At 37.5% G+C, this 72089-nt stretch overlaps 2 protein-coding genes across 2 annotated transcripts; both read right to left on the bottom strand.

Annotated features, from left to right (window-relative positions):
- Positions 1–37796: 37796 nt before the first annotated feature.
- On the bottom strand, positions 37797–49747 carry LOC118735806 (alpha-2-macroglobulin-like protein 1). Its single transcript, XM_036465772.1, has 13 exons — positions 49494–49747; positions 48474–48879; positions 48150–48403; positions 44113–44853; positions 43784–44048; positions 43435–43723; positions 43186–43351; positions 42951–43129; positions 41365–41903; positions 40932–41288; positions 40327–40863; positions 38231–38521; positions 37797–38170 (listed from the first exon to the last, which is right to left on the bottom strand). The coding sequence occupies exons 1-13, from the start codon at positions 49559–49561 to the stop codon at positions 37925–37927; spliced, it is 4338 nt and encodes a 1445-aa protein (XP_036321665.1). The 5' UTR covers positions 49562–49747; the 3' UTR covers positions 37797–37924.
- A 2669-nt stretch (positions 49748–52416) lies between these two features.
- On the bottom strand, positions 52417–63349 carry LOC118735805 (CD109 antigen-like). The gene is made up of 13 exons (XM_036465771.1): positions 63049–63349; positions 57516–57921; positions 57096–57349; positions 56280–57032; positions 55708–55972; positions 55347–55629; positions 55109–55289; positions 54870–55048; positions 54261–54799; positions 53838–54200; positions 53239–53778; positions 52890–53180; positions 52417–52827 (listed from the first exon to the last, which is right to left on the bottom strand). The coding sequence occupies exons 1-13, from the start codon at positions 63123–63125 to the stop codon at positions 52576–52578; spliced, it is 4383 nt and encodes a 1460-aa protein (XP_036321664.1). The 5' UTR covers positions 63126–63349; the 3' UTR covers positions 52417–52575.
- Between the last annotated feature and the right edge of the window lie 8740 nt (positions 63350–72089).

The following is a 72089-nucleotide window of genomic DNA, read 5'->3' as shown; positions in this document are numbered from 1 at the left end:
ATTACTTTTACCAGCCTGAAGACATTCGACTTATCGAAGTCGAAAATTAACTTTAACACTGCTGTTGAAGAAGATGATAATGGGCCACGTCAGAAATGATTATTTTCTTTTTTGATTGATCACTTAAAGTTAAAAATGCCCTTCACTTCATTTCGTTCCCCCAGTGACTTTGCTTGTGGTGACACTCCTAAACAACGATCGTATATACATATTTCGTGTGTCACATACTATTTTAAGTAATTTATTGATTTGGATAGCAAAAGAAAAAAAAAACCCCTGTCAATGATGGGACACTTGATGAGACGAAATGAGCTTTTAAGCACTGACACATTTTGCACGCCACAACATATACAAGCGTAGCCTGCGCCCTCTTACACCACACATTCGTTCGCGTGTCTCTCCATTAACGTATGTTTCTCCACTGCCCCCCTCCCCCCCTCCCGCTAAGTACACCTACATAATGTTGGGGCTTTTTGAGAGCGTTTATAAATACCACTTAACACTTGGCACTTGGCACTTGACTGCGCCATTGCCAGCGCGTCAAGTTGGTGGTGGTCGATGGTAGTTATGTGGTAGTTGTTATTGTTAAGCATAAACATCAGTGTGTTGCTATTTGGCGTGCGCACAGGAACCTCGGCTGGTCCCATGTGAGCTTAACTTGATAAAAAAAAAAAAAAAAACGCTTGTTGTTCTTTATTTAGTAGCAGAGAAAAAGTAGCAAATGATGCAAACAAAAAGTACTAAGTATAACAAATGTTGGTATGACAATGTTATAAGCAACACAAAAGTAACCAAAGCAGAATAACAACAATGAAAATGTTGATGATGACAACATCAACAACACTTAAATGTCAAATTAAGTGTAATTTTTCTTTATTGTGTTTACAACGCTGTGCAACGCCTGACAAATTTGATTTGCTTGCCTCAGCTGGAGGGATGTGTAAAATTTTATTTGTGTGCGCTTGACTGACTGGATGCTGCCACAGTGCCTGTTGGCTTGTGGGGGTAGGGGCAAATGGTTGGTAGTAGCTACTGGTTGCCAGTCAACTTTACATCGAGACATGCCTACTAAAGGCATGTGAGAGTTTAAGTGTTGTTGGCATACATAACAACCACTTCAACTGGCTGTGATAGGATGCTGTTTGGCATGGCCGGGCTCAACTTAGGCCTGCCAACATAATTTTTTGTTTCCTGTCTAGCTGTATGAAAAGTTATTCAGGCTTGTGTGGGCATTCTTACATATGTACATAACTGTAGCATTTTATTAAAACAACTTAAGTGCTTTTAGAAGGTGTGACCTTGAATTTAAAAATGATTAGTTGCTCTTAAAAATTTTAAATTTTGCTTAAGTTCCTATTAGGAGGGCACCTTTAACTAAACCTATGGTTAGTTAATAGTTAAAAAATTGTTTGGAAACCCAATGAAATATTGCTGTAAAGCGAAAATGGCCTATCTTGAGTTAAGTTGTTTTAATAAAATTCCACAGCTATGTATATGAATCTATGAGTCTGCTGGTTTGTTGTTGGCTTGCATGTAATTTAATATATGGTTTCATTGTTTTCAATAAATTTCCTAGATAATTGTAACTGACTGTTTGCCATTTTTTTTGTAGGGAAAATTTTGAAAAATTAAATACGTACGTCATGTGGTGTAAAATAACATTTTCAACATTTAACGTAATGAAATGCCGAGGAGACGATAGACTGCTTTTAAATATTGAGTGATTTGCAATTGCCAGAAAAGTTGACATAAAACGGTGCAATTATGGGGTGTTTAAAATTAAAAATTGTAAATATACATATTGATGGCTAGCAAATCCCCATCGTGCTGCACTGCGCCTTAAAAGAATTTCTGTGTTGTTACTCTCTCCCAAAATTCTTATGAACTCATTCATAAAAAATAAAATAGATTGAAAGAGTTTTATGAAGGCAGATTTTCCAAAAAGATTTTGATTTATGAACCATTTTTAATTTTTTATGAATAAGGGTCTTAGTTAATATATTTTCGAAGGTATTTAGAAATAGGTAGAGTATCGGCTTTCTCCTGGAAATTTAATTGATAATCTTATAACTCAAGTCTACATATCGCGCACTTTCTTCAAAGATGGGAATACAAACCGTATACTAGGAGGAAGGCATCCGTCTTATTTATTCCTAAATTGGGCAACAGGCTCCCGACTCACCTAAATCATACAGAACTATAAGTTTAGCTTCCTTCATCTTAAAGACCGTCGAAAAACTGCTAGACCTACATATTTGGCACAAGCTGAGATACGCAACTCCATTACACAACACTCAGTTTGCGTATGTCAAAGCCAATTCGACAGATTCTGCCCTACAGTGTTTGGTTGGTGAGATCGAAAGGGCCCCCGATTTTCAGGAGGTTGCTATATCTGCTTTCCTTTCCATAGAGGGGGCTTTTGATACTACCACCTACGAATTTATCTGCCCACTGTGGGGTGGATCGACACCATGCTCCGTGAGCGTGATATCACATCGCCCCAAGGCAATAACTCCCTGAACATTGGAGTCATAAGAGGGTGCCAACAGGGAGGGGTTCTTTCTCTTCTACCAAATTACAGGAAATTGGTTACAATACTGTTGCTTATGCGGACGACCTAGTAATGATTCTGGCGGGAAAATTCGGCAGCTTTGTAGCAGACATTATGAGTGCAGCTCTGCGCGTGTTATCAAGCAATACTCGATTGTAACTTATGCCTAAACTCCAAACGATGGCGCTACTGTCGATGACGGGAGAAATGAGAACGTGCTCAAGCGGCAGAGTCACTCCTAAGTTGAACCCCACACTCCATTTTTGTCCAAGCAGCAGCAGCTTCTGACAGTACAGTACTTAAAAACAAGACACAACACAAAGGTATTTTGAGCAAAATTCCAGGTCTAGGAATCTGCAAGTACTTCGACGCTATGCCAAAGCTAATCTGCTTTGGAAGGAAATTTCTTATCAAAATTCCAGACCGAGATGTCTGATCAAATGTTTTACCAGAACTAGATCCCAGATATGTACACCTGGACGCGGAGGGATCAAATGTGCGGGAAGAGCAGGAGCGGGTGTGGTCCTGGCACCAAACTTTTGTATTGCAATGGGTACTTGGTCCACAGTGTTTCAGACCCAAGTATTTTCAATCTCAATTTGTGCTAGACTAAACCTTGAGAAGTATTTAAAAGGCACGATTCTAGTTATCTTTTCAGATAGCCAAGCGGGCATAAGGGCGCTTTCCAATACGGCGATCACCTGCAGGCATGTCAGGGAGAGCACTCTGGGTAGCAAGGTAAACGGTTTACTATGCTGGGTACCAGGAAACTGCTGGATCATGAGTAACTAGGTGGCCGACGAATTGGCAAGGAAAGGCTCGTTGCCTGGGGCCAGAATCGTTTTTAAGTTTGATTTGGTCCTCTTCGAGGCTTATAATATAATCGTGGGTACACTCAAAACGAATTAAGTACCGGGGAGACAGGCTAGGCTTTTTGGTTATACTTTCGCTAGGAAAGATACACATCTTTTGAACAGAGCCGATATCAAGTTGCTTATTGGCTACCTGACCGGCCATAATCACCCGCACTCTCACATGCACCGGATTAGTCTTAACCACATTAAGTGTGATTGTCCGATATTGGCCAGACTGCTTCAGTTCTTTCCTCAGTCGCTGCCCTTAAGGTTAGAAATTCCATCAAGTAACTTTTAGCTTTTATACGGGAGGTTAATATAGTCTTGGGCCATCAGGAATAATAACCTCAATAGGGATACAAAAGATCTTCTAGGTCGGGGTGATCCTTGCTTCTGTTACACCCAAAAAAATTATATTATATAACATTACAAGTATAAGGCCAGTTTCGAATCCTACCTTCCCTAGAAATCCGATAATTGCCCTTGCGTAGAGATTGTTGAAAGACCTCTCAATAATGGGTAATGTACCTATAGTGAAGTTTTTATGTCTAAAAGCTGCCTCTATCGACTTCATGATCGTAAGCAAGAAGGTCTCGACCGATCTACAGTTGATGCCCGCATGTTGAGCTTCTCGCTCACGAGGAATCCTGCTTGTAAAATGAAGACTCTCTAGGGTCTAAACCAAGAGAGCCTGCTTGCATAGAGATCGTTGTGAGTGCTGTGAGAGGTTTTACCGGTTTTCGAAATAAACATCGTCCTGCCTACTTTGCTGTAAAACTCAAAAGATTAAAATTTTTTTTTTTTCGCGTGCACATATTTCTTACTTCATAACTCACAGTTCAAAACTACTTCATTCTCACTAATCCTTAAATAATTACTACTTCTACTTAACGAACTTGCTTCCTGACACAACGTTCCAATCTCCTCTACAAATTCTCCAGCATTGTAATCCCGCAATTTTCTAAAAGTGGGAAATTCATTCATTTAGGCTTAACCGCAGCTAAGACAGGCTTTACACCTCGTTAAGTACTAGCGCATTGTTACACGTTGTGTATTTACATACACATATACAAGCCAGCGGCTGTTTCCCAACACCTTACCATGCACACATTTACGCTCGTAAGCACTTCTCCTGCTATTAAAAGTACGCTTGTTACGTTCACGCACGCGAAACAAGTGCCTGAGAACATGCAAAGCTCTGTTGAAGCCTATCAAAGCCCCATGCAAGTGAAACTGGCAGCCAAGTGAGTGCCATAAATGCTATGTGGCTTAGGTTTTGTAGTCTGCAAGTGAAATCGTGGAAAATTAACGTAGCTGGTGCTTTTACGCTCGAATGTGTGCGTGTGTTTTTGTGAGAACAAAAAAAAAAAACAAAATTCCTGTGTACATGTGTAAAAGAAAAGAACAGAGAGTTTGGCCGCAAACCAAAAAAATCAAACAAAAAAGTTGGCATACTTTAAGGCGTCAAAGCGTGGCGCGTAAAAGCAAGCAAGTTGACAGGGAAGTGGTTGTGGAAGAAGAACCGAAACGCAGGCGAAAGCGTAAAAACGCAACAGACATTGAATAGACTTAGCAGAGCTTTGTCATTTTCACTTAGCGCGTGGTTTTTTCTGCTTCTTCTTGTTCTTTTGCTTCTTCTGGTTTTCGCGCCAGCCGGGATTGCGCACTTTTTTCGCTGTTTGCGCTATTTTTCGTTTTGTTTTTTTTTTGGGCGCTTTATTGCATATTTACTTGCTTTGGCTTTGGCGGACATGAGTATTTTTATGCTCCCCCACATAAAAAACTTGCTGCCGTACTTTCGCTTATTTTTATGCAATTTTTTTATTTTTAACATTTCTTTAGTTTTTTTATTGGTGATTTCCTCTTTGTTTTTTTTTTTTTTTTTTTTGGCAACCGCCAAGCGGCTTGAAAAATATTCTGACAATTTGTTTGTTAGTTGCGGTTGTAGAGGAATTCATGCTTGAATTATGGCTTTGTTTATAAGGCTGAAGCAGCTGGCGCTAATAGTGGGGAAAAGAAAGCTGTGAAAAAAATAAAAGTAAAAAATAAGAACAAAAATAAAAACGTGCCGCAAAATCTAACCTAAGGCAGCCCCTGCCACTGCGTCTGCGCTTGTTTACGCTCCAAGTGAATTTTATTTTTTGTGAAAACTGTGGCAGCTTTAACCGCCTCCAAGGCTATTCAAATACTAACTACGTACATTGTAACGTTTGTTTGAATGAATGCCCGCAATTGTTATCCTTGATTTGACTTGATCCTCTGTTATTTCTTGCCACTGGCGGCACATCAACTTAAGCTGGTTTTATTGTTGTGGTTATTGATATTGTTATGCGCACGACTTACATACTACAGCCCACACTTTCCACTCTACGCGCACACTTCGCCCATACGCATCCACACGCCCAATAAAACCCTCAATAAATTCCACAATAAAAGCAAAGCAAGCAACATTCAGATAAATAAAGTCGTACGTGCTGCCAAAAAAGGGACGAAAAGTAAAACTGAAAACTGCTTGATTTGTTTAGCTCGCAAATGCGCAAACCCAACAATTGACCAACCGATTTTACAAGCTATTCAACCAGTCAATAAGCTCGCCCCTCCGCCCCCCTCCCCCAATCGCCGCGCCCTCCCATGTAATGTTATAATTTTGAAGCTCTTAAGCTCTTAAAGGGTTTACACTACGTCAATTGGCTCAGCGTAACACGTAGTGTGCAAATCACTTCAAAACCTTGCACAAGGGAAAGCTTTATGCGGGAGAATACAAGAAAATCTTTGCGCAGCATTTTTGGTTTTGTGAGCTTTTGCTGTGAAGGGCTTACTCGCAGTAAGTTTAGGGCACACGCAAGTTCTGACGTTTGCTTTTCTTGCACTAAAAGTAGTTACAAGCTGTGCAGCTGACCAATGCTCCAGCACGTTTTGGGTGTTTTGTTTTGTTTCTTAGAAATTAAAGCGCACATGTTCAGCTGTTGAAAAGTTTACACAAAAGGGGAAAATATTTACTTACATAGATCAAGATTTCTTCAAAAAATTTTCTAGCATCACTTAGATTTACTGATAAATATCAAATTTATTAGAGACTTGAACATAATCCAATGGATGATCTAAATATAGAAAAAACTAGTCGGTCTCGTAGATAAGCATGCACATATACACATTCGAAGAAAGCTATTAAAAAAAAAATAAAGCCTTATTGCACACCTAATGGTAAAGTCCTTTCCATTTCACATCGTATGTGTTTAATACATCGAACGGTGCGACAACTCTATTCAAATAAGTAAAACCTCATCTGAAAGACAAGTCCTTTCATATGACAGCTCACTTTTTAGTTCAACGAACTGCCCACTTCTTATAATTTTTTGTACAGGTGGCAACCCTATTTATTAAAATAAAACCTTACGGCACATTTAAAGACCCAGCCCTTTTCTTTGAGACCTCTTTTTTATTTAATGAATTGCGAAAATCTGATGGAATTGACAAAAAATGATTCATGTTTTATATGTATGCAAGGCAGTAATTTTAAATAGGTGGCAACCCCACTCAAACAAAAAATTACACCTTATTGCGCATCCGGAGACCATATTCTTTTACTTGGTACCTCATTTTTTATTCCAACAAATGGTGAGAATCTTACATTTTTTAAAAAGGTGGCAACCCTACTCAAAAATAATACATTATTGAACATCTGGAGGCCAAGCCCTTTCATTCACTCATCTCACTTTTTGTAATTCAACGAATTGATATTAAATTTTTTTTGGACAGATGGCAACCCTATAGAAATTCTAAGCACTAAGGATAATACCCCTGTCGATACAGATTATATTAAAAATATCTCGTCTAAATCCGTTCAGTAGTTTTCGAGATTAGCGTGGTCAAAAAATCTCGACTTTGCTCTCTACCTACTATATAAGGATACTATCAAAATTTTGAAAAATATGGCACCCCTATTAAAAAAATGAAAGTTTTTGTACATGCGAAGGCCATGTAGTAGTAGCCTCTCCTATAATGTGATGCTTCAATTGTCTATAGAATGTAGTATACTCTTCGTTCTATTTCAAAGAGTCAAATGAGCCAAAGTATTCAATTTTTTATGCTTTATGTTCTAACTATACATATGTATTCTATGCGCAGGTCTTAGATCCATAGTCTATGTATGAATCATGATCTGTGATCGTTGGTCAATAATCTGTAATTTAGTTATGATCTATGATCTACAATATGATAATCGATGGCCTACAATCTAAGATCCATGATCTAAGATTTCGGATTCAAGACCATGAATCTAAGATCTATGACTTGTGATCTAGGATTTAGTATTTATATTTATTTATTTATTAGCCAATGAATACAAAATTATTACTGGCTAGGAGCGCTGAACTATAGTTATTTAAATTTACCGCTGGTGACAGTAGATCTTCCTTGAACAAAACCGTGCTTGGAGAGATAATACTACAAACAACATAATCTAATTTGGCTTTCACAATAGACTCAAAAAGCTTTGAATTGGAGGTGAGTTTTGAAATAGGTCTATAGTCAGCTACTAAATGATTGTTTCCATCTTTGAATATCGGCGTTATTGATACTTTTTATTTTCCGTGCACTAATTAATACACCGGACAATAGCGACTTATTGAAAATCTGACCGCCGTCATCCATTTACGTTGCGGGTTTCAAAGCTAAGCTTCCTTGTTCAACATCATTAGTTGTGACGGACAAATTTCCCAAAGACAAACAAGAGCTTGTGGCATGACAGTCTTCAACATCAGGTGGATTGGAATCGGCGACGAAATTCTAACTAAAAAAACTTAGCAAATAAATTTGCAGTTTCCTACAAAGACTTAGCAGAACGATCCTTGAAAAAAAAACTGATGTCGGAATACTTGAAGGGTATCTTTTTTGCATGATAAATTTCCAAAAAGCTTTTGGATTGCTTTTAATGTTCGACTCATAGTTGTTAATGTACGACCTGTACAGCTTCTTATCCAGTTTATTAAAACTATCCAAATGATGCTTGTAGGTGGCAAAATATTATACATATGTAGCCTTTTATTTCTTGTAAAATATTTTTTTTTTTTTCATTTAACGTGTGCTTCAGCTCTTTTGCATAACATGGGTGCTTAAAATCTTTACCAAAAGGCAATTCCATTCGATATTATCGGAAAACCCACTTAGTACCACAAGGTGCATTTAGTTTAACTGGATATCATTTGAGAGATACTCAAAAACTCGTGAGCTCCAAGATTAATTCACAAAGGGGCATGGTGACAACCAGTCGGCGAAATCGGCGAAAGACATTCACATAGTTTAGTCTAAACATTTTGAGAGATAAAAACGAAATATTAAATACAATTCAATCTATTAACGATTTTATTAATCTGCGATAATTAAATATCTAGGAAATTATCAGCTAGATATAATTCTACTGTACTGTTAATATTTGAAGGTGTTAGCATTGAAAAGTTACTTAATAAGACCAATTGATATTAGAAATATTTAAAGCGCCTGCCACACAAAGCTGACTATGATCTATAATCCCGGATTTCTGATCTACAAGTCTAGACCTATGATCTATAATGTGAACTATAGTTAATGATCTTTGATTTATGATCTAAGAGCTTTGCTCTATGAATTGCGGTATGTTCCAAGATCTATAAGTCATGATCTAGAAGGTTGATGTGATCTATGATCCATGACCCACGACTAATGATATATGAATTACAATTTCTGATCTATGAGCCATGATCTGCAAAAATGATCTATGGTCCATCATCTGCGATCTAAGGTCTATATTATCAATAATTTATGGTCTATGATATGGTATATTCCACGTAAATAACTTAACCTAAAATAAGTATGTACTATAAAAATTCAATACCCTTCCCTTCATCTTACCTTCTCAATTTAACTTTCTTAAATCCATGTCCAACTTTTAGTTTTTCAACATTTTTTTCTTCCTTTAATGCCTTCTTGCATTTTTTCAAATGCTGACAACTTCATCTCTACATTTAAGTCTTGCACAACACCCTCACACTCTTGGCTTCCTTTGACTACTACACACTTAAGCTTTGCACTTTCGAGTCTTCTTACTTATTTTGCTGCTGTTTACATTTACGTTTATTTCTTTTCCTCCCACTTCTACAATTTACCGCCCACTGTTTCGAACAAATCAACTTTAAATCTCAATTTAAATGGTAATTGTTGGCAATTCAACTTGTTGCTGTCACACTTTGTTTGCTTCCTTTAGCTTTTGCCATGGTTTTTTCGCAAGTCTACTGCTACTACTTTGCATCTTTCGCTTGCCCACAAACATTGTTGTGGTTTCCGGCATACATTTTTTATTCCCTTGCCAATTAAAGAAAGTAAAAAATGCGGTGAAATAAAACTGCAACCAACGCCAGTTTTAAATTTCCGAACCAGTAAGTTGAACTGTGATATTCCTCTCCTGGGGCAGTCGGTGGACAGTTGAGGCATTACTTGGCTTCGAAAACTTCACTTCCTACTCATATCCTTAATGCTTCTTGTTGCTCAATACAGTTTTTATTCACTTGCTTCTGGTCTCGTAATTTGGCGCTTATTGATTTTGCCTACAACAAAAAAAAAAAAAATCAAACTTTTGCGGCGCAACTTTTTTTGGCAGCTTCTTTTGACATTTTGGCATTTTATAGGCAAAACTTTACAATTTGTACTTTAGTTGACTTTCTTTGACACTCCTCACGGTTTAGCCACAATTTGGTTTGTGTTTGTTTTCATGTTTTTTTGTTGTTGTTGGTTTTGAGTTTGTAAAGTGTGGTTAACTTTTACACACGTTTCACTTACCCGGTTTTGCATTTGATTCGAAAATTGTTTTTGACACTTTCTTAATAAGTTTAAGCTATCGATTATTGGATGTTTAACATGTTAAGTTGTTGAAATTTTGCATAGAAAATACTGTTTTAAAGAAATTTTTAAATTTAACACCTCAGGCCCGTAAGATATTTGCCTGAATTTTGTGGTAGACTTAACATTAAAAGACTCAGGGGTCTACTGTTCATACAATCATATTTTCCAAAGAAAGTCGCTCGGTTGTAAGCTTATGGACTTCAAGTTATTTCAAAAGCTGTTGCTGAGCTTTTTATGCAATCGCCAATATAAATTTAATCAATACAAATATTATTAGTTTCAATGCAAATTTGATTAATCTTTCGTTGGCTTGCAATTCTCAGTCGCCTTATGATATTATATATACACAAACAAAATATATTTTATGTTTAAAAATTTAGCATTTCGAAAATAAGTCGTTCGATAACTTAGCATTACTGAAGATATAAAGCTTTAAAAAGCTTTCGTGGGATATATGTAATTTGGTAGGGCCTGCTATCGACACATATTTTAATTCAGGGTTACCAACTGTCTAAAAAATTAGAATACATTTAACTATCTGAAAGCAATGGGAACCATTTTTAATAATTTTTGTAAACTTGATAAATCACAAGGATAAGTCTATGCAGAAATCGAACTAGTGAATTATTTGAACATTTTATATTTAAAGTGGCCACTTATTTTTAAAATGTTAAATAAGTAATTAATACTTTACTTCAGAAAAAACTTTTTAGGCGTTGTTACTTTTCAACATTTTTTTTTCAGGTAATATCATAGTTGCTGTTTCTTCCTTCTACGGAGCAATAAAGATGTGAATTTTTGAGATAAGAGCATCGTTAATCGGGTTTTGAGACAGAGTTGCCACTTATACAAAAATCAAACATAATTAAATGAACAAAATATTTGATAGGGAGCGACTTTTTCTATCCAAAAATCACAAGCTTCACTTCATTTAATCGAACTAGGATCCAGTTGCAAATTATACAAATATAGATAAAATTTAATTAAATAACCAAAATATTTCATCAGAAACGACTTTTTCTGTCAAAAATCTCAAAACATTGGTACCGATTTTTTTAAGTCAGATTTTTTTACAAATTTTAAATATATTTTTTTTATGGGAATTTCAAGACGCTTGTAAGGATTTTTCAACTTAACTTTGATACAGTAGAACTTAGGACAGAGCTGCCACTTATATAGAAATCAAACTTAGTTAAGTAAACAAGATATTTCATAGGGAATGACTTTTTCGAACGATTTCTTTTAGTCAGATTTTTATTTTTAGTTTTAAATATAGATATTTTTTATACCAGTTTCAAAAATATTGGTTAGAATTTCTTTAACTTAACTTTATTTTAGTCGAGCTTAAGACAGAGTTGCCTCTTATGTAAAAATTAAACTTAAAAAACGACTTTATTCGTCCAAAAATCCAAAATTTCTTAACATTGATAACGATGTCTTTAAGATCTTTTTTGACAAATTGTAAATAATCGTTTTTATAGTAATTTTTTATCATATCCTGAAGTGCATTATTCTGTCAGAGTTGTGTGCCTCAATTAGCTTCCATTGCAAGTTTCATCATTTAAGTTTCGTAACTGCGATAAGGATAGCTTGCCTTCGAATCATTAGCCCAACTTTACCCCCTAATTTCCGAACAAAGCGTTAATTCACTTTGCCTTCCTAATGTTGCGTATAGCTAAGTCCCCTCAGTCATCACAAAAGCAACACTGATTACCCTTGTCAATATGCCAAGAAGCTAAGAGCTGTCAATTATACACACCCACATAATGTTGAAACTCTGTCCCAAGTCACCAATTGTTCACTTCATTCACTTATTGTCTTCACTTAAGTGGTGTCGCTTAAACAAATCTGACAAATGACTTAACAACAAAATGGTTATTTCTTATTTGCTCATTAATCTTTGCTGCAACACCCCACCTTACGTTGACTAACCACAGGCGGCGCTACTAGTGCGCCCTATTCGCCCCACTAACTCACTGCCGTCTCGCCTTGCCAAGCATACATACATACATACATACATACATACATACATACATACATACATTTGTAAGTGACTAAATCATACACTTCCCCTAAGTAACAAATTCCAGCGCGCATTTTCATTTATTATATTCCCGCTTTGACAGTTGAAATGTTTTTGATATATTATACAATGTCGACAATAAAAACTACAACAATAACAATGATAATTTCCGCTTTGAGTTTGAGCTTTCCGTTTCACTGATTAACCATGGAATGTTTTACATTTTATGCACAAAGTAAATTTGTCAAATTGTTTCGAGGTGCTAGAGGATAACAGAAAAAGTGGTGGAGAGGGACGTGGAAAAGCGCTCATTGAGTTTGTGACAAGCGAACGTCGAAATATTTACTTGACTTGGCACAGCGCACCCTTAATGCGATCGATGATCTATTTAAGCGCTCAAATGGATACAATTTTGTAAGTGAGTACTTTGAGATAAATAAAGGACAGATTTCGGTTGCTCGAATTGGCCATTGAAAATTTATGAAATAATTCACCTGTAAATTTATACAAGTGGTGAAAATGTCAATTGCTGGGTAATTAAACAACTGCTTTGTTAAGTTATTAAATTTGCTGGGCTTCGTGTAATTTGGAGGAAGTTTTGCCAAATGGAGGCCGCATGGTGCACTGAGCCAAATTCTATACTTGCTGCTGCCACAGACTGTTCGAGGCTTGAATAATTTACCTGTTACAAAATTAAATTCGTTAAATAATGTTCATCGAAAAAAGGAGTGGAGAGTAACCTCTTTAACTGAGTGGCTTTGACAAGGCGAATTCTAGAAGCTCCAGCTGCCTTGTCTAAAAGAATTGATTTTCGTATAAGCGGTAGATGCTGTTTTTAAATCGAAGATCGGTTAATCAAGCCCTTCCGATTCGATTTTTTAGTTCCAAACCTAGAAACGATTCAAAAAATTCAAGAATCGAAATTCGATTTTTACTCAATTGATGCATATTGATCTACGGTTTGCCCCAGAAGATTTTAAAGAAACTTGAATTTAAGGCTGGTTCAAAAAAGGTATTGGGGCTTGAAAATATTAAGTGAATACATTTCATGCACAAACTGTATTAACTTGGGGTTTCAGCTAATTTTCGGCATTTTTAATTACACTTTCGCTTGCATTTGAGCCGACGGGCTAATATAAAAAATACTACGAAAAAAATATATAATCGCCTAAGTACATAATGTAAGGTGTAGTGAATTCCAACGTATGAAATTTGTTACAAAGAAAGGGGTCATAACCATTTGTCGGAAATTTTTATGTGAATGTGCCTGTCCGGCCTCAGTTATGAATTTGGGTTTAAATTTAATAATAACTTAAATCAAATATACCAAACGAAAGGAGTTTCAAAAGGATTTATTTCGAAAATAATAATTATGGGGTTGCCACCTTTAAAAAGTTAATTAATAAGTCAAGCGAAATATTTGTTTAAGGGTATCAAACGAAAGAGATTTTAAGAAAGCTGTATCTATTTTGAAAATATTTTTGACGAGGTAGCCACCAGCTAAGATATTTAAAATTAATTTGATTGACAAAATAAATGAAATTCTACAAGTATTTTAAATGTGAAAGTTTTTTAGTGAGTATGTTTGCTGCTCTATTTTTGGATAAAATTTGCCGTACAGATAGCTGCCTGCAAAGCTAAATTCTATTTTATATTATAATTTCAACGAAACATATGCCATACGAACGAGCTTTGAAACAAATTTTATCACGAACAAATTTTTAAGAGGATTACCATTACCATTAAAAAGTAAAATTGGATTTTATTAATTAGTTAAATGAATTATTATAATAAGAGCGGCAAACTAATGAGATTTAAGGAAGTTTTATTTTGAAGAGCAAGTTTCGGAAAAATTCTCATTGATTTACTGATTTTCTTTCAATATTTTGTAAATGAATCGAAGTATGCATAGTAAATTTCGTAAAAATTCGCAAAAATCGGAAAGGGAATTATTGATTTTTTTACGAATTCCTTAAGATTTCCACACTAATCAGATTACTCTGAATGTATGGTTGGCAATATTATTTTTTTGACGTTTTTTTCAAAAGTGATGAGAAAAGATTAAACTATAATCATTCAGTCGGGCACGAATGCGGTAAGCTGTGCTCATCTCAAAACAAAATTTGCTAAAATAGTAACTATGTAAAAAGTCACCAATCCCAGAAAGGTTTTATAGTTTCTTTAATTACATAAAAGGTGTCTTTACAAGTGTTTTGAGATAGACCACAGTATACCTACCAGGATAGCATAAAAATTAACGGGTTTTATATTTAGTTTGCCCAATTTATAGGACCGGAAAATCCTTTCCACTACAACCTTTTAAGAAATCCAATGATTAATACCGATTGCAATCAGCAGCCTCCGCCATCCCTATAAGCCGATAAGTGGTCTTCATGGTTTCGCTGTTTATAATGCCTCATAGTATCTAACAACATATCAAGGGTAGCACCAGCCGTTGTCAAGAGTAGTTTTCGCACCACTTTTTGACGCGTGTGTGTTCCCTACATATTCTTTCACTATTTCGCACAAGAAATGTAGCTCGTACAACACAAAAGTCATTATTTTTTGCTATCTCTGCTATTTCCCCAAAACGAGCACCCCCCCCCCGCCAACCAAAAAAATTTGCATACTTTCTATCATTTCAATTCGGCATAATTTTTGATTCTCTGAAGTTGAAATTACTTCAGAGAATTGTGAGTACTTAGCACAAGGATTGCTATACTTACTTATTACTACGTATTTTAGTGGAATGTTTTCAAAAATTCAAATATACTGTGCAAGCTTCAGTTTCATCATAATTTAAGAATGAACAAGACTAGAAGTACATATACACGAGTACAATTCCCTTATGGCTTTGTAAAATTTAAAATCTTAAAACGAATTTATTTAAGGGAAAAATAAGTACAACTTGAGCAACCCAAATGCATAAAACAAAATTGCTACATCCCATTTACTTATGCAAATTAATGGTTTTTATGTTCGAAGTCTTTAGTAGTTAAAATACTTTCTGCAGTTAAAACGTTCCAACGCCAAAAAATATGCAATACCTTTAGGTGCTTATATGCGTTGTTATCATCGAGGCAAAATTTTTAATTGTTTGTTGCTACCTTTTTAATACCGAGTATACATAAAAGCTCACTTAACTAGATGTTGGGTTCTTCTGAATTATTGAAGTTAAAAAAAGGTTATAAGTATTTTGGTGTACAGTAAACAGTGAAAGCAAAAAAAAATCGAAAAATAATAATCAACGGTAATAGTCATAACCAAGCTGAGCGAAATGCTGCACAGCGTCTGCTGAGCTAATCATGCATGCTTGCTCATTTGCTGGTATCACTTGCTTTCTTAACTCACTTCTAATTTAAATTTTGTTTTTATTGCTCGCAAGTCGTGCGGCAAATTGAACGCTCGCTGCCATTTTTACGCAAGACATTCCCGTGCGAATTTGCATAGCGTACAGTGAATGCCAGTTAAGCGCAATATTTATATTTATTTTTTATTTTTTGGAGCGGCTTACGGTGGGATTTCGCCTGAGATATTTATTATAACTTTTTACGAAATTGACAGAAGTCAGAAGAATTTTATTCAACTAAAACTTTGCATGGGAGGTATGCTTTGAAAAAAAAAACAAATCGATTACGCTCAATAATTTTTGAGAGGTCAAAATTACCATTAATAAAATCATATGGGCAAAATTTCAGAGTCATATATTCATTGGTGCGCTTTTTTGGCCTCTTTAAGGCATTTTTGAGGTTAAGTTTATATGAGAGGTATGCTGTGCAATGAACCGATTACCTCCATTTTATGAGAGTTCACACACGCCATTATTAAAAATATATGGACAAAATGTCGGAGTCATATATTCATTGGTGCGCTTTTTTGACTTCTTTAAGGCATTTTTGAGGTTAAGTTTATATGACAGGTATGCTGTGCAATGAACCGATTACGCCCAATTTATGAGAGTTCACACACGCCATTATTAAAAATATATGGACAAAATTTCGGAGTCATATATTAATTGGCGCGCTTTTTATGACATTTTATGGCATTTTTGAGGTTAGATTTGTATGGGCGGTATGCTTTGAAATAAACCGATTACGCCCAATTTTTAAGGGTTCACACATACCGTTATTACAAACACGTGAACAAAATTTCGTAGTCATATATACATTTGTGCGCTTTTTATGGCATTTTAAGATGTTTTCGAGTTTAGGTGTATATGGGAGGTATGCTTTAAAATAAATCAAACACGCCAGTTTTAAGTTTTTTCCCTGATTTATGTCCACACATGTTGGTTACAGAAAATTGAGGTTCTACACGGGCTTCTATTTTTTATTTCAAAAAAATTATGGTGCTGTAACACTGTGGCACCGGCCAAAAGTGCTGAGACAATTTACAAGAGTTGACTGTTGCCTAATCATTTACTCAAGAAACTTACTTACTTTTGCATTATTTAAATTTTCTTGGCTCCTGAAAATTCACTTAATTTTCTCTTAGCTGCCAAGTTATTTTTCCAAGTATTTTGTTTTGTATTTAGTTTTTGTTTGCAATGTTTTACTTTCTGTTTATTTGCATTGTTTGAGTTCAGTTTTATTTACTTAAGTATTTGCTTATTTATTTGTTGGCTATTTGTGTTTATGTTGCAGCCTCCTCAGCTTCGACATTTCTATGTTTTGTATTATTATTTTTGCTATTGTTCTTGTTGTTATTAGAGTGTAACAACCACATTTCAACATCTATTTATTTACTTTGAAGTTTATCTTCCTGTGGAATAATCAAACAACTAAGTAAAAGAAGAGTTTTGGCAATGAGCACTTGACTATGAGCCACAATCCCATCTTTACTTTTCCGCATCCACTTTTCTCCCTTCCCTCTCAATACCTTTATCTTTCATTTTTCACTTTTTATTCGCCTTTGCAAATCTTGAGCTTCATTGCAGCTCGTTTGCCTTTATTGTTTTGCCGCTTGTTTACTTAAGCATTTAACCCAGTTCGATGCCGCAAAGTTTCCCAACTGCTTACATACTGGCTTATATTTAAAAAAAAAAAAAAAAAAAACAAATCGACCGACCGACCCACCGACTGACAGTCATTCAGTAGTATTTACTTTAGTTAATACGCTCGGATGAGTTATGTGCTTAACTGGATTTTTGGTGTTGCATTTCTCTTTGTCTTAACCGTTTTAAAGGATTTACGCAAATAAACAGATTTCATTCATTCAGCTATTAAGCCCAGTGAGAAGTCCGAACAGGCGTTGAAGTGCGTGAATTTGCTTATTCAAATGCTACATATGTATGTATGTATATTATCTAACCAGCATGCGATCCGACCGCCAGTTGTGTGTTCTATACCCACATCACTCATCCTCGTGGTTTTTCTTTTTATTTTTCCTTTTCCCTTCCCACCCTCGTTTCCAACGCATAATAGCGCCATTCGCTAGGCTTTCCATGCGTTTATACTTGAATGAGCTTGAAAGCAAATATCTTATTTTGTGATTTTTATTTCCTTTTATCGCTTGATTTTCTATTCATCTTACTTTGCGTTGCTGCTTTCACTCGCCCACACCCTGGTCGGCTACTCATCATTCTGTGGGCGTTACAAATTTCATGTTGTGTTTATTATCGGATTTACAAATCGATGCTGGCGTTGAGATATATTGGTAATTTATGAGCGGCAATTTAAAGCATCATTAAGTGCACGATAAATGTTGGGCGGGAGATTTGAAAGGTTGTCATAATAATTTTTGTGAGTTGTTGGTCGAAGAATATTATATAAGTATTTAAGTTAATAGCTATGTATTTATGTATCTGGAATATATTAACTTATTACGCACGTGAAAGGTCACAAAGGGATTTGCGGTTCTGATAACATTAATCACAATTTCGGATTAAATTTAGCAAAAGTAATATTTTTTACTTCCGAAAATTTTACGAGTATTAACTTTATTGCGGCTTTTTGACAAATTGGACATCACCACAAAATACATAGTAAAACATTCATAAAAGGCTATTAATATGGACTATTCTGGTACTTTGAATGGAACTCGGCAAGGATATTTGTCACTTACACGATTTTTAGGTCATATCGAGCTTCTAGTGAACGAGTCACTTTTGTTGTTGAGTAGTAAATTTCAAGTCGAATATGTAGCTTATTAAAAGGCTGGAAAAGCAAGTCAAGAGTATTTAAAGAGGAATAAGCTACCTCAGGTATGCAGAGTGTTCGATTCAAGTGGATAGAAATAGTACTTAATAAACACTTTATATTCTTTCTTTTCTATTTTACCAAATTGTGATTCCCTGCGCATGTAGCATAAGAGAGAGTGATGCTCTATAACCTATGGGATTCGATGACTACCGGCAGCCGTTTGGTTCAACAACTAGGTTTCTAAAAATGTTCGCATCAGCTCCTGGTGCTAGTGCAGTCTACTACCACCTTATAATCCGAGTGTACCATAACTACTGTTCTTACCTTATTATGCATGCTGGAAACATATGTAGTGTAGTTTTCCGGCTTGAGGCCAGAAACAAGGCTGCCCGAAGCGAGCCATGGTTCCTGAACTAAAGTCGCATCGTAGTCGGCCCCTCTAAGTTGAGGAGAAGCTCGACTAAGGCGACTTTACTTTTATGGAGATTTATTTGAAGGACTTTAAGCATTACTTCTAGCCTCCTTCGCAGCGTTGAATGCAGTGTTCAGCACGCCCGTCTCCACATTGCGTAGGTTGAGAGAGGACTGTATATGATTTCTTCGATGCCGAGATACTTCTCCACTTCTCCAGCCTCAAGCATGTTGTGGTTGTTGTCGGCGTGGTTTCGATTTTTAGGTGAAGGTAAACGCTACCTACGCCCAAAGCCATCTTTCTGAATCGAGCATATAGGATGTCGTCGGCTGTCAGACGGATGTAGTGCTGGCCACCATCATTTGACACTGACTTGGCCAGGCTGAACACCTTCCAGTGAGCCGTCGATACGTCGGGGTTTTGCCTTTGTAGTAGACGCAGCGCATGCTGGGGTTTCACCTTGCGAGGGATGTGGAACTTCGCCTTCGGGCGATGCCCCCTCCCACAGGCCTTGGAGGTCTTTTACCGCTCCCTTTGCCCATGCTAACGAGGGATCATCCTTACATCTTATGATTTTGATGCCGCTGAACCACCCTGCCTCGTCAAACGTCGGAATAGGTGCGTTCGCCATTAAGGCTTCAAGCAGCTTCATTTCCACTGCCTTCCACCTTTCTTGCGTCATCTGTCCGAGCGGGGTTACTGCAGTCCATGAGCGCCACGACAGATGTCGATTGGTAATCACACTGGCCGCCGCCTCGTCCCTGCATTTCTGTTTCTTTAGAGGCTTTCCTGCTTCCTCTTCAACAGACCGCTGCCGATTTGCGATCTGCGGATCCTTAGCTGAGAAACAAAAGGTGGGTAGGCACTGTGGCCAATAGTAATGTTCATTTACCAGCTCTGCATGATTGTAATTAGTGCAGAGTCCGCAAAAGGCTCCGAAAGCATTGCCCGTAGGATGCATAGAGCTAGACCGCGCATACTTTGAAGTGCCATGAAATTATACTTAAGAAAGTTTTATTAAATGGCAGTCGAGACGTGCACTTCATAAATTGCGCAAAGAAAATGTTTGCATAAGCAGCAGTACATAGCATGCATTAAGGCGCCCGGTGTTAGCAGTCGCGCCTAAATATACTGCATTCAGAAAGAGCATCCTCCGCTTTGGTCGGAGATCGTAGAAGAGCATCCTCTCCGTTGGTGCTTCGTCTTACCACACTTTCCAGGTACGAGCCTTCTAGGACCATGGCACTAGTGCGAGGGAAGACGTGTCTGCCAGTAGTACTACAACCACTGTGGATTGCTCCCTCCACAGCATAGTTGTGCCTGCTGGAGAACCCGCTTAAATTTCCGTCGGCCGTAGAAGCCACGTCTCCCATCGACGTTTGGGCTGATAGTCCAGCCGGCGTTTGTTTTACATCGACCACCATTTAGAGTTTATGTTGGGGCCCACCCCAGCTTCCCTTGGGCGAGTCCAAACGGTCTGCCACTACAGGGAGAAGGAGAGTTTATAACTCGGCCTTGGCTGTAAACCTCTGTTATACAACTGTCCTCCCACGTCTACCTTCTTCTGCTATTTGAAGTCGAAGTGTAAGTTCCGTTAGAAGTGGTTTCAGGCAGAAATGTTCAAGGACTACGTAGTAATAAATACACCTGATGTTGGAATAATTAAAAAGCGGGACATCTGATCTCTAATTAGGTAAGAATAAAGTAACGAGCGAATGTTATTTTTTCTTTATCTTCATCTGTAAAAATAATTTAAAAACGTAAGAAAACGAATGCGGGTACATAAGTATGCTCGAGAGCTAATTGCCATTGTTGTAGCTAAGAATAGAGATTTGCCCAGAAAAGAAGGACATATAATTTCCTCAAATTTCAGAATTCTTGGAAAATCCTTTGAAATACTATGAAACTAGAAAATAATACTATTTACTTAAGCTCGACGATAACGTATATGTTCTTACTGCACAACATAAGTTTTCTTATATTGGTATTTAAGTTACTTATATAATTGAAATAGAAACGGCATCAAAATTTTAGCAACCGAAAATTATGCAAACTTAGAAATTATGCGCAAATAAGAGCAAAACTGAAAAAACGAAGGGCATACCCAGACTTACCGTTCTACATACATATCTATACTTGGTATTATCTACGTTAGGAATATTTAATGAAGTTGTCGCACAAAAGTTCTGAAGGGGTTAGAAATAGGATGTTTTGAAGATGAGAGATATCTTTGTTGAAGATTTCAAGGGAGCTTGATCAGTTTTTAAGTTTTTAAAATTCAGTAACAATCAAAACGGCAAGAGCTGTTGTAAATTTTCTGGAGATTTTCAGCGGAGGGCGCTTTAACTCTTTTGCGTGTCTATACCAAATGTGGAGAAAGCTGAAGTTTGTTTTACATGAGGATAAGGCGGTGGCCATTACCGGTTTATTTAAATGACGCACGGGTTACGAATTTTATCGGTCATTATTTCGGGTGCTGTTCATTGAGTCCTGCTCTTCTCGGTAACTGAATTAGGGAATTTTAGTCTTCTATTTCTGCATAATAGGAATATGTATTGGTAATTAAATTTGTTTTTTTCAATAGCTTTGTATGCTTGTTTCTTTGTACGCGCTAATAACCGAAACGGATGAACAGAACATGACGGGACTTGTATTTCGCTAATATTTATACGTGTTTTCTGGGCAGGATATAGGCAAATTTTTATTCTTTAAATATTATTCGCCAAATGGTGTTTAGGGGCGAAAGTTAACTAAGAAACGTGTTCGAGGAGTTACGCTTTTCTATTTCTTCGTTCGATGAAAATAAAGTGTTCACAAAAAAGAAGGGTTCATTCTGATGGCGTGTTATTGCTAAAAAATACTTTGGCATACATTCACAAAGAATCAGACTTTATTTATGTGTCAAAATATATGTATCTGCAAAATATGGATTTTTTAGATTGATCCAAGATTCTTAACTTGATTCAGAAGGAGAAGGTTAAGGTTATAGTTAAAGTCAAAAAATGTGCGGAGTGATTACTAGCCTAAAAACCTTAAACTTTATAATAAAATTAAATTATTTTTCCATTTTCGCTGCTCAATTCCAAGGATTGCTTTAGAAAACATTAAACAGGTAACCAACCTTCCGAACAATATGCCAGAGGCTACCTAAGTTTTACAAACGAAACGCATTAATATTTCAGTACCACAAAATTATGAATAATATTTCAAAGTTTGTTTGCCAAGTTTTGCTGCAAATGCGTAAATTAACATTTAAATACTCACGAGCAAGAAGAGCACAGCCAAAAGGAGAAAAAGAAGAAGACAAAAAGTGGGCATATAGTGACTCAAAAAAGTGACCACGTGATAATTTTCTTTCAAATATTCATAATGTTTTTCGAGTTAAATTTTTGTTTGTTATTTTTCTGTAAATCTATCTAATATTATTATAATAATAATAATATTATTATCTAATATTATTAACTACTATTATTAATTAAGCTTTAACCAAAATCATATAAATCACAGTTTAAAACTTTATACAAAATTTAAAAAAATCCAACAAGTTTCTATCAAAATTTTAATTTTTTAATATGAATATGTGTATAGAAAATTTTTGGATATGCAGTTTTATAGCCCAGACAATTCTAGTCCAATCAAGTATAAGTTTCAGCCAGCTAAAAAATCCCGTTGATTTGTGAGAATTTTTCGGTGACGGATTTTTGCACTTTTTTCCATATAAGCGTAATTTTGTATGAAATAAATGGTAAGAGACCGTTTGCAACAAGAACTCAAAAAAAAACTACACTACTAATTTGCACTTATTATGTAGAAAAACCCGCACAAGATGTCTCTAAAAAAAGTTCTCAGACGGGAAGTTCAAGCTTAGACGGGAATTTTATAGAAAAGAAAAAAAAAAAAACTAATTAGCTAGGAAAACATTATGTATGTTTAAAAACACCAACACGTGCTCGTTTTTTTGAGTCACTGTATGTATGTACATATGTACATTCGGTGGTATGTCTTAGTCTGTCTGCATTTAGTAGGAAAACCACGAGTGTTGCACAAAATGCTGCAGCATGCAACATGCAACATGCTGCTCTAGGCCACCAAGTGCACTAGCTACTCTACCACATTCACTAAACAGAATAAACTCATTTGGTTTGTGGCAACTTTGTCAACGCTTGCCAGACAGGTAAAAGTAGCAAGCCAAGCAAATTTTTGTGCAACTCCAAAGCACTTTGTATGTGTATGTACATATGTAGGTGTGTGCAATGTAAACACTTGTAATTTACCGTTGTTCTTCGCTATTGCACGTTCGCGCGCTTTTATTGGCATCCGCTAGAGGCTCCCCCCGGATCTTCAACCAACACCAACATCCGCTATTCCATGCTTGCCCCCACGTCAACCTCCGGCTCAACTTTGTGTTTGTGTGTTGCCGACTTTGTGGCGTTGCACCTCTACCATTGGCAGCAGCAAATACCCCGTTGTTGTGGCCACTTTGTTAAAGCGCACTCCGCCTTTGAGTGCAAGCTTTGCTGCTCCGTGCTTGTACATACATCTCTCTACGTTTGTTTGTTTATTTGTTTGTTGTGTTGTTCGTTGCCTGCTGTGACCCTAATTCTGTGGAAAGCTGGCATTTTCGATTTTCATGTTTGGTTTTTATCGTATCATCTGGCGACTTTGTTTCTCATGGGGCGCTCTTGTGGCGTTCTCTCGTTGCACACACGTATGCCATTTTCATTGCCTGTGCGTGCATGTGCCTGTGCGTGCATTGTGTGGCGCCAAACTTACTTGTACAGCCAAGTTAAAGGTGAAGTAGCGCGTTTTACTATTCGTTTTGTGCAACATTTTGTGTCCTCCAAGTTTGCAGTTCATTTAACTCGCTTCGTGCCGAAGTCAAGGGACAAAACTAGGAATGCTTGGAATTGTGTGATTGAACTATTGTGCAAAGTAATCCGATACCGATATACCCCCGCTACGTACAAACGTTGTGGCAGTAAATGAGTAGATTTCATTTCATTACCCCTGCGATTTCTCCGTACCAATTCTCACTTAAGTGCGGTAATATAATTAACGAGACGGCATTAAAAGTGCTGGAAGCTAACAGATTCTTTTGCTAAAAGTTCGAAAAACTCTTTTGAAAGTGTATAGTTATTTTTTTAGAATCCATGTGGTAGCGTATTTTGTTGGACTATAAACTCAGAGCCGGACCATTATTTGCTCGAGGCTGTTTAAAATTCTTGAAACGTTTAATCAGACTCGAAGATTTATGCTTTGTTGAGAAGCGGAACGTGCTAGGATTTCTTTGAATAAAATGAGTTAGCATTTCTTCTGTAAATGTTAATTGCGCTACGTAGATACTCTCCACCCGATAAAAAATGAGATGTGTAGAATTTTAACAATTAAGCATTGCATTTTTTTCATAGCAAACAACTACTACTTGAAAACCCTGTAAGATTGACCAACCACTGTTTTATCGCTTCTACCCATAGAAAGTTGTGGGAAATTTTTTTAATCGAAAGTTAAAAATTTCACAACTTTCCGGTTTTCTGCAAGTTATTTTTTTCGGATGTTTCAAACACTGTTAAAGTATATGGTTTTAAAGGTGATTTATAAAAATTCGAAAACAAGAAAAATATACAGCATTTTGAAATTTAAAGAATCGTAAAACTAAAATATAAATTCTTGGCTAAATTTTTTAATGCAATACCTGTAGTTGATATTAAAAGATTCTGAAATTTTTAAGAATGTGTTTTTGTTTAAATATGAATTTTTGTACTTTGAACTTTCGGGCTTTATACCTATCCGATTCTATCTCTATCAATTTCTCTTTCTCTATCTTTATAACTTTTTCATCTTTATCCCCATCTCTAACATTTTTATTACATTTACATTTATCTTAATCTGTTTTCTGTTATGTCTATTTTTCTCTTTATTCTCACCCCTATCTCTGTCTCTATGATTGTCTTTATTCTTTTTGTTCATATACATATTCACCATTTACTTTGTCCTTTTGAAAACAAAGTGTTTAACTTTAGCTTGATCTTCATCTTTATCTTTTCTACACACACTCACCTTTACTTTCATTCCTGCATTTGTCTTAATCTAACAACGCTGTGTTGCGTGATTATAAACAGATCGGATCACAATTCAAGTATTAGTGTGTTGTGTGGAATTTAGGTGTGGAGTTCAGGTGTGGTAAATTTAGACGTGGTGAATTTAGATGTGGTGAGTTCAGGTGTGGTGAGTTAAGGGGAGATATGTAGAGTTTTGGTGTGTTCAGTTCGGGTGTCGTCAAGTGGTCAATTCAGGTGTGGTGCATTTAGGTGTGGTAGAATTAGGTGTGATGAGTATATACATACATATGTGGTAAGTTCTCTCTCTAGCTGTATCCTATTTTTTATGATTATTTTATCTTAATCTTTTTTCCTTTATCTTTATATTCAACAATTTTTATTGAGCTCGAGGCCGGTTTTAAATGAAAACTTATTTTGATCTTTATATTTACTTTTTGCGTTATCCTCATCTTCATATTTTTCCTATATTTATCTTTACTTTTACATTTGCGTTTACTCTTTTCTTCAACTACATATTAACTTTCACCTTTGTCTCTATACATATAAGCCAAGGGTTTTAATTTACCTTGATATTCAACTTATCCTTTGTTCTTATTTTTACCTTTTGCCTTTATCATTTTCTTCATCTAAGCTCTCACCTTTACTTTCATTACAGTATTATTCTTAACTTAAATATTATTATTAAACGGCTTATTAGCTGGTTTTTCTTAAACTTCGTATACTTGCTTTTTAAACTTTTAAGAAACTTCTTTGAATTTTATGCTCTCAAATGATGCATTTTCTTATTTGTCATACTAAGTATTGAATATTCCCAAAAGGAAATTATGATTGGTTATTGTCACTTGTTACATTTGTCTTGAATTCTAACCAAGCGCCTGAAAGTATGCAAAATTCTTTATCATATCATTAATTTACATGGCATATGCACTTCTCGAACGGCTTGTGATTTTTTTTTACTTACCCGCGTGAGTTGCCTGAACCACAGCTGAGAGAATGATACTAAGCTCAAGCATTGTAGAAACCAAATATGATGCGTGTGAACAAATTTCAAACTGGCGAGGATATTTTTCATATGATTACCAAAGGCAACCACAGTTCAAATATAAATACATACATTGAGCCAATGGAATTTTTGTTGAGCTATATGTTTCACGGGATTTTTCCTCTCTTTCACTCCTTTCTTCCAACTTTCTTTTTTTTATGGAGCTTACTGCTACGGCACCAAGGGTTGTGCGGAAGGCCCACCTTAGCTGCATGTTCACCAATGGGCCAAAGTATCGTTATCGTGGCTGTTAATTTGACTAAATCTTTCCTCGACCTCTTTAGAAGTCCTTCTGACTTTTCCTTGTCATAATTCCGTCATATGTTTCTCACAGTTTTGCAGGTTTGAAGGTTGTTCCAACGTATATCAGCCATACGTGTGAGTTCCAGATGCACTTCCCTTTTCATGAGTCCGAGTGGACAGTTTATTGTCTCTGCTTCGGATTAATCAAAAGATGCTCCGGCTGTGTGTGTTCCTATGGCTGATGAGATAGATGTATATTAACTCGGCCACCGAGCTTAATTCACATTTGCAATCTCCCACTGTTTTAGATCTTGTTACCAGTGAGGCAAATGCCAGAAGTGGTGCTTGCATTTCTGAGAAAATCTATGCTTTTCGTACTCCTACGCAGTTCCTCTCCAATGCTTTATAGGCCCCTTCGATTCCCAGTACTTCCACTTGGAAGATTCCAGCAAAGTTAGGTAGTCGAAACGAGAGAGAGACATTCAACGTTTCAGAGAGCATCCACCCTGTAGTCCATTTTGGACCAGTAAATATAGATTTCAGTGGTATTCTCCCCGACTATCCTGCCTCTACACCAATCCTGTCTAGAAGGAAACTTCACCTCAAAGATTTTCTTGAAATGATTCGATAAGCTTGTCAAGAATACCACTATGTCCGTGCCGCAGCGTCCTCGAGCAGCCTCAAATTGGCATATATGCGGTGCTAAGAGGTAAGCTGGGTGAGATAGTTTGTCTTATAAAGTGATGAAAGTTTAAAAAGATGCCCGACAAAAGTTTGCCATCGGCTGTGACTCAACTAACTTTAAATTTTCTTTGCTGCGAGTTGAGGAATTTTCTTTTCTTTCATCAATGATGGATAGTATCAGAATAGATTTTCGATTTTATTTAGAGTCCCTACTCCATAGATCTCTGTACAAGCTACGATCCTCGTAGCTTAATATATTGCACTATCTACCTTCGCTGCCTTCAGAGATTCAGCTCATACTCGCACCCCAATTTCCCAATTTGAAATCTCTACCAAATTTGCACTGAAAATCACGCGAATGTCACAACACAGAAGATATCAAATAAACGCTTAAGGGGCGAAACAAATGTTCGAGTGAAAGGCAAAAGTGTTAAATCGCGGCAAAAGTGGTAAACATGCCAAGAGGTGGTTATATGCGCGCACGCTTGCTTTACCATCCTGCATTCATCACCAAACGCTTCCTCATTTTACGGCGCTACTTAAGTGAGTAAGTGAGGTGGGTACATGCAAGATAATACATTCATGCCAGCATACATACGTATGTATGTATTTAGTATTTACGTATGTGCCTTCGCACTCGCTGCACCGTAAGTACAACGTAAAGATACTTATTTATGCACAAGTCACTTGAACGTTAACCAGAAGCCAAACGAAAGCCTTGAAGTGTCGAGAGTCGAGTTGCTGAGGGTAAAAGGAGTTAAGTGTTGAAGGCGAAACAGTATGTTGATGTAAAACGAAAGGGTAGTGAAGCCAAAATTGTGCGGTAAGCGAGACTGCCTTGTAAGGCGTGCTGGAGCTTAAAAGTAGGTGCGGGCGCAGCTGTGGGTGGGGGCTACTAAATTGCGGAGCGCCAAGAAGCAGGGTCGTTTATTTTAAGTGCGCTGTGGCGGCTGTGGCACACAAAAGCAATAAATACACACACTTGCACACATACTACATATGTACATGAAAGCAGACGCCAAGCATTAAAAGTCGAAAGGTTGGCAAAAGTATATTTTTACAGCTGCTGGTGTGTGTGTGTGTGTGTGTTTTCTTTTTTGTTCTTAGCTGCAGCACGCCGGCAAGCCGCCAAAGTAGACATTTGCAGACATTTACATACTACATACATACATATGTATATGTATATGTAATTGTTGTTGTTGACAGTAAAAATTGAATTGGCGCTGGCGCAGCATCTCTCTACTTCCTGCTTCCGTCTTCACTGCATTTCACTGGCAAAAGTCAATTTTTTTTTTTTTGCCGGATGTGAGCATTAAATATAATTCAACATAGTCGTTGGGTAAAAGAATACGGAAGAAAAACGATCGATGCAAAAAACAAAAACAAAAAAAAAAAAACAAGCGACAAAATATTACATTTGGCTACTGGTAAAAGCTCGCAAAAAAATTGGCCTTCAACGCAAATGGCAGTGTTGCATTTTTTAAGGCTTCAAATGCGGCGGTGTTGCTGTTGAATGTCGGAGAAATTAATTATTTACCGCCAACATTCAGTGCTTTTTTCGTGGTTGTAAGTGCACTTTGATAGTAGTGAGTGTGCAAAGGCTGACAGAAGCGACAAATGTCTGGCGGAGTTAAGCGCGAAAGCACAAGACAAATTAGCGAAGCTGTGTTTTCAAGTGTTTTCGATTTTTTACACAAATGGAAACATCAACTACAAGGGGGAGGTGGGTAGGCCTGTGTAGAAATGCGTAAAAGGGAAGGCAGATGAGTACAAGGAAGATGTGTAAAAATTGCTGTAGATGGAATTCGTTGATCAACATAACTGTGGGGTAATTAATTACTATGAAAAAAAAAACCTTTGGCGCTAAAAAAACTTTAACTGCATTCAGACCATCTCCTCCCATTTTTGGTGTGTGGCGTAAAGTTTAATGCTGGTTTCGAAAGGAAGTAGCTGCGCGGCTCAGGGATCGAACTTGGGACCTGTCCAGTTTTTGTAAGCATATTTAACTACAATAAGACACCTGAATGAAGATCGGAAATAATTCGAAAGGTGTAATTTTCTTAGTTTTTGAAAACTGTTGTAAACATTAATTTTACGTAACATTCTTTTAAGGGTTATCAGCATTTATATGGAAGGAACTCGAGTAAATTTATCAAACTCAAATGTCCTTTGCAACATGGTAAACATATTTATAGGCCCTTAGGCATATCGGTTAGATTAGGAGGTTTTTTTTAGTTCAAAAACTGTACAAATTTAAAATTCGCGGTTCGATGTTCGTTTTGAAAACATATTAAAACTAGGTCTTATGGGCCATTTGGTCACACAATTGGTGCTTTTAGGGCACCATCGGAACACCTTGTCGACCCCCAAAAATGCTTTTATTACAAAAACATTTATACATCAATTTAGTCAGTTCACGCACCTTAAAAAACCCTGTATGCCCTGTGTAACACGACAATCGAAGTTCCTTGCAGAAAGTGTTTTGTTGTTTTGTTTTTGACCCGAGATGACAATATTTATCTCTGGAGCCCTTTCACAATAAAGTACACCTTTAGCTTTCCTACAAGCTGCAATGGAAAGATTTAGACACTCTCATGGCGAACTTTGTAGGTTAGGTGAAGTTGGTGGTGCAGACGGTGCACTGAGACCTTGAAGGTCCATTGTGATACCACTGCGAAACACGGGAACCTCAGTGACTATTCCACCATTTGAAACATTTTGAAGCTCTTACAAAGCGAAGGAGTGGCTTTATTACTACGCCTGATAATTCCGTAGGAGAGCTTAAGAAGTGCCTATCTAAAAAGCCTGCTCTGCTCTTGAGACCCAAGCAGGTCTAACCTTCGCTTCACAGAACATCTAAATGTCACTTCACGCAGATACTTCCAGAGCTTTTTTTAAATGATACGAGGATCAGTGACAGTTTGTAAACGAGTGGTGAAGCTAGTGAGAAGAAAATAATTTGGCGCATGTTTTCGCTTGAGAAGTATGCTGCTTATGTGTAGATTAGGTCGTGCCTTATCAATGTCTTGAACATTCTCGTGTCCCTTTAATATTTTTATACACAAAACTGCCCGCCTCAGATATAAAGTTATACATTTTTTTAATTAGAGACGGGTTCTCCCCCACCCTACATACTATAGTATTTTTAATTAATCATACCTTAATTTAACCTTTCATCCATCAGCTACCCTCGTTACAGCACATTCGCACCTTCATCTTTGTACATACATATGTATGTATGGATGTATGTTCATATTGGTACAAATAAATATATGCCGCTTCAAAATTTTCGCATGCAACACGCTACTGAACCAATTTAAAAACCCAGCAATTATCGCTGTTGGCACAAGTAACACTTTTTTTTTATATTTCCCCCCTCCGCCAGTACTCAGTCTGGCAACAATATGCTCCACGGGTGTGCAATTTTTCAAAAATGATAATAGTCATCTGTTAAAAGTGGAGGTGTGGCAATACACCGTGCGGCACTTTACTGTAATCAAAAATAACGTAATGAGTTTGGGGTGACAATGAAAAAAATGCTCAAATATTCACAGCATAATAAATTGCTTTAGAATGCGTGCATGAAAGAGATGAATGACGAAAGAGGCGCGGTTGATGGGAGTGTGAATATATGGGTATTTATTTTTTCGAAATGTGACTTGAATAATAAATTTGTATAATTTGTAAAGATTAAATACTTGCATGCGAATACACACCGACGAATATTTATTTATTAAGTAACGGGTGATTTTTTAAGAGCTGGATAACTTTTTTTAAAAAAAAAACGCATAAAATTTGCAAAATCTCATCGGTTCTTTATTTGAAACGTTAGATTGGTCCATGACATTTACTTTTTAAAGATAATTTCATTTAAATGTTGACCGCGGCTGCGTCTTAGGTGGTCCATTCGGAAAGTCCAATTTTGGGCAACTTTTTCGAGCATTTCGGCCGGAATAGCCCGAATTTCTTCGGAAATGTTGTCTTCCAAAGCTGGAATAGTTGCTGGCTTATTTCTGTAGACTTTAGACTTGACGTAGCCCCACAAAAATAGTCTAAAGGCGTCAAATCGCATGATCTTGGTGGCCAACTTACCGGTCCATTTCTTGAGATGAATTGTTCTCCGAAGTTTTCCCTCAAAATGGCCATAGAATCGCGAGCTGTGTGGCATGTAGCGCCATCTTGTTGAAACCACATGTCAACCAAGTTCAGTTCTTCCATTTTTGGCAACAAAAAGTTTGTTAGCATCGAACGATAGCGATCGCCATTCACCGTAACGTTGCGTCCAACAGCATCTTTGAAAAAATACGGTCCAATGATTCCACCAGCGTACAAACCACACCAAACAGTGCATTTTTCGGGATGCATGGGCAGTTCTTGAACGGCTTCTGGTTGCTCTTCACTCCAAATGCGGCAATTTTGCTTATTTACGAAGCCATTCAACCAGAAATGAGCCTCATCGCTGAACAAAATTTGTCGAATTTCGAACATTTCGAACCGAACACTGATTTTGGTAATAAAATTCAATGATTTGCAAGCGTTGCTCGTTAGTAAGTCTATTCATGATGAAATTTCAAAGCATACTGAGCATCTTTCTCTTTGACACCATGTCTGAAATCCCACGTGATCTGTCAAATACTAATGCATGAAAATCCTAACCTCAAAAAAATCACCCGTTACAATGTTATTATGTCCAAAATGAAAAGGGTTGCAGCGAGGTGTTGACGCAAACTCAATGACATTTGCAATTTACATGAATTTTTAATTGAAGCTTAGGCATAAATTTGTGTGTTTGGAGTACCATGTGTTTGAAAAAATGCATAAAAGGACTTGGAAAAAGGCTTTTAATGAACACAATTTAAAAAAAGGAAACGCAGTCGGTTTGTTTTTTTTTAAATATAGTAAAAAAGGTATGCCATATGTATGTTTGTATGTACGTATTTGGGTCAGCTTCGTCCAAGGTAAAATATGTATTTGGCTAAAAAGAAGGTAAAGTCGTTGTGGTTTTAATATTTTGCAAACGATCGTACGTATTCATATAAATACTACCAAAAACACATAAATATGTTTGTAGTTCCTTCCACTTTAATTTGAAAGGGTTGCGCTTAAATGTTTAATGCCTTAAATCCCAGATGACAAATTTCATTAACTTGATTTCATATTGAATCAGATAAAGTGTATAAAAGTGTATATGTATGTAAATAAACGCACGTTATAAATACATACGTACGTGCATTGAAGGGGTGTCTGGTCGTGTTGAGGAGGCGTGTAGCCACACCACATGTTATTTTGTAGAAATAATGAAGTCGTTAGTACACAATTAAAATTGCGTTATAAATAATGGAATGAAATAAAAATCAGAAGACTTAAAAGCTATCATCAAGCGAATTATATATAAGTACTAGCAATTACCCGGCGTGCTTCGCTGCGCCTTAAATGTATTTTTGTGTTGTAACTCTCCCCCTAAGCTCTTATGGCCTCATTTCAAAATATTTTTAAAGAACTTTATGAAGTTAGATTAAAAAAAAAATCGATCTATGAAGCATTGTTTATTTTTTTTTTGAGTTAATATATTTTCGAAGGTAATTAGAAAATATGTAAAGAACCGACTTTCTCTTGGAAATTTAATTTATAATCTTATAACTGGAGTCTACTATCGCACCCTTTCCTCAAACGTGTATTGATTAGTTAATATTGCTGTACATATTTGTATAGTAGGGAGATTTTTTCAAATTATATAAATATACGTTATTTGAATATTGAATTAATACACGTTTGAGGAAAGGGTGCGATAGTAGACTCCAGTTATAAGATTATAAATTAAACTGTTGTCAATGTTTTTAATAATTGTAAACATTCGCCAGCTGTTTCTGTTCATTTATTAGTAAAAGGCAGGACTGCCAATCTTGCGGCAAAACAATAATAAAAATACGTAAAGCCAAACAGAATTAATTGCAAAACGTGCAATGATACACACATTAAATTTCTTATATGCACCCTCTTATATGCATCACTTCTGAAAGTTTCATTTTATGTGCACCCTCCACACAGACCCCATTCACCCCTGAAAATTTCGTTGAAATCGGGCAAGCCGTCTAGGAATGATAGAAATCCGAAAAAAACACGTAAAGCCAAACAGAATTAATTTTTTTTTTTGTGTTTGCAAAACGTGCAAAGATACACACATGAAATTTTTTATGTGCACCCTCCACACAGACCCCAATCACCCCTGAAAATTTCTTTGATATCGGGCAAGCCGTCTAGGAGGAGTATGCGAACAGGAAGTTTTGCCACTTAATTTTATATATGTGACCTGGTCTACGAAAAGGGAGCTTACGTGCGAAACTTAGTTTTCTGTGAAAAAGCTGTTAAAAGTAAGCAACTCGTTTCGTCAGTTTCTCATTATCTCGTTAATTGTTCTCCGCGCCGGACGTCCAGTAAGTGTTGTTGTTGGTCCAGTAAGTGTTGTTGTTGGTCCAGTAAGTGTTGTTGTTGGTCCAGTAAGTGTTGTTGTTGGTCGGAATATTATTATAGTTCATCGTGTAAGTTGCTAGTGTGGAACATTTAAAAAAGTAACACTGAAGAAGTGACGTTTACTGTTTCTGTTGATTATCGTCTTCGCATTTCTCATGAAATGAAACATGAGTGTTGATGAGGAGTTCAGTGCCGTATACGGACAATATTTCCATGAAAAGGATGATGAAAACGATGATGAAAACTATGAAGAGAGCGATGATGATGAAGACGAAGTATGTGTATCTCAGGCAGAAGATGATACCGAACAAACTTTTGTTAAGATGGACCTGTATGTTGTTGATGTAAAGGAGGAGGAGCTGGTAACAAAATTTCTGTCAAAAGATTGTTGTAATAATGAATGCCATACACTGATACCACGGGAAATGATCGAGAGTACGCGGAACAATTGTTTAGAGATGTCGAAAAATGAACTTGATTTAGTGATACTAAGTCACATCGAAGCTGGAATTATGAGTAACGAAAAGCTAGAAAGTGTATACGCAAAGCTTGCTGGGCGGAAGAAATATGGACAGAGACAGGATACAGAAGTTATGAGGCATAGAATTCAATTTACCTTCTACAGAGTACCTGTTTGTCGTTCGTTTTTCCTTTTTGTACATGCCTGTACGACGAAGCGTTACGAAAATTTAGTACGTCATTTTCAAGGCAAACGGCAACAAAGAAAAATACATAAGCTACTCAGAATTATTATTTTTGGCCCATAATACGTTTTTCTAGTGTATAATCATGTCTTTATAGCTTATAATTCAATGTATTTTGTTCATTACCAATAAATTATATTTTGTCGTATTTTTACTCTTCTTTCTCTACATTTTTAGTACACTTCTAAGCAAGTTAGGATTTTCTGCTTTTCACCACGTGAAAAAGCATCTCATCTTCCCTCCGAATCAACCAAAAAGTGAAAATTGATTTTTTGACACCTAAGCCCCCTTTCCGTAGACCAGGTCACATATATAGATACATAAAAGGTGTACCAGACCACCCGTGGAGGGAAACATATTTTTATTGAATAACGCGAAATTTTGAACTACGAAATTTGGAATGCTCTTTCTTTTGGCGATATTACCGACTTCCCGTTCCGATCGGTTTCGACCGGAAGTAAGTTAAATTGACCGGAAGTCCAGTTTTTTTAATTAGACATACATGGTTTTACCACAGATTCGGATTGGAAACTCTTTCCTGGAATGGACTTCCGTTTAAAATGGTGCAGTAATACTACCAAAAGATAGAGCATCTCCGACTTGGTAATTAATTTTTTTTCGTTTTCCAATAAAAGAATTTTCACTCATTTAAGAAGTTTAGGACTAGTTAAAGTTCGAAGGTCATTTGAAAAAGGCACTTCCGATAAAAAATTTACATATTTAAAACAACATACATATATCGTGTATATAAATTTAAAAATCACCGCAATTTAATATTTTTAGAGTTTTGATAGTTTTGAATTTCTGGAAGTTTCCCATTTTAAATAACTTGAGTGGAATTCCAAAATTTTCTAAACTTTCAAAACTTTGTGAATTTGAGAAATTTTAGTAAATCACAATATTTCAATATAATGATGAATACTAGAGTTCTAGAAATTTTTTATTTTTCAAAAATTTTGAGAATTGTAGGAATTCTAACAAGTTTTTTCTAAGTAAAAGTGTCGAATATACAAATTTGATCAAACGAAATTAAAAGTTTTCGAATGTTGAAAACATTTTCATATTTCGTCGTTTTTAAAAATTTAAAAATTTTCCTAATTTTTGGAGATGCAAAAAATTTTTGGACGTTGATGTCATGATAAAAAAAATAGGAAGGAAGAACCGCTGATAGGAATTTTGCAAATTCTTGACGTTTGCAAGCAGTTTAATTTTAAAATTCTGCACACAAACTCACACAAATATTCTCATTTTCAATCTCAAACAACAACAACTTTGAACAATTCCTTTTTTTTTACTCTCAATTTTATATCATTTTAAAATGTTGGCAAACTTAAAAAAAAATCATGGCCGACGAATTGGGAGAACGGTTTTACCTTACTATATTTTTTATCATGGTTGATGTTTTCAAAATTTTCAAAAAATTTAATATTCTCAAACTTTGTTATATCATTACAAAAATTTGAATAAGTTCCGAAAAGTGGAACAATTTTGGAATTTTTAAAAAATGTTAATATCTATCTTTTAGAATTCTAAGAATTTTCTATTTTTTACACACAAGTACCATGAACATAAGAATTTTTCGACAGTTTGTGATGTTTCACATTTTTACATTTTAAGATAGGTTTTAGGATAAATAAGATTCTCAAAATTTTGGAAAATATACAAATTTCTAAAATCTCAATAATTTTGTACATTTCAAAATATTCTCATTTTACCAAAATTACTAGAATCTCCCGGATTTAGATAGTTTTTGAAATTTTGGAAATTATCCTAAAAATAAGAAATCTCAAGAAATTTAATAATATTAATTTTCGTTGTTTTCTGAACCTGTGAAAATATTCAAACTTGCTGTGACTTTCAACTGTGTAAAATAATACAAATTCCAATATATAACAAAAAAAAGTAAAAATTGAAAATTAAGTACATAATTTCTAAATTTTGAAAATTCAGTGAATTCGAAAAACTGATAGACATAATACTTCGAGCTTAGCACACAGCTAAAATTTCAAATTCAATTTCCCCAATTTCCCCTACCTGGGTCCACCACTGGTATATCTAGTAAAAAAATGGACTTCCGGTCAGTTTGGCTCACTTCCGGTCGAGAGCGGAAGTCGGTTATACCACCAAAAGACAGAGCATCTCCGATTTGGTAGTTCATAATTTTGAGTTATTCAATAAAAAAATGATTTCCTCCATTTTAGAGGACGACACCCGCTTTGGTCTTCTAAGTATTTTTTGATTCCTAGGGACTAAGAGCATTAAAATTCCGACTTTACTTTTTCACATAAATTTTTGGACCATCCTAGTGTACATACTTGGCAAATGGTTTTCAGAACACCATATTAGTCACTCTCCGAATGCAGTATGCACCTCATACTATGAGAAATTTTCCACTATTTGGGCAAGGGCATGCTTCACGAACTGAACACTTCACTGTCGAGTAGTGCAAGCCATTGTCTCCAAAATGGACTATAACTTACATACATACAGTCCAATAAATTGAGGTCGAGGTGACTAATCGTCGATGAAAACTATTTAAGTGCGTATCGTGATTTTGTGTAGATTTTTCCTTATCAACCGAAGCGGTGTTGGCCACGTTGAAGCTTCGAAATGAGTTCGGTTGAATGTCCTGATGACAGAGCGTAAACCCTATCGTTCGCTTTTATTGAACGATTCTTCCACAATGAAATATTTCTCGGCTGTAAACAGAATTCATTTGTGACCGTTTTCGCTTCAACATTACATTAAGAAATTTTAGATGATGAGGCCATAATTATTTAAGATTATCCATATTAACAAGTATGTGGATATGATATCGATTAATTTGTTTGTCGATAAAAAAATGTACATACTTAAGGCGAATTCAACGTTCGTGTACGGACACTTTTTGTTGGTAGTTTTACGCCTTCCTTTCCCACTCTGTCCCATTGAGAACGCGACAAAAATGTGGTGAACACTCTTTGTACGAATCAAATTGATTTTGATTTTCTGTCAGAACGACGTGATGAGCGTGGTTGCCGCTTTCTCTTTTTTATGCATTGCATGTATTCTTCGCTTTCAAAATCATTGTTTCGTTTGTAGGCATCAATCAAGAATGATAAAATACAAGATTGCGCCAATCAGAGAGGATTTTTGAGAATAACTTTTGTGTGACGTCACACTGGTGCAATTGCGAGAGAGAAATGCCAAAACGTGAGCAAGAATGGAAGAAGAAGAAAAAATGTTGCAAGGAAAACGTAAACAAGTTGCACAAGTGTGACGTCATGCAAACAACGATTCTGTCAAGTTCGTTAAGAGAGGAATAGCGGTCCGAGATCGGCGCAACCTTTGTATTCTCTCAATCGTGGGCATCAATATCATCAGCTCTTTGCTTCAGACAAAATAGAATGTGTCGACCTGAACGGTGAACCGTACTTCAGCACTCACTCTCTCCGGCAAAAAAGTTTTGAGTTCAAATAAAAAGTTGCCCGGACACAAACGGTAAATCCGCTTTTAGAACCGTAGTCAAAAAATTTTTTATCATAATATTTTCGTTAGTACGTAGAATAGATCTGCAAATAGTAAATATTTTTAGTGAAAATTTGATCGTGACCACTGCCACAAAAGCAGAAATATCTTGTTACGAAGAAAACTGTAAGTGACTTTAGGAAAAGTATTCAAATTTATAGTAAGTAAAAAAAGAAGTGTCCTTCCTAAATTCGTTAAGTATCACTTTGGATGAAAAAAAAAGATTACAATTCCTTTTCGACTAAATATTCCTTTCAATATTTACTCGCAGTTAAGTTTCGGAATACAAGTTGACTTAAAATATATATTTGTCATTTACTCCTAGGAGCACAGAATTTTAAGAACTCATTCGAGTACCTTACTCGCATGCTTTCTTGCATTGTTCATCGTTCTCACAAATATCGCACATTTTCGATGCTACTTCATAGTATGCTGTTGCTCTCCTCAGCGTGTCGTAATAATCGTAGAGCACAATTGAAGCCGGTTTCTGACGTGCGACAGCATATTGACGCAGGGCTTCGATGGACAAACATTGTAATTCACTCTTGGGTAGACTTTCAAAGTAGATGACAATCAGAGTATCGTCTTTTTGGCTTTCCACTTGCTGCAAGTAAAAATTTGAGCTAACTCAAATAGTCTCCTTACTATCGCTCAATTGTCTTACCCTGACACGGGGCACTGACTCTAGTTGTACGAAGGTCTCCACATCGGCCACATAACCAGAGGGTAGCGTAACTTCTAACAACGCCATATTGGAAGCATCTCCTTCGCCGGCATATTCAACGCAAACATCCATTTCCAATTTCAAAACTGGCGTGTTCTTCTTTATTAGAGTTTGAATGTTGAAGCTGGGCTTAGGATCCTTTTCGATAATATTGTATTGATAGGCGATTTGAACTAACACGGAACCTTTGCCCTTCGCTGTGAAATCTAGTGAAAGTGTTTTCGGCGGCAACTGTGATGGATGAAAATAAAAGCCAATACAATTATGAATACGAATACACTAGAGAATCTTTGTTTTTGAATTCAAATTTTGATTAACATTTATTTATGCTGATCGATATCGGTAAAATTTTCCAAAATAAATCGAAAATATTAAATCGATAAGTAAAATCAATTAATATATCTAAATACTATAGAAATAATCGATAACTCAAAGCCTACCATAGTGTATAGACGAGACAGATTTTGATTAACTTGTATGCATGTTGATCAATATCGGTAATATTCGATCAAAAAAAGTAATCGATAAAAAAAATTAGAAAAAATCGATAAATAAACTAGAAATAATAGCAGAGAAAAAAAAAACAAACAAAAATGTACTAAAAATATTGTTAACAATAAAGCTGAGTACTGTAACAATAGCAAAATTTTAAAATAAAGGATAGTGCATATGAGCAAATCCCACGAGTTGCTTGCATCAGTGTCACTCCCTTCTCTTGCCAGAAAAAAAAACTCTAAAGCATTACTCTCGAATTTATCTCAATCCATGGAGTTCCAGAAACAAATAAAAATAAATTAAGTATTTCAACAATTTTAGCCTCAAAATGTTTAATTATGCGAAAAAGTGTGACTGGAAAAAATCATATATCGTCGCTCGAATAAAGAAACAGTGTAAATGCCACATACACTATTATTCGATAATTGCACCATTGGATAGACGATCCTTTAATCTATTAGAAAAATCTTTAGTTTTCTTAAATATCTCTTTGACTCACTAATTTATTCCCGAGAAACGAAATTGTATTTGTATGGTTTGTAATGGTTTATAAAAACTTCCAATTCGTTTTTCTCAAAACTATACTTTTCATGTAACACTATTTCATTCATGATAAAAATATAGTAAGGTAGAACCGCTGAGAGTTACTTTTAAAATTCATAACATTTCCAAACATTTTACTTTTTAAATTTACTCACAAACTCACACACACATTTTCATTTTCAATCTCAAGCAACAACAATTTCGAACAATTTCAATTTTTTATTTTCAATTTTATATGATTATAAAATGCTGGCAAACTTAAAAATAAAAATCATGGCCGACGAAATGAGAGAACGGTTCTACCTTGCTATGTTTTTATCATGATTTCATTATTCCAGCGACGATATATATATATTTTTTTAATTATTTTGGGAAGTCTTGAAATAGAATTTTCATACTAGAGGCAATGAAAGTTGGCATCAAGTACAGTATACGTATGAAATTTGCAGAGTGTGCCACCGAATTAAAAAAAAAAATCGCGCCATGCAAAACATCATTTAAAAAATTTAAGATACTTCAAAATGACAACATCAAACGGTGAAAATGTTCTTCTTTCCAAAGCGAACTTATCTAGGGTAATAAAACTGGAGTGCCACCAAGGGAAAAAAGATTACATTGCCAATATAAGATGACGACGATTTGCGAAACCAAGATTCCAGTTTTACAATATTTCTTGGCACAATCGAAACTCATTTTGAAATTGTTATATAAATGAAGAAATTAATATATCGAGCCCTACACAACTACGGGTATATGAGCGCGAGATGTTAGTTAGATTTTGTTATATGTATATCTTTTAAGTTTTCATTTAAAAACAGTTTTGCGATTGAATCTTGTTCTTTATGCAAAACTAAAGAAAATATATTGTCTAAGATAAGTGTGTCACCAAAAACATGGTTTTATCGAAAAAAGTAACAACTCGTAAGATTTGCTCATATGTCTTTTGCATAAGTGCAATTCAAATACTCGCCGGTAAACACATCCTTTTGTGTACTTACCTCCACGCTTTGCAACAGCAATCCATTATCCTCTGTAACCTTTATATTCTCCGATCGATCTGCACCACCCTTTGCCAATACTTCAATATCCATAAGACCAGGTTCATACTTCGACCTCTCCGCAAACTCAATCAGCGCATGCAGCCCGAGCACGGTGTCTTGTGTAGAAATAAAGCCACCATAGCTGTTGCGTTGTGCCACTAACCACTTCACAATTGGCAGCAAATCATCCACATTGTCAGCACCCTGGTCCAACAGTGCTAGCAACACAAGCGAAGTGATCTCCACATCACCATTCGGTGTCCAACGCCACCACTGGCGTGGCCGATTTTCTACAGCCGACCACCACATGCGATCATCAGCCGATTTCGCCGATGACTTAAGCAAGCTACGATATTTAGCGCTTGCAGGATGTTTGGCACTCTGTAGAGCATAAACAGTTAAAGCTTTGGCATAAATGCTGTCCGACTTCTCGATGTGCTCCAGTATAAATTTGAAAGCATTGTCAATGTTGTTTTGATACTTCGCAGTGAGTTGCTGTGAGAGCGTTTTTTTTGTGGAATTAGTCAGGATATGTCGTTCATAGCTTCTCGAGAAGTTCTTACCTTGTTCTCCAGGAAGGCTAGCAAAACATGTGCCGTTAATGGTATACCCTGCTGGCGCTCTGCGCCGAAAATTGTATTGTTTACATCTACAAAGCTGCCATTATCCACTTGCCGATTAGCCAAATATTGCAAGCTCTTGTCGAGCAGCGCATCGTCAACCTTTATAAACTGCTGCAGCTGATGCAGCGAACGCGCCACGTAAGCGGTAAGCCAGACCGAACCATTTTCGCGCTTTTCCTTATCATGGAATGTAGTATAGGAGCCATCGTTCAAGCGGAAGCCAAGCATGCGTTGATAGCCCGTTTCCAGATGCTGCAGAATATTTGCTTCCAAAGCTGACGTTAATTTGTTGATGTGCTGAAAGATAACAAATACGTAATAAGAGTTGATCTTTTGATTGCTTTGTTTGATTGTTGTCTTCCATAAAACACACCTTCAAATATTTCAGCACCAAATAGTTGGGCATCAACGTCGACATTGTTTGTTCCGCACAGCCGCTGGGCATGCGCAGCAACCGATCGAGATTGTTTAGTAGCGGACCCAATAAATCACCGATAACACCAATTTCGATATGCTGTGAGTCGGTCACAATATCTGCTGGCAGTAGCAAGTCGAAACTCTGTCGAAATTCCGGCGCATCCCTTAGATTCACCAAGAAGGCGCGATTAACATATTCCGTCACACCCTCGGGCACTACTTTAAGTACCTTGTGTACTGCATCTCCTGCAAGCGGCGAGATGGCTGTATACTTTAACATTAGATTACCAATTATTTTGGGCCGCAGCATAAAGGTGATGCCTGCTGTGGACTGTGCTGGCACACGCACGACTTTCGAGCGCTTGGTTTCGCTAATAATCTCATTGGAGATTTCGGTGAATTCGTATTCGCCATCCGTATTGTCGAGTGTGGTTTCAACATCCAGATCTTTGTTGAGATAATTGAAGACCAGAGCTGGTACATTGATGACCTCACCTGTGGGGTGATAGTTTGGATTAGCTAACAAGCTGGCAGACTGGATATATTATTTCGTTGCACCTAAAAGCTGATATATATATGCATTTCAATATCTCTTTTCTGGCAGAAGAAACATTTCTTAGAAAGGAGAGTTCTGGCAAATATTGCTCCATTAATGTCTAGTTGATCATGGCACACCTTCTAACTTTCTTGGCTAGGCCATCGTAGATGCTGATACAACGATAGCGTCAGAGTACGATTTTCTATGAGTGGGCTACTCTTGAAGAGATATGAGAGAAAATGTGAAGTCCGTACCTTAGCTTAGACGAGCTCTGCATAGCAATTGAAAAGCTGTTTAGAATGAATCCCTCTCAGGTGATCCTACTGAAATAGGTGTATGCTGAGAGTATGCTTAACTATGCGTTGACTACTCTTGAGCAGATGGGTTCCAAGTCTGCCCAATAAGCGCGGGGATAAATCTAGGCAAATGGAATTGCAATGTCTTTTTTGTCCATATACAACCAAGGGAGCTCTTAGGCTCTCAAAAGCGACACTGTCTGATGTTTTCACATCAAGGCCCCGCCAGAAAGGAAATATTTTCTGCCTCGCAGGGATGATTTTCACTGACATTATAGTAAGCTCTGTGTTACGCGGCACTTACATGCACGCAATCGGAAGAAAACGACGAGCTCGGTAATTTTGGCGTGCGCCGGTGCGGCCTAAGAATAATGTTTGTAACGAATTCAAACCAGCTGATTTTTGAACAATCAAATTGAGCCATTTTGTTGGCAGTAATGTTTTTATTGTGTCGTCTCGACATGTTCTATGCATCCTGTCATTCAAAAGCATCTCAGCGAAGCAGAAAAAATTTTCTATCTGGCAAGACAGTTGTCTTAACATGATTGATCGCGCTTCCTAGAGTACTGGAGAGTAGGATAGACATCAATATTCGGTGATACTTAGAATAACCATTAAAAAATAAAGATACCACAAGGTACAACTCAATAATTTTTTAAATTCGTCTACGGTTTCTATGAATAACTTTAGCCTTAAGATCCTACTTACCTCTCTTCACTGAGTAGGGCAATCTGACTGATATGAAGAACGGCTGAAATGTCACAATATCAGTTGTATGGGTTGTAACACCAAGTCCTTGCTCTGGATGCAGCGCAAAGCCGGACACCACCCACGAAGTAATGGTATCAGGAATCTTCTTCGTCCATGTAAACTCTTGCGTTTGGGTGCTGAAAAAGAAACTTTTGAAATCGCTTTTCAAATTCAGATACAAACGGAAGCTTACTCTTCAATGTCGACAAATATCCATGTCTCCGAAAAGTCTGTACGCACCGCAATCTCCTTATTAGCAGTAGGACTCTCTACAGCTGATGCCGAAGCGGGCTTGGCTGCGAGGGATACAGCGCCCTCTGGCACACGAAGAGCTTGCAGATCTTCAAAACGGTTGTCAACTGTGGAGTTTGAAGGGAAAGATAATATAAAAAAAAAAACAAGAGCGTTTAAAGATTTTTATGTGTTTTAACATTACAGTCACCTAGAGATGTATGCGGTGCTGTGTAGTTGTAGAAGTAGTTGGCATTTGTCAATGTTACAACACCACTATGACCACCGGGATAGCGAGAGTAGCCGCCCTGCCAGGGTGTATAGGTAGCATAAGAACTTAAGCGCCAACTAAAATCATTCTGGGAGATATCATTGTTGCGACCTAAGAGTAGCACGCTCTGATCGACAGCGAGCAGACCGACAAAGGAATGTGGAGTGGTTTTGATACGCAAAGCGACCTCTTCACCGGGTTTTACTTGCGCTGGCGCCGATATTTCCAACTAAAAAAGGCAAAGGGATAAATAAAGAGAGCGAAGTGCTGCAGGCGGTGTTGGGCAAACCTTATTCGGCATTTCAACTTTGATTTGGCAAATAGTTTCGGCATACCGAAATTCACCAACTTCATCAATGTAATAGGCGTAAAGGCGCGCGTAGGGCATCCACATGAATGAAGGCGTCAAGGTAAGATCGTAGCTTCGTGCCTTATTGGGCACGAAAACACGTTCACTAACCAAAATATTGCCACGGCCGATAATGTTGTAATCGAAGTAGCTCAGCGGTGTGCTAGAGTTAATTGTGACAATAATTTGTTCGTCTGCATTGAAACTGAAAGCAAAAGAGAAAAATATATTGAAGCCTATGACTCCTCCAGACAATACAAGCTACTCACGCGTAACGTCCCTTCGGGTATTCCAAATGCGCGCTAAAGTACGTCTTGGGTTTTTCAGGTTCTTTTATCTCTTTCTGTTCGGTAACTTTCGGCGGGCGCTTCTGATAGGAGCTCGTCACATTGTGTACCTCATCTTTGAAGAGCGCTTGCACTTTGAAGTAATGTGCGTAGCCTTTGAAGTCTTCCAAATCTGGCAGCTGCACCTTAAATATCGCTGTGCTATTAACGTTCAATTTACTCACGTATTCGAGTACTCTTTGATCTATTTTCGGTTCGGGTAGCGCATCCTCTTTGTAATAATGCTTATCAAGTGCTTCGATGAAGCGTATGCGTACGGGTGTGTTTGTATCTTGTATCGTTGTACCATCAATGAGTAGTATGCGGAATGACATTTCGAATTCTTCGCCTGCTTTAAAATTGTTGCAGACCACATAATTTGTGCAACTAATAAAGTAACGGTCCTGATGAAGTGTAGCGCGTGTAGTGCCATTGATTTTTACGCCGGTGAAATTTTCTTCAACCGTAGCGGTAATGTCAAGTGGCGCAGTTCTGAAGTCGAGGAAGTTATCCTTGTACTGTTTAACGCTGAGATCGAATTTGGCCTTACCATTCACCATGTCGGCTGTTTTTATTATTTGTGTAGGCGCGACTCTGGATTTATCATTGTTGTTGAAGTAATAAAAAGTATCCATGCCAATGATTAGGGTCACTTTGGCGTTTACGGGCTTGCCATAGGTGTAGCTGAAAGTGAGATATTGCGATGGAGGACACGTCGAAAGATAGATTAAGAAATACTTGTAGTGTCTGTTAAGGTTTTTAAGTGCTTCTTGATTTCTAAAAATAATCAACAATTTAAATCAATTCGTTGCTTTCATTTTATGATTATTTTATGGGGAATTTTTCAACCAAATTTTATCAAAGTTGCAGCAGTTAACCGATTATGCATTTGACTTTTTAAGAGCCATTAATTTGGTTTGATGGTTTATTAAAAAGGATATTTCGAAACCAATTTGTTTTGATTAACTTGGACTTCTCATTACATTATGTATACATGCGGTTAATTTAAATGAAATTTCAAAACGTACAAGCTGACATTTTTAGGAGTTATTGTCGACTCCAAGTTTTCCCGAAAAAAGTTTATGGAAGCACGGATAAAAAAATTATTTAATCCGGCTCTCGAATTTCCTCGCCGCGATGGAATGGTCGAGAAGACTGACACTATTCTAAGCGATATTTGAAAGTAGGACTAAAAGCCGAACATACGGCATCGGATTTCTACAAAATCGGTAAAAGGAGGAAGGGGAGCGAATGCCTCGAACACAGTCTTGGAATAGTTTGCATCGATGGCCTGAATGGATTTATTCAAAATATATGCCTGGGCGCCCCAATGGGCCTCTCAACCGTGGAGCCAAACCTTGAAAAAAGCAATCTGATCTAAACATTCTAGAAGCACTCTCAGATTTAAAATAATTTCCATCGATGGCCTGGCTAGATTTATCAAAAGTTCGGTATGGTTTTAGAACATGTAAATTTAGCTCTGCGCACCACAATGGTTATCTAAACCGTGGAGTCAAACCTTGAAAAAAGCCATCTTAATCTAAACTTTTCCCAGATGTTGCGGACTTTAAATGGTTAGGTGAGGGTAGAAAGTCGCGTACGAATGTCTCGTACTTCCACTCGGAGATATATTTGCTTATTGTGAATGCCATTTATGAATGCCAGGAGAATGGAACCAAGATTAATCCATACTGTCAGTATAGAGTCTGTCAAACCGTTTACTATCCCGGAGTAAGCCTCCGATATCTCCCCCAAGCCATTGAAAAAACGTGATATCATATGCTTCAGATGCCTTTTCTGGATAGCTTCATCCTCATCCCGAAAACTTCTGCAGAGCGAGCTTATTGGTACACGCCACCGTTAAAGCATTGGTCCGATAGCACACTGCCCTGTGATGACGCCGGTAAGAGCGCTTACTCCATATTTGTTTAGTGTAAATAGTTCCTCAGTACGACTCTTATTGAGTATCGGCCATAAGGATCTGGAGATCTCACAGTCGTCCCGATTGTTCCATAGGTCATTAATTGCAGTTGTGGTGTATCCTTTAACCCCCTCTTCACTATTCTCTGATTGCTGCTTTTATCTAACGTTTTCCACCAGACCAGCGCTCCATGGGTTAAGATCGGTCGAATGACTGTGGTGATATACGGTCACAGCCCCCAGATTTTCCCGAAAGCCCTTTTACAGGTATGGTACGCTGATGCATAGGCCCTTCTTTGCTTTTTCCTCTACATTGCGCCCCCGCATAAGTTTGGAGTCAAGGATAATACCTAAGTATTTCGCCTCGGAGGAAAGGTTCAGGAGTGCTACTAAGCTATGGAGTCATGCTAGATATTCCTATCTTATTACACGCTTTAACAACGAAGTGTGACTCAGGCCTATTTCAAGGGGCAGATAAAATGTGGATGCAAAATACCCCGCGCCATGCTTAGGTCACATGATGTGAAATTAATAAAACTTACACTTAAACTGCCAAGGGAAGACTTCACAAGGTCTTAGCTAACTACGCCCTTAAAATGGGTTTGGTGAGTAGTAATAACTGTAGGAAGGGCAAATTTACATCTGAATTACTTTAGGGAGGAGTTCCTAACTAACCTAGAGAAAGTAACAAAATACGGACTCTACTAAATCCTATAATTTGCTTAGAAGGTGTCATGGATTCTTGATATATTTCCACACTGTGGACGATAAATATCTGTCTGTGTGAGGCTTTTACTAGTCAGCCAGTTCTACCTAACCTAAAATAACTTAATTTACATGGCTATTCTGGATTAGATAGTAAAAAGTCTTTCGTAGGACAAATGAAAGACAGATGGCAAGATAATTCGAAAGACTTTTGTTTTTCTAGCACAAAAGTCTTAGAATAAAGTTCTCTTATTCACCACTTGTGGTGGAGAGTTATTTTGAGAGAAAACTTTTGTACATCATTTAGGGCGCACCGCTCCAACAGTGGCTGAGTTAGCAAAGCGCAGGCGTATTATTCGAGAAACCCTAGTTCTAGTCCTCGGGCAGCGGAATTTTTTTCTCTATTTGAATTAAAATGTTTTTAATTTTTAATTTGATTTTTAGATTACTTAGTTTTAGCTGAAAAATTTATGTATATTTTTTTAATTTCATTAATTTTTAGAAACTTGGTTGTATGTAGTTTTTCCTTTTTTAATTTTATTTGTTCCCTATTTTAATTAATGTATTTTTATTTTCTAATTTAATTTACTTTGAGTTTTTAGAGGTTACTCATAAAAATAATTTTTGTAAACTATATATTTTTCTTCTCTTTTCAGTTTAATATTCTTTCATCTTTTCGATTTTATTGTTTAAAAAAGAAAAATATTTTATTTTTTATTCTATTTATTTTTTCCTTTTTCTAATTTATTTTGTTTTTGTTTTGATAATTTCGTTTCCTTTTTATTTTCAGATTTATTGTTTTAAAAAGAAAAATGTATTTTTTTATTTCATTTGGCTTTTAGGATATTATCATAGTTCTTTACTTAAAATGATTTGTTGTTTTTTAATTTAATTTTCTTTTAATTTTAAAAACTAATATTTTTTTTTAATTTTTAAGCACTATTGTCTTCTTTTTTGATTTATATTTTCTGTTTTTTTTAAAGAAAAAATATTTTTCTTTTCTTAAATTTCATTATATTTTTAAAACCTTTTTATTTATTTTTCCTATATCTTAATTTTATTTTAGCTAATTTGTTATTTATTAGTTTTTATAGTTTAAAAAAAAATATATATTTTTTTTATTTGATTTATTTTTTTTTAAATTTACCGCTTAAAGTGGAAACGCATAACGCTAAGACCTCCTCGTTAGCAGATCTTTCAATGAGACTTTCGAAAGGTAGTAAAGAGGTCTCGAGATAATTAGTTGCCAAAATTGGCAATTGTCTTACGAACGACTCTTTTTTACCTAAGTTATGAAAGTGGTTCCTCTCTTCCGAGTGTTCCGAAAATAGTTACATATTTATGTAAGTACTTACTTGGCTCGCACCACCACTTGCATATCACCGTCCTTCACCGAGACCTGTGAGGTCGCATCAACGTTGACCTTATATTTGGGTAGCACATATTTTTCTACATCGAAGCTAACGATTGATTTACGCCAGCCACCATTTTCCACGGCCAGACGCCATCTACCCATTATGGGATATTCGGAAATTTGAAATTTACCGGAGTAAACGCCTTTCGTAACAGTGAAGTTCTTGTATTCCTTAATGCGATTGCGTTTGCCATCCTGGCAAGCGAAAAAATAGAGGAATTTAACTTAAATGAGGAATAACTTTTTCAATAAAATTTCTTCATACCTCAAACCACATAACACTGCTCGCCGACGGAGTGCTGGGCTTTAGATTTTCATCTAAGAAAAGCACGCGAAAGTTAATCAAATCGCCAGGTTTATACTTTCCTTTGTCGGTTTGTATTTTTACGTGCGTCTGAAAGGCGTTATGATTCAGTTTAGTCGAATTCTTGAAGATTATGCCAGCAACACCCTCTGCGGTGATGTTAAAGTCGCCATCGCGTAGAATGGGTACATCGAAGACAAGCTGCTGCACTTCGTGTGGTTGAACCTTTACGTTTTTTGTATCATTATACTGTGGACCTGTGAGACTAATCTTTATCGTAGCTGGTTCAGCGGCTTGATGGAGTGCAACAGCGACATTGTATTTTCTATTTGTATGTATTGTGCCGGGAGCGATAACTGTATAGAAGCTGTGGCAGAAAAGAGTGTAACATGAGAGAGTAGCAGGAGAGCGATGGTTTGGGAAGAGAAAGAGTGTATAGTAAAAAAAAAAACGCAAATTAAAAGCCAACAGTCAGGTCAACGCATTGATAGATAGAATTGAAGAAATAACACAACGTACGTACATATGTATATATCTATAAATTCATGCAGTTACACGATAGATAATGGCTGATAATGGTATGATTGTGCCATATTTTTTTGGTATTTAAAAGCAATTTAAGACAAAGAATATGATCAAGAGATGAATTCATTTTGCTCCAAGAAAAAAAATGCATTTAATACACTGAAATGTATATAAATCTATGTTTGACTGTATATATACGAAATTAGCATAGCATTAGCAAAAAAGTTGGCATTTTTAGTCATAAGTATTTTAAATTTTTTATAGAAAATGTTTTTTTTATTTAACTAATAATTTATCCAGCGTTTTGTACTCTGTGCAATACGTACATAAATTCATTCAAAGCCGTACCTCAATATGTGAAGAAGGATTTAAAATGTGCCTTCTTCAGTGTAATTTTTCGTAAAATGTATTTAAAACGTCCAACTAAAACCAAATGCAAAGACTAATAACACTTACCCATTGGCATTTGCCGTCAAGACAGTTTGCAAGATGGCTAATAATAGCAGCGTCAAACGATGCCGCATTGCGACAGATATTCCAACAATGCAAAACAAAGCAAAAAATCAACGCAAAACCGGTCACATAGCGAACACTCTTTTGTTCCTTCAAGAACTTCAAGGAAATTTAAATTAAACTTTGCTGAACGCGCAACTGCAACACGCACCAAATCAACTGCTCAGCTGCGACTAAACTCTATTGCAAAATCACCAGTGAATTCAGTGTCATCTGCTTAGTACCAATGTATGTATGTACTATTAAAAGAAGGGGAACAACCCGAAGAAAACGTACACCTTTGCTATAAATAAATTTTGAGTTTGACTCAAGTCGCGAAGCCGCTTTAGTAAAAGTCGTTGAGTAAGTAAGAATTAAATTACTCACTGATTAATTTCTATTGAGTTTCGATAACACTGATAACGATTAAGTAATAAAGTTTCGCTCGAACGCTCTCTATCACACCTTTGGCGCTCTTTCTTTCTAACTAGCTTACTCATGAAAAGATAAGAAATTTCTGCATTGAGTGATTTACGAAATAAACAAAGTGCTTACGAGATGTTTGTTATCAATGTTTAAGTAATTAGCTGAGTGTGGATGTAAGAATAAGCTCAGAATCATGCTACACTTCTAGTCTCCATTCAAAGTTCGAGTCGTTTTCGCATTAACGCTTTTCATTCCTTGTGTGATCGAGCGGTATTAAGATCATCGGTTAGAGTAAAATGTTCCAGTTATGTGTCGTCAGTTGCTCGGCTATTCCCAGCTCTGACTCGTAAGTCCTGTTTTGTGCTCTATGCCTCAGATTTGCCCTATACTTCAGATCTGTCAGCTTAATAGCAGTACCAAGGAAAATAATACAAATAACTTGAACTGCGTATTATTGTTATTGTTAGGGATAAATCACTGCGTCCTCAAACTCTATTGTGCCCCCTCCACGGATTTATAGTATGCCTGGACCAGGGCACTTTCTTCGAAAGGTTATCCTTTAATACTGGTATGTCCCGGAATCCAGAAAACCCGAACTCGATTGGTCAAGCCCTGATTATTCAGCTTATCAAGGTACTCCATCACCAGTTTAGATGTTACCCGAGGAGACCTGAGGGCCTTGGTAGCCGCTCGGGTGTCAGTCGCGATCGAGATGTTCTGATTCCGGTAGTTTCGCTTGATATTAAAGTCCGCACATCTGTCTATGGGGTATGTTTCAGCCTGGAAGATGGACACATATTTTGCCATCCTTAGCTTAGTAAAACCTTAGCCCGGTAAAACTACACCTTCCCCGGTATCCTCTTCCGTCAATGAGCCATCAGTGTACCACAGGTAATCATGTTTTGGTTTATGTCTGGGATATGCCTGCCCAGCTTTTCTTATTACTGAGATCACTTTTGAACTTCTTTGTAAAGCTTAACCTCGGATGCATGGTATGCCCCAGTAATGCATTTTCAGGGCACTACTTCGTGAGGATATCCGACTTCCTATGACTAGGAAACCCTTTTTCCGCGACATTGTTAGCAGTAATCCTTAGTAAAGCTCTTTTGGCCTGAGTCTGATGCCTCTATGGATGTTCTCGGATGTAATTAGGCTGTCACAGGCGCAGGACAGAAATGGGATGGTCCCGAAATAGTTGCAAGGGGTATTCAGAATGGTTTGTTTCAGCTTTAATGAGATAACGTACACATTTGATGCGAGCTTTTTGGCTAAGAAGAGACCGGAACACAATAGGCGTAATGCCATTGAAGCAAAACTATTGCAAAAAGCCAACAACAGTCTTTCTGAATATCTTAATCAACATAGTTGGTAATCCCTGATTGAGCTGAACGTCCGTTCATTTCGAGAGCTCAATATCAACTCTGATATCGAGGGTAGTGTTGGTGGAGGTGAATACTCCGAACACCTTTGAATCTGTCTTAGCTTTTGCCGTCTGGACCACTTTAGAGTTGTTAAGGCGGAAATGATGGCAATCGCCGGTGCGCATCAAGTTGACACTCCAATCTCAATCTCAATGGTAGCCGTGAGATACCGCATGTCTCTCAACGAAATGGATGAGAAATTTCACATAAAAGTGATTTGCGTTCCAGGACACTGCGACGTTTAGGGGAATTATAAGGCGCGACTTGGCGCAAAACTTCCTACTGAGGATATAAATGATGAAAAAGGAATATTTTTACAAACTTGCTACTTATCTCCGAGTGGCTTACTTAATTAGGGAACGACAGATGACATGACGGGTTCACCGGCAAAACTGCCAGGAAATTGTGTCCGGAGCTAAGCGCGGGCTTACTACAGAGCTTAGATAAGCATAAAGTCTGTTTGTTTGTATCTGTCATTACAGGACACTGCGTAATAAGTAAGAATGCCCATCGCCTAGCCACACGATTAAATGAATCCATACATTTTGGATCAGCGCCCTACTCTATTCAGGCGAGGACTCTCGACTCTAGGTAGAAAATTTATCGATAACTTGGAGGATTTTATATGCGTAAAAATCAGGGATCTTCTAAAATTCTTGGGAAGCTCAAAATGCTTTTAGAAGCGGATGAAGCCACGTCCTTCCGCTTGACCGGAAGTGGAAATCGGAATCGATAATCGTCCTTCCGCTTGCCCGAGATGGGGTGAGCTAGCGGCTTTCTAGCTGCGCTGTTCAACGGTGCCTGGCTGTTTGGGACGATACTGCCTGCAGGCTGAGCCTCATCGTAATCAAACTGATTGTGGCATATTGCTAAAGCGTTATGAATTCATCTAGAAAGGCATTATCGATGCCAATACCATTACGTTTTGTCTATGCCTTTCCCCCAACTTTCCATAATCACCTTAAATCAAATGAAAAGTACTTTAAAACTAGAGACACTTCATTTCTGTTATGATATTGAGTAAAGTGGTCAGCTACTCCTTGTGTTTATAATCTACTTTATTTAATTTACAAATCTGTTCAACTTTTTCTAAAATCGTTATCATTGCCATTGTACTCCATAATCGGATTTTTGAAATTATTTACAAAACAGTTTTTTAGGAAATTTCATCCACACAACTTTACAAATAAAATATGTATTTACACTGCAGCCGCACACGCCTTACACTCTTCATCATCAGCACAGATATCGCACTTATTCGAAGAAACTGAATAGTACTCAGTGACTTTTTGCGTCGTGTCGTAGTAATCATATAGCACAAGCGAAGCGGGTTTTTGATCCGCTACCGGATACACCTTGAACGCCTCGATCGACACACATACAATGTTATCCTTACTCAGGCTTTCAAAATACACGACGATCAGTGTGTTTGACTGTTTGCCTTCTACTTGCTGTAAGGAATGTCAAAAGCAATTAACGTCAGCATAATTATTATTAGCCTTGGAAAACCTACCCTAACACGCTGCACCGCTTCAATTTGTTTGAAGCTCTCCTCATCAGCCACATAACCAGAAGGTAAGGAGATCTCGAGCAGCGCCATATTGGTAGCCTCTGATTCGCCGGTGTATTGTATGCAAACATCCACGTCCAATTTGAAAGCAGGTGCCTCTTTGTTTACAACAGCGTCGATTTTGAAGGCTGGCTGCTTTTCCTTCTCGTACACATTGTATTGGTATGCAATTTGTACCAAAGCAGCGCCCTTACCCTTGGCGCTCAGGTCCACCGAGAGAGTTTTTTGTGGCAACTGTGTAGCAAATGTGTGAGCTTACATAACTTTTGTATGATTTAAGAGCCTTCCTTACCTCAATGGTTTGTGTTAACAAGCCATTGTCCTCAGTTAAATGAATGGTTTCTCTCTTCTCTCTTTCGCCTTTTCCAGTCACATCTAATTCCATGCTAGCTGCTTCATATTCAGCAAGGTCAGCAAATTTCATTAGCGCTTTGAGTCCAAGTACTGTGTCTTGTGTGGATGCAAAGCCACCATAGCTATTGCGTTGCGCCACCAACCAGCGTATAACCGGCAGCACATCGTCCACAGTTGCCTTGCCACTCTCGAACAACGTTAGTAAAACATAGGAAGTGATCTCTACATCGCTACTAGAACTCCAGCGCCACCAAAGTTTCGAATTGCTTTCGTTTTGATTTGACCACCATTTGCGATCATCAGCTGTCTTAGCAAGTGCACTAAGCCCTTCGAGTTGGGCGGCGGCTGTTGGACTATCGATTTTATTTAGCGCATAAACTGTTATCGCCTTAACATGCAGATTCTCTTCTGCACCCAAATTCTCTAAAATGTATTTGAAACCCTTTTCGATTTCCGCTTCATAAGGCTTGGAGAGCTCCTATTTAAAAACGCTAAACATTTTACTAACTGGGTTGATAACGAAAGAGACTTACTTACCTCCGCCTCTACTAAAGTGAGCAAAACACTGGCTGTAAGTGTCAATGGCTCTCTATAGGACCTAAAGAAGAAATCATTGCTTTCCAAGAAGCTGCCATTTTCTGCTTGTTGGCTGACCAAGTATTTCAGACCGTCCTTCAGTACATTTTCATCGACCTTCACTTGGGATTTAGCCTGATTAAGTGAACGCACGATGTATGCGGTCAGCCAGGTGGAACCATTAACTGGCCGATCTGAGTTTCTCGACCTGCCAAAAGAACTGAAAGAACCATCGTCTAAGCGGAAGTTCAGAATGTTTTGATAGCCGGATAGCAGGTTGCTTTGAATTTTTGACTGTAAAGCTGGCGTTAGTTTGTTCGTGTGCTGCGGAAGAAAGTTCAATTAAAAAAAAAATTATAAAATACAAGCTCAGTTTAAGCTTACATTCAAATATTCCAAAACCACATAGTTCGGCACAAATGAGGAAGCCGTTTGCTCTGCACAGCCAGTCGGCAGACGCACCAAGCGATCCAAATTATTCAAGAGTGGACCCAAAATATCGCCAACAGCAGACACCTCTATGTGCTCTGAGTCAGGCACGACATCTTGCGGTAGCACCAGCTCGAAGGTTTGCTTAAATTCTGGGGCATCTTTCAAGTTCACAAAATATGCGCGATTTGCATACTGTGTCACACCCTCAGGCACAACTTTTAGCGCCTTATGTAGCGCATCGCCAGCAATCGGTGATATGGCAGTATACTTTAGTAGCACGTCGCCAATAACTTTGGGACGAATCATGAAGGAAACGCCGGCGGAAGATTGTGCGGGCACTCTTATGTTTTTTACGCGCTTTGGTTCGCTAATAATCTCGTTGGAGACGTCGGTAAAGTCGTATTCGCCGTCAGTGTTGTCGAGCGTGACAGCGACGTCTAAAGCCTTGTCCAAGTAGTTAAATACTAATAATTGAGTGTTGATGACCTCGCCTGAAATGCATCGTAAAGTAAAGTCTTTATAAGGAAACCGGAATTAAGTAATATGAAAATTCTTACACACCTCGCTTTACAGAGTAAGGAAGGCGTGGCGACATGAAAAATGGCTGGAATGTTTTAATCTTTATGGAGTCTTTCATTACACCGAGTCCCTTATCAGGATTTACTGCAAAAGCTGTGAGCACCCACGATGTAATAGTATCTGGTATCTTCTCAGACCAATCAAATTCTTCTGTTTGTGTGCTAAGTGTAAAGAAATCTAAATTGAGTATGCGCTTTTTAGATATTGGGCGAAAAAATTACTCCTCTATATCAGTAAATAGCCAAGTCTCTCTGAAATCTTGTCGAACGTTAATTGTTTGTTGCGGGGGTGGAGGAGATGGTGTAGTGGAATGTACACCTACACCTGCCTTAAAACTACCACCACCAGCACCAACTGAGTGAAAAACTCTGTCTCTTTCTGCACTTATGGGCATAGCATTTTCTGCAACAGTAGACAGCTTCAGAAATTTATTTGTTTTTATTACATTATTGCGCTTACGATATTCCGGCTGAGTCCAATTGTAGAAGTAGTCGGCGTTGGTCAACGTAACCACACCGGTGCCTGTGCCAGGATAATATGAGCTACCCCCCAGCCATGGAGTGCTTGTATCATAGCTACCGATACGCCAACGGAAATCATTGGAGGTGATAGCGTTATTACCTGCAAGCAACAGTACACTCTGATCAATAGCTACGAGACCGACAAATGAGTGTGGAGCAGTACGAATATGTAGAGGCACGATATCGCCTGGTTTAACTTCACTGGGTGCGGTTACTTCAATCTGTTGCGGAGAGGATATGATTATAGTGCAAAGTTTTTAAAATAAAAACTCAAGGGTAAGCAAATAAATAATTCTAACCTTGTTTTGTAATTCTGTCTCTGCAGAGAACGATGACTCAGCATAATGGAATTCACCGTCATTATCAACGTAATAAGCGTAAATGCGTGCATAGGGTGCGTAAGCGAACTTGTATGGAAGTGTGATGTTGTAAATTTTAGTATTTTCAGGCAAAACGACACGCTGATGCTCTAAAATATTACCACGACCGACTACATCGTAAATGAAGTATGACAGCGGTTCGCTCGAGTTTACAGTGATTGTTATGATCTGCGAAGAATTAAACCTGCATTCGCAAAAATCAGAAGTGGAATACAAATTAGTTACAATGAATGGTACAGATACTATCTTTATACGTTTGTCATTTCAGGAACTCATTCCATGAAAAATAACTAAAAATGCCTGAATAAAATTAATTTCAGGTATTCAACTCGTATATTTTAACTTAATTTCAGGGAAAGGTTTCGTGAAACAACAAGCGCATAATCGTAGAAATACATAGGGACTCTATGATGTCACTAAGTTTTTTATTCTTAGCAAAAAAAACGAGAATTTAAGCACTAAGCATCTCGCCATTCTTTCTTTAAACTCACAAGTATGTATTCGGTGCATAATTGACCGACAGCTTAAACCATTCCATTGGCTCCTTTTCTTCAGGCTGTGGTACTACATTCTTTGGCTCGCGGTATTGGAAGGTGTTAGAAACAGAACGTGTCTCATCTAGATACTTAACAGTTGCTTCATAATAATGTTGATAGTCTTCAATTTCATCCAGGTGAGCCAACTTAACCGTGAATTTAGCAAAACCAGTACCATTCAATTGGCTATTGAAGGTATACGATTTCCCCTCAATTGTAGGCTTTGGCGTTGTCGTCTCTTCTTGATTTTCTTTCCTTCGCCAAAACATTCTCTCTGATAATTTTTCCAGGAATGTAATTTCAATTGGATTCGTATCTGTCACGACTGTACCGTCGACCAAATTCACTTGAATCAACACTTCCGACTCCTTATCTGCATGATATGTGTAACAGCTGTCATAGCTTACACAAGATATACTATAACGGTACGGAAATACGCTTATATGTTTGGTTGCATTAAGTTTCACGCCAGTGTTGGCTTCTTCCAGCGTTGAAGTGATGACCAACGATGTGGCGTACAGGTCGCTTGTCAAGTGATCTTTGAAGTCTTTTACGTTGATCACCAGTTTTGCCTTGCCATTGACCATGTCGGCACTCTTAATGAGGGTAGGTGCGCTCTTTATCTTCTCATCACCAGTTTGCGAATAGTACTCGCTGTAGCCGAGTACTGCGGTAACTTTACCTTCCACAGGCTTGCCAAAAGTATAACTAAAATAAAGGATGTCTTAAGTAAAAGAGTAAATTAAAGGACTTTGTAGGGAGAGTACATACTTTGCTCTCACTACGATATTAACATCGCCATCACGCACGGACACAGCATCCGTAGCATCGAGTTTTATCTCGTATTTCGGTAGAACATATTTGTCAACTTCGAAATAGACCTCTTCGTTGTAAGGCCGACCATTTTTGACAATTAAACGCCAAAAGCCACGCACTGCAAACTCGGATATTTGAAATTCACCCGTAAATACGCCATTTTTAAGTTCGATATTTTTGTACTCTTTTACGATATTACGTTTACCATCCTGTAGGGGTAATAAATCAAGCAATAGATAATTCAGTTCTCTAGTGCATTCGCCCAACAAAAAAATTTTGCTCTGCATACATAGAACTCATTCTCCAATTTGGTTTTTAAGGAAATTGAAATTGTTTGTTTATAATTCTTTTCACACGCAATTTGCTCAGACTCACCTCAAACCATATAACTGCATCCTTCTCCGCTTTAGCTGGTTTTAAATTCTCGTCTAAGAAAAGTACACGGAAATTTACCTTGTCACCGGGCTTATATTTACCCTTATCAGTCTGAATTTTTGTGATTGCATGAAATTTCTCGAAATTAAGTCTTGTTGTGTTTTTGAAAATTAATCCCGATACCCCCTCAGCCGTGAGATTATATTTGCCATCTTCTAATGCTGGTACATCGAATTCCACTAACCTTGACTCATCCGGCTGGAGTTCAATTGTCTCGAATTTTTCGAAATTAGGTCCCTCTAAGCCAACCTTCAATGTGACTGGCTCTTCATTCTGATAAACAACTGCACCAATGGTGTATTTGTTGGCTGGGTGCAAAGTACCGGGACCAACAATGGAATAACGACTGCAATGAACGTATAAGAAATTGAAAAAAAATGGAATACAGAGAGATAAGAATTGCAAAATATTGCATGCATGCTGATTCTTGTGGGAGATATGTATATGGTACATTTCAATTTCTATTGTTGGCGTTTTTTCGAAATAGATTGATACACTCGTATTTATAACCTTTCCGTAGGTTAAATGAATGCAGTGTTTTAAAATAATGCATGGGATATGCTTCACTTAGTTGCAATTCATTATAAGAAAAAAAAAAATGGTTTCTTCCCCTCGTTGTAGCTAAATAAACTAATGTTTTCATATGATTTTCCTTCTCAGATGTAGATAAGATTTATCAGTTGCAATAATTTTGTAGAGAGCTTTGTTTTGCATATGAAGGTTTAATTAAAAGTTCGCTATCATTTAAAATGTATGATTTAAATTTTTTGGTTGCCTGAATATATGGATTGAAGCACCTGATTTTTGAGATTCCAATGCCAAAAGTGTGATAGATAATAAGAGTGCAGTCCAGTTATTGATAGCGAACCTAGACTTTGACGCAGTTATGCAGGCGAGCACAAATTTATTTGCCGACAAAAAAGCTATAAACCATGTTAGCGCCAACGAAGCGCTCTATAAGGACGAAGAGGAGGCACATTAGTCTTATTGTAGTGCCTGCAGTTTTTCATTTCGAAAACGATAGGTCGATTAGTTCCGCTTTCGTTGTCTCTGCCAAACTTGTGTTAAAACGAGACACATACGATCGACCTAGAAAATGGTAAATGTATCTTCTTTTTCTCCCTCTCGACAAATTCAGAAAAGAGGATGCCGTCATTGGAATACTCGGCCACTACAACAGAACATCGTAGTGATGCTTTAGGTACGCTAAATGAGAATTTGTCTTTTTTCAAAAGTTCATCATCGTTTCTTGTTCAATAACGCCCATAAAAAACTTGATTTTCCACAAAATGTCAATTTGGTTCTTAGTTAATTTGTTAAACTATGTAAAGCAAGAGTTTATTTCGAGACCTAATCGTCAAACAGATGTAAGCGACATATTTTTTTTTTAATTTTATTTTTGATACGGAAATATTCCTGGAGCATCTAGATGCATTTCTGCATCAAAATAAAATTTTGAAAAAAAAATTCGCAACCGTTTACGTTGCGGTTAGGGCTCGGTTGGATACGGTGATATTCGATATAATTTTACAGTATACGGTTACGGGATTCTCCTTCTGCATGATTGACACTGTAACCGCGTAAGCAATTCTGGCCGAGTCCAACAAAGCACCCCAGTCGTTTCTCTTCTGCGAAAACTGACGCCAATTAGAAATGCGAGGCGGAGATATGACTATTGACTATTGAACTAAACAGGAAACTTATTAACGAGGAGCACAGATATCTTGGCTCCTAGGCCTCTTTGTTTCATTGACACTGCAAAAAAGGTTGCAGTTTCATTGCCCTCTTTGTACATGTACGCAGAGGGAATTGAGAAGGCAACATTTTTCAATAGAAAAGAAACCGCCATTAGTAAGTCTCTAAAGCTGTCCAGCAGAAAACTTTCGCCTAAGGGTACGTCTAACATCTATAAGCAGGCATCTTTACCCTAGTTTATGTCTAATTTACTTTACTTCTTTATCAAGTTTCAGCAATCAGCCAAAGTTTGAGGTCTGTTACTTAGTTATATAGCATTTCTCTTTCCGCGTGATTTTTTGAGTTGAAATTTCAAAGGATAATCGTTATTTGTGGTCCCTGATATAAAGTGTTTTTTTTTTTTTATCAAAAATCTCAGACATAATTCTTACGCTAAGTAAAATCTGACAAGTTTGTAATGCTGGTAAAATTAAAATTAAATTGTTTTTAAATTAGCATTATTAATACTCTATAATTGAAAACATGAGCTGTGAGAATAGAAGCACGTGTCATAAAGAAATAAATACACGCTCACAAAAAATGTGCCGTTAATTAATTAATATTCATTAGCTAGCCGGCTGATTCAGAAAGCTAAAACTCGTTTGCTGATGTTGTGAAAAAACCCTGATTGGTTATTTTTTGCTCAACTGAGTCGCTTAGTGAAAATAAAAGTAAAAATTTCTTCGAAGCAAGTAAAACTGCTAATATGTATGCGCAAAAATTAAAATAATTAAAAAAAATAATTCTTATTTATACACAGTTTTATGGCAACTGGCGAGAAAGTCACGCAAGTCACTTGCGATTTTGTTTGTGAAATCTTCAAACACTGATTTTTGAAACTAAGTTAGCAATAAAAATTTGTTTCATCGCACTTATACAAATATCCATGTGTTTATACATACTACATGTATAAAAAGGAGAAAAACTAATAACTAAACAATAGTAATAAGTTATGTTTTTCTCAACCACTCAAATGTATTCTTTTAACAATGCTGATCTCTGTGTGATAGGTGCGGGAATACCCAAAATAGTTCAGCAACGCTTTAACATAACAAATCATTGAGGAAAAAAATGCTCTTAGGCATATGTATACGTATATATAGATATGCGCCATTTATGTATGTACAAGTATATCATATGCATGTATTTATTAATGACATTGTTTACCTCAACTATGGCTATTCTCGGAAATGGCAAAGTAAAGTGTGAAATTTACAACAATTAGCAATTATGCGTTTTTTTTTTTTTTTCAAACCTGTGTAAATAATGATTGCCAATGTAAATTTGCTTATTAGTTAACAACAGTGTTGGCGATTCCATAGCTATTTACATCATTATTTGCAATCTTGAATTATTTTGAATGTTGCTCATGCAACCTTCGTGCATTTGTATTGTATTGTATTATATGATAATTAGCATGCTTGAGTGCTACAAGTCCTTAACACAAGGTGCTGATCATTACAGACCTTTTTAGTGCGCACCTGGAATCTTTAACATCAATCTCACTAAAGTTATATATTCCATAAGCGCAATAGCCGATCTCAGTCACCAAGCCTTACTAAAAGTTCCGAAAACTTCCAGCGCTGTATTTAGCTTTACTTAGACGTGAGTTTTTTTTACATTAGATGGCTATTTACAGTTACCTAAGCACCAGCAGGTTGAGACCTTATAATTTTTTATTTCAGCGTCAACAAGGCTGGGGACGACAACAAGACCCTGCAGAGTTCGCCATTATTTAATGTTATTTAGGATCATCTGTGCCTTAACATGGACGTTAACAACTCACAGAAAAGATTTTCATTGTATAACTAATCCACTGTTCGTGCATAGCCGACTTATAGGATTTTCTACTCTGTTATGCATGTTGGTGAGTACTAAGTAAGCTGACTGACCACCAAAACCTTTGATCTAATGTACTATTCGATCATGCGCTTCAGACTCTTCAGCACGAATGATATCGGACTGATTGGCACCTGAAGCATTGTGCTATCACATAGTCTACCCTTGCCGGTTTGAGAATGAAGATTAACTAAACTTAGTTTTCCAAAGCGTGGGAGTATGGCCAAATGCCAGGCAAGCTGCCAAAAGTCTTGTTATAGCCTTTAAGCCTATAAGCTTGCAAACCATCCTGACTACTCACAGTGACCACTAGGGCGCTCCAAAACTGCATGTGAAAAAGTGAACTCGGAATATTTATGCTCTCACCCCCTAGAATTGTTCTATTCTGAAAAAATATACTCCTATTTTTTTATTTTGAAAGCAAAAAATTATTACAAGTCGCTCAAAGCGCTCAAAGTTTTCCCATTTTTATATGGGAAAAAAAAACAACTTTTCGTAGAAATTGTATATAATTCTTGAATATAAATATTTTTCGATAAAAAAAACTCCATTTCTCTCTATGTGACTCCCAATAGTAGTATCCAATTATTTATTTAATAATTTTGTCATTGTAACTATGTTTTATAGGTCCGCCAAAACCCCAGCAAATGTAATTGGGTGATAAATAAAAAATCTTTAGTATTAAAAAATGTTTAAAAAAAGCAATTGGGTATTGTTATTGGAAGTCTCCTGAAGAGAACCAGAGTTTTCCGATCGAAATAAGGGGGCCTGGACAGTATCTAAATTAAGTCATCGACAGCAAAAAATATGCAGAAATTAATGATTTGCAGTAAAATTCCGCCATACTAACTCTGTTTTAAAACTATTTACTGCTGCCGTTTTGTTTTGGATGTAACCATAAGTTATGTTTGGTTAGGTTTTGTGGGCAGCTCTAAAAACGAGTTCACTAGGAGGCGCCATAGGCTCATTGCAATGCCTAGAATAAGGTTTTCCCATGCCTATTCCTGCATGTCCTAGCATGCCCTCCAATTTAGTTCTCACCAAGCTGTCTTAACTCTCGACGAAGTGGTCGCTAGAAGTTTGCGGTGTTTTCTCCAGACTGCGGGTCACTAGCAAAGGAAGTATTGGACGTATTCTATCTCTTCTTCGTCTCTGCAGCTTATGCAGGAATCGTTAAGCGGCGGTCCGAACCTGGCGGCCATGTAGCCAGGGGCCCAGTGTCTCGTAAGTAATCCTGTGAGAGCCTTAGTAAAGCTCCTTGTTCTTCGTACATCGAGCCGTAGCCAGAGTGAGCGCGATGCAGCGCAGGTCTGTAGATTAGACCACCTGCTGTTGCTAACTGCTCTGGTCAGCTTCTCAACTTCTGAAGATAGGAAGCGCAGGAGAAGTATTACGATCTATACCGTTTTAATTTTCCCCTTTCTCAAGTCCCTTTCTTATTTCCCGGAATACCACTGTATCTCGGAACCCAGATAGGATTGTTTGTGAGTTTTTGAAGTGGTAATAATTATTTTGCGAAATTTAAAATTTTCTGGAATTTTTTTCGTTTTTTTTTAAATTTTCTGTAAAAGCACTTTTTCCAAAGAAAAATGCATTCGTATACAAAATCATAACCACAGTATTATGCCAGGTTTCCACAATTTGTAATGACAAAGTTGGACATTAAAAAATATCTGTGCCATTACATTAAGAAAAGTTGCCATTAAACTCGTTTCCACATGGCATTTTTTTTAAATGGCATAGATTTTTTGCCATCTGAATGACTAGTGGAAATTCGGCATAACAGAAAATAATGTTCTTTTCAAAAAGTTGCATTTTCTCTAAAACAGCGTTTATGGTTTATGCCATAGGTGCCATAGTCACATCATAGCTTTTATTTGTATATTTTCGTTTAACTTACCCTTGGCCCTCGGCACGCACCAATGCACTCAAGTTCACCAGCGTAACGCAAAGGGCTAGCAAAATCAAGCGTTTCATTTCACTGAACACAAAATATCAGACTGAACAATAGAATAAATTTTATGCACACAAAGACCTAACAAAATCACAATTTTTAAATATATTTATTTGCATGCATTCACACAGGGACATATGTATGTTACAAAAAAAAATCTATATATATATATATAAATTTCGAAACGCCTATAGCCACATTATGCACTATCAGCCGATTCGTTTGATTTGATTACCTTCACCGTAAACCGTTGCGCGGTGACTGACAAAACAAGCGAAGCTTTGCATTGAGATAAACTCTGGTCAGCAGTGAAATATTTAAATAAAAAAAGTAAATATAAATAATAAAAAAAAAAAGAAATCTAGCAAAACAATAGGCGGTGATTTGTTATGACAAATGCGCGCAAAAAAAAACAATATAAAAAAAATATTACAAATATCAAAAAAATAACAAAAAAGCGAAACTAAGTAATAGATGCTTCAATGTCAGATGCTCATATTAATTGGCAAACATTTGTTTATATATACTACATACATACTAAATATATATACATACATACATACGAACTCACTTAACCGCATCACAACAGAGAAGCACTCAAGTTGCGAAACCGGCAAAGCTAACTTTTAGCAAATCGCCACTACGCGAATACGTTTGTAAGTAAACCGAAAACGGGTTTGAGTGCATTCGAAATGGATTCTTAGCCAATTAGCTGAGCTGAGATTACTGCTTGTGAGCATAGCTTACTTAATTATTGACACTCAAATCAGCAATTGAGGCTTCGATTTTTGTTTTGTATCAAATTATTTCACTCAAATCAAAAGTGTTTACGTATGTAGTTTTTGTGGCTGAGCGTCACCTTGCCAACCGGCTTATGACGTAGCAATTTGAGTGTCAAGGTGCTCTAACTATTTCAGACTTGCATTTAACCGCATAAATACATATACATACATAAATGTTTATTTGTACAACCGATATGACGCGTTTCTGTACTTATGTACATACTTGAGTATGCATATTTATCGCCGTAATTGTAGTGATCAACAAAGCCCCATCAATGCGGAGTGGTTTCCCAAGCAGGTGCGAGAATTCGGAAAAGCCGGCTTTTGTAGTTGTTGTTGCCTGACGATAGCAATAAGTGCGGAAAGAACTAAGTCGTTCTTGGAAAATTCGCCTTAAGAATGTGCCTTTATATTTTTCATGATGTTTTTCACCAGCGAGTTCTATTGGTTTTTAAGGAATTTAAGCCAGTCCTCGAGTGGAGTGGAGGCTCAGCTGGCAGTAGTTTCGCCGACGTGCTCTGACCAGAGACTTAATTCTGGCATAATGGGGAACAGGAGCCCCAAGAGTATACTATATTATCTGGCCCGCTCTTGGGTACGGCCCCTCGGGGAGTATTCGTGCTGGCTGTGGCTTAACACCCAAATGCGGGTACAACCGGCCTTGGTTGGTTTGATGTGAACTTGCCTTCCAACTGGGTATCGGACCCAAACTACGGCAGAGGATGAGTTAACGCTATTATAGGAGTAGGTCTTAGCAAAGTTTCCCTTTCGCGAAACAATGAGCCTTTATGGACAGTGGATAACAATTAGGGTGAATTAGTCGGTTTTTCAGAACTGATTTCAATTGGTTTTTGAATACCGAGTAAATCGGATTTTTACAATCGAATAAACCGTTTTTTCATCAAGTTTATTTATAAGCCAGAATCTGAACTGGGAAAATTTTGTATTAATTTTGTATCTAAACACTGCAACATTTCCCAGAAACAACAACATTTGCAAACAATTACTGAAAAAATCAAAGGAAAGACGAAATAAATCCTGGTGTCAAAGCATCTCGGGCCCCACGATGCTGGAATTCAAGGGCGAGACTTGACTGGCTATATAAAACTATAATCAAGGCAATCATGTTATATGGGGTCATTGTCCATTGGACCGCTGGATCGCCTGCAAAGGGCGGGCCTCCATTGACCTAGCAGAGCGCTCCGGACTACTTCGATTCTAGCGCTAAACGCTATGCTCAGAGTCGTAAGTACCTGTTGGCAATGCGGGTAAAGTAGCTGCGGTTCGCTCAACCATTAGGATCAAAAGCTCTAGGCACTCAAAATCTTAGACTTCTACTGGAATAACTGGATCGGAGTGTTCTGAGACTGGCCCCAAATGGATCCTGCTCCACACACATCCCTCAAAGGGGCGAATGGGAGAACATATTTACGGACGGATCACGGCTGGACGGAAGAGATGGAGGAGGTTTCTGCTGTCAGGATCTCTTCAGCGCTTTCCAGGCAGAGGTTGCCGTTGTGAAAGAGGCAGCCCATTGGCTACGCATCCATATTTTGCCGACTAGGAGGGTAAATATGTACTCTGATAGCCTAGCAGCAATTAGAGCGTTGGGTACGATCGAAATTGGTCGAGGAATGTCTGACCTCTCTTTAAACTGCCTCAGAATACTTCCAAATTAAGCTGGCATCATTGGAAATTGAAAGGCTGATGAATTTGCTAGGCAGGGCACTTTTGTGACCATCACCTCGTACAAGGAGGGCATCGTTGTTGCGTTCGCAACCTGCTACCTGCTCCTGTAGAGATGGGCTCACAGTCGGCTCAGCGAGCTCTGGCCGAAAACCTTGACATGCAAAGTTGCTAGGTCCTTTAAGACAGTTGTTGACAGCAGGCGGTCTAGGGAGCTTTTTCAGCTGGCTAAGCTCCAACTCTCGATTCTGGCAGGTTCCACGCGTTGCCACTTAATATCCACACGGATCCCTAGTGCCGCAGCTGTTTGGAAGACGAGTCGGAGTCATCTCAGCACTTCCTTCACAGCTGGCCGGCATTCGCTAGACTAAGGTTTAAGCACCTCGGTGCGCATTTCATCAACACTCCCGTAAAGCTCTCCGGAACTTTGTTGCCGTCCAAAGAGTTTGTGTAATGTGGTAACACAATGGACAATCTAAGTAGTGTCTAAATGAGTCCCCCCTTGTGGGGCCCGCCACAATAACCCGTGGTCTCCATGGGAATCATCTATCAGATTTTCTATCCTTTGATTTTCTAATTCTTCTCCTGATAATGTTGACGAGCCACCTTCTACCTAAGGCTTTCCAGCCAGTGTTTGCTTCCTTTCCTTTCTTCATAACTGGTGATAAATACTGATAAAACGTCATACTTTAATAACCCTGTATTATTGATTACCATCGCGTTTGAAAACCGCAAAGTCACCTACATCAAGTTTGGAATAGTTAATCTTTAGTATTTCCCCTACGAACTGGTATTCCTTTTATGATTTCTAACGAATGAGCTTCTAATCCTCTTTCCTTGCAGATAGAAGTTTAGGCGAGATTATATTGGTCGCCTCACCAGCTTTTCACAATTCTTGTTCCAATGTTTCAATATTTGTAGACCGACGTACCGCTACCAAAAAAAAAAACCCCATACAAACGAAGAAAAATTTCTATATTTACATATGTAGATAATATAACTTACTACGGAAGCTTGCTTCGGTAGGAATTCAGTGTCACATAAATTCCCATTATGGCCACAATACAACCAGCAGTATGCATTATACTTGCTAAAACAATGTTCAAATCTATTAAACAATGCTTCTTCAATAATATAATTAAATTAGTATTTAAATGAATAAAGTACAAATTTCCTAGCAATTTATTAGAAGATATCTCTCTCTCAGTCGGCCGCTGTGGTGTAGTGGTAAGCAGTGCGCGCTTCCACTCCACAATGCCTGGGTTCAAACCCTGGTCAAAGCAACATCGCAAAAATATAGAAAAAAGGTTTTTTTCTTAACAGCGGTCGTCCCTCGGCAGGCAATGGCAAACCTCCGAGTGTATTTCTGCCATGAAAAACAGCTTCTCATAAAAATACAATCGCCGTTCGGAGACGGCGTAAAACTGTAGGTCCCTCCGCTTTGTGTGACAACATCAAGGCGCACGCCACAAATCGGAGGAGAAGCTTGGCCAAACACTAACATATGTGTAAGCGCCAATCTATTATATTATTATTATATCTCTCCAATACTCACGTTGCACTAGCCGCAAAAAAAACACAATTAAGTCATTAACATTGAAATTTCATGTACGTTTTTTTATTCATTTTTTTTTTTTAATATTGCGGCTTTTTAATTTGCATTATTACAATTTTTTTTCTTTGTTTTATATTCAATTGAATTTTTATGCATTAATTTTTCATACCTATTTTCACAGTGACGTGTCAAAGCAATTAAAGCAATAATTGTAACTACGACTGATAGCTTTGCAGTTGCATACACTCAAACGAACATGCACATTTATACATAAAAAATAAATAATCTTTTTTGTTTAATAATATAGAGAAGTACTTAAAAATTTACGTTTTTGGAGATATCTTAATACAACTAGGCTTGTTAAAAAGTATTTGTTCAGTCTAAGAAGATAACAAAACTTGCCAAAAATGACGAGGATATGCGTCTTTCCATCAGTCTTTTTGTATGTCAACTATATGAATTGTATGATTGGGTTTTCACACAAAATATCAATTTTGAAATAACTATCTTTATTACTAAACATGCGATATGTATTAACTCCCATAGATACTATGTATGTGTACATAATATCAAAATGTAAGTGCATATGTTGTTTGGCCTGAAAATTAGTCTGATTGAGCAAAAGCAGCTACTCGGCCCATTGTGTGTGAAAGCTGTTTTAAGAGTTTATAAATTTACTTAATTATTAATTCTTTAATGCATTTTTTTTGCAATAAATAGCCTCAGTTACAAATCCGATGTAGCTTATTACAGAAGCACTGCATTAGTAGATTCTGTAGTGATTTTCACCCCGTTTCGTTTAGTGTGGCGAGATACTGCTTTTTGCGCTTGATCACTTACACCTACAAATATTTCGCTCATCGCAAAGGTGACTGTAGTGGTAACACTGCTTTACAGATCGCGCTCTTCATTCGCAATCAGGGCCTGGTGCTAATATTCGCTCCTACCCTTTACCACTATCCGTCAGTGGGAGTAGTCTCTAAGCATTAGTGATGGGGAGAACGGAGGAACCGGAACCGGAGAACCGGTTACTTTAGCGAACCGACCAGTCCGGTTCCTTTAGCGAACCGACCAGTGCGGTTCTTACAAAAACCGAAAAACAGTTTTAACGGAACGGAAACTCGATTCCAAAAGGACCATAAAGCGGTTCCGGAAAAACCGAAACTCGATTTTAAAAGAACTAAAAAACGGAAGAATCGAAACTCGATTCCAAAAGACACGAAAAACGGTTCCAAAGGAATCGAAACTCGATTTCAAAAGATCCGTAAAACGGTTCTAGAAGAACCGGAAAATGGTCTCAAAATAACCGAAAAAATAGGTAAAAATAACTGAAAAAAACATTACAAAAGAACCGAAAATGGATCCTATCGAACCGAAGAACACCGAGCGAATATATCAGTGCAACTAGGCAGTCACTATGAGCTCTTGGTCACCAGACGCCATCGAGAGATAGTCCCCTATTGGCAACTATCACCACTACCTTCGCTACGAACGCATCAGTCCAGCTATTGGACCCGAAGGAATATGCATGCTGATGCTGACAAAATTGGGTACTGCGGGAGTAGATTAACTCACCAAAGTCTACAACCTGTCGAAGGCCACTCCCATCGTTCCGGACATCTGGAAAACTGGGAGAGTTGTCCCACTGCTTAAACCGGGCAAACCGCACAACAAAGGAGAGTCTCATTATGCGATAATACTAGTTAGCGAATTATCATAGCGGTAGATATTCGTCGGTAGTTTTTTATAGATAAAACCAGAAAACCAAAAAGGCTGGTGCCCGCTCCCCGCTTCTACAACACAAATGGCAATCGGCCGGCTTGTCAAAAAAATTGAAGCGCCCGTGTGGTCGTCGGGGACAAGCGGAACGCAGCGGAATAGGCTACAGCCTTGCCACCGAATGTCTACTGATGTCACCACAGCAACATCTTTGCGACGAGGCTCAAATGCTCCCGGTGAAGGAGCACAGTATGATGCTCTTTAAGCATTTCATAGGAAGGTGTCACAGGTGCGGGCGCCCGAACGGACACCTGCTTGCAACAGAGCCCTCGCCTAGGCACGAACTGACGGATGAAGACTAGAGGTTCATAAAATAACCTCTGAACCCTGCAGCATACAGACCGGTGCTAAATGGCATTAACAGGGAGTCGGTCTCGACTTACACCGATTCCCGACCTGTGAATGCCGTTTTGGGAACATAGCCATCCGACTTGGACGAGATAGAGCGATGTCTGCTTCGGGAGACTCGAACCACCATAGCCCAACTCTGACAACTGTAGCAGGCTACACTCTTACTTGAGCTGGATAAATATAGACCAAATTGCCAGCATATGGAGAGTCACCTCAAGACGCGCGACACCTCTTCGCATGCCCCATAATCCCTACTCAAATAACACCTCTGTCCCTATGGACTAACACAGTCGGAGTTGCACACTTCCTGGGTCTCTCGCTAGTTGAGAGTGACGATAACCATTGAGCAGCAAGCCGATCTAGGCAGGACTAGGAAGTTGGCTAGACACTAAAGATTTCAAGTTGTTTTTTTTTTCGCTCACCGGGGCGGTCAGAGATAATCCTCAACAATTTCCTCATTCGCCTTATTTGCAGGCTCCTGTAGCCATTAGCTGGCTAGCCCATTGCTTTTCTATGCATCTCCATTAAACAGTGTTACCTACCAAAGTCTATTAGTGGTCCGTTGAAGGAAGATCCGAGTTCAGATCTTTTTTTCATCAAACCAGGGTCAGTAGTGTATAGCAACATGAAAGTAGGCTACATTCCTCATTCGCTGAAGATAGCAGATAGATAATGGATAGTGACGGTATTGCCTCCGAAATCTGACTGCGAATTGTTTTTTCGGGGACCCAAAGCATATTCAAGAAAACCATTACCGGCAGAAATTTCTTCGTGCATCGTACCATTTATAAATTCGAGAAGATTTTGGTGCATTGCAGAGTTCTGATTGTGATTTCGATGCCATAATAGAATACGATAGAACGTGTAGAGGCTGAGACATTGGGCATTACTTAGCAAAGAACAGCCCCATGAGCGTTCTGGTGAGTTAAACTTACTGCCAACCTTGCTGTTCAGCTTTGAGGAATCGGTAAAAATTGCAGTCGACCTTGAAATGAGGTCTAAGTAGATCTCCTGCTCACTCCTGTAAGAGGTCCTTTGTAGCTAAAGATAGTAGGTTGTCAATATCTCCATCGCTGCTCAACACTACAGTCTCTTTCTTACATTCGAAACAGAAGGCCATCGCGTAGTTTGCATTCACCATCCATCTCATCTTAAATTAATTTATGACAGTCAGCTAATACCTCGAAAAAACATCATACTTATTTGCTCTTTAAATAATTGCACTTACTAATTGCCAACTCTTCAAGGTTAATTCAAGGTAAATAAGTGAGTTGTTTTCAAAAAAGTATTTCGTAATTTTTGAAAAAAGGGACAAGAAACTATGTACATAAATATTTCACAGAACAGCTCAATTCTTTGCCGCAACTTCCGACCGCCAACTGAAAATTGTCTGTTGATTACCTGTAGCTGCCCCCCTGCCACGCGCTTCCACCGCACCAAACTTTGTTTACGACAAATTTTCGATGATGATTTTCCGCGAAAATTTGCGCTTTCAACGCTAAGCGCCAACTCAACTAGCAAAGCGTAATTATGGAATTTTTACAATTTCCTTCCGTTTCCACGCAGCGCATCTTCTGTCTCGAATTCCGCTATTATCTCATTTGTTCGCCGCCTCATTGCACCGGGCGCATAGGGAAAGTTTTGCAGCCGCCGCTGCCGCACTGCCGACTACCACTACTGTATGCGCACAAAACTATGCTATGCTAAATGCAAAGAGCGAATGAAAAGCGCACACCGCACTTTCGCCTCGCACATAAATAATCATCCATAGAAGGATGTTGTTGTATACAAAGCAATAAATAATAATAACACTACTAAAGTGAAGTGAAGCGATAGGATGTGGCTGTTAGCTATGCGTATGGATGTACATATGTATGTATGTGTTTTGTAGCTATCGCCAGCCTTCGGAGGTAATGACTGGAAATTACGTATACGACAAGTAGTACCAATGCCGTTGACAGCGGCACTGAGCTTGAGTGCAACAAGGATAACAACAACAACAACATCAACAACAACAACAGCTATAAGAGTAAAGCCAATTCGTTCATTCATTCATTATACGCATGCAAATTGCAAATGCAAATGTAAATATGAATGCCAATGTGATTGCAAATGGGCTTACGTCTGCATGTACATATGTATGTATGCAGCTTTTTGCGAAAAGTGAATGCGTACTGAAAAATGAACGCGAATGCATATGAACATGCTTGTAAACTTACGTATACATTAGACCGCACCAGAGAAAAAAGTTCACCTTTGAATGCAATGTATTTAATGTATTGTTTTTGCCGAACAAGGTTGCCACCTGTTTACAAACTTAAATTAATAGTATATACTAGGTCAAATAAATTACTACAATATGGCATAAAATCAAAATGGCTTTGGAAAAAAACTTTATATCTAGTTAAATGTAGGAGAGTTGCCACCTATTTAAAAAACTGAATTCAATTTAAATTAAGGGAACTAGATAATTTAAATATGTATCACAATATGTTTGTCAGGCGAAAAAGGTTTAAAAAAATTGTAGTTTAAAGTTATTTTTAGCAGTGTTGCCACATGTTTACAAAGCTAAGTGCAATGTATACAATTAATTACTACATATGGATATCAATCAAAATTACTTTAAAAAACTGTATTTCTAAACAAGTGTAGAACAGTTGCCACCTATTTTAAAAATTTGATTAAATTCGAATAAAGGGAATTAGAGAATTTAAATATGCATCAAAATATAGTTGTCAGGCGAAAAATGTGTTAGTTTTAAAATAATTTGAACACGGTTGCCACCTGTTTGATAAATCGCGTTATATTAAATTCGAATAAAGGGAATTAGATAA

This window comes from Rhagoletis pomonella, unplaced genomic scaffold (assembly GCF_013731165.1).
Source record: "Rhagoletis pomonella isolate Grant_MI unplaced genomic scaffold, Rhpom_1.0 Rhpom_scaffold_00003, whole genome shotgun sequence".
NCBI lineage: Eukaryota > Metazoa > Arthropoda > Insecta > Diptera > Tephritidae > Rhagoletis > Rhagoletis pomonella.
This window is presented reverse-complemented; position numbering and strand designations above follow the sequence as displayed.

Bases quoted from the DNA above. Each gene is read 5' to 3' on its own strand.
- LOC118735806 (XM_036465772.1), bottom strand. From the start codon at position 49,561: ATGCGGCATCGTTTGACGCTGCTATTATTAGCCATCTTGCAAACTGTC. The intron at 40,864-40,931 runs GTAAGAACTTCT...ACGCTCTCACAG, and splicing joins TAGCCTTCCTGGAGAACAAG to CAACTCACTGCGAAGTATCA. The intron at 38,522-40,326 runs GTAAGTACACAA...CATCCATCACAG, and splicing joins TGCTGTTGCAAAGCGTGGAG to TTGCCGCCGAAAACACTTTC.
- LOC118735805 (XM_036465771.1), bottom strand. From the start codon at position 63,125: ATGAAACGCTTGATTTTGCTAGCCCTTTGCGTTACGCTGGTGAACTTG. The intron at 55,290-55,346 runs GTAAGCGCAATA...CTACTGTTGCAG, and splicing joins TTGGACTCAGCCGGAATATC to AAAATGCTATGCCCATAAGT. The intron at 52,828-52,889 runs GTAGGTTTTCCA...CATTCCTTACAG, and splicing joins AAGCGGTGCAGCGTGTTAGG to CAAGTAGAAGGCAAACAGTC.